General features: G+C 34.4%; 2 protein-coding genes and 1 long non-coding RNA gene across 4 annotated transcripts; 1 reads left to right on the forward strand and 2 right to left on the reverse strand.

Annotated features, from left to right (window-relative positions):
* Positions 1-18,887: 18,887 nt before the first annotated feature.
* LOC122293229 (disease resistance protein RPV1-like) lies at positions 18,888-26,098 on the reverse strand. 2 transcript variants are annotated; one of them, XM_043101749.1, is made up of 7 exons: positions 25,590-26,098; positions 23,244-24,345; positions 22,615-22,890; positions 21,577-22,485; positions 20,653-21,498; positions 20,417-20,511; positions 18,889-19,319 (listed from the first exon to the last, which is right to left on the reverse strand). In XM_043101749.1, the coding sequence occupies exons 1-5, from the start codon at positions 26,096-26,098 to the stop codon at positions 20,809-20,811; spliced, it is 3,486 nt and encodes a 1,161-aa protein (XP_042957683.1). In that variant the 3' UTR covers positions 18,889-19,319; positions 20,417-20,511; positions 20,653-20,808. The 2 variants fall into 2 exon arrangements, with proteins under 2 accessions (XP_042957682.1, XP_042957683.1); XM_043101748.1 differs by having other exon boundaries at positions 18,888-19,319; positions 20,417-21,498.
* A 139-nt stretch (positions 26,099-26,237) lies between these two features.
* LOC122293231 lies at positions 26,238-26,863 on the forward strand. Its single transcript, XR_006237214.1, has 2 exons — positions 26,238-26,378; positions 26,558-26,863. It is a non-coding gene; the product is annotated as an uncharacterized LOC122293231 (long non-coding RNA).
* Positions 26,864-43,975: 17,112 nt separating this feature from the next.
* Positions 43,976-48,083, reverse strand: LOC122294941 (mitogen-activated protein kinase homolog NTF6-like). The gene is made up of 6 exons (XM_043103936.1): positions 47,664-48,083; positions 46,681-46,810; positions 46,261-46,398; positions 45,071-45,403; positions 44,701-44,884; positions 43,976-44,600 (listed from the first exon to the last, which is right to left on the reverse strand). The coding sequence occupies exons 1-6, from the start codon at positions 47,816-47,818 to the stop codon at positions 44,425-44,427; spliced, it is 1,116 nt and encodes a 371-aa protein (XP_042959870.1). The 5' UTR covers positions 47,819-48,083; the 3' UTR covers positions 43,976-44,424.
* Positions 48,084-72,089: the final 24,006 nt, after the last annotated feature.

Consider the following 72,089-nt stretch of genomic DNA (forward strand, 5'->3'; position numbering starts at 1 on the left):
TTAGAGTGCTTCAACTGCGGAAAGATTGGCCACTTCGCTCGTGACTGCACTGAGCCGAAAAAGGTACACTCTGACTTTTCTCGCATTGTTTTTGTAACTAGCCATGTGATGGTTACTGACTCCTATCCTTTGTGGACTGTTGATTCAGGAGCGACCGAGCACATAGCGCGAGATAGAGTCGAATTTGTGGAGTATCGCCAGATTCCAACTGGGAGCTGTGATATCAAGGTGGGGAATGGAGCTAGCGTGGAGGTACTGGGACTTGGTACCTACAAGCTGGACTTGCGGGGTGGCCGCACTCTTTTCCTCCACAATGTGCTATACGCTCCCGAGATCCGACGAAACTTACTTTCAGTTGTTACTCGATTAAAACTTGGTTTTCGGATTATTTTTTAAAATAATTATGTTTCCTTTCATTTGGGCCATGTGTTTTATGGCAATGCTTTTCTTCAAGACGGTTTTATGATATTGGATTTGGTTTATTCTAATATAAATGAATCTATTGCTTTTCTTTTTTCATCTATTGATAATTTGGATTCATACACATGGCATGCTAGGCTTGGCCATATAGGGCAAGATAGAATGACTCGATTAGCTAGAGAAGGCCTGATAGTCAATCTAGCTAATGTCATCTTGCCCACGTGTGAACATTGTCTAATGGGAAAAGTTAAGAGAAAACCGTTTGGAAAATCCACTAGGGCATCTTTTCCACTGCAATTAGTCCACTCAAACATCTGTGGTCCAATGAGTGTGAGGGCAAGACACGAAGGTGTCTACTTCATCACTTTTATAGATGATTTTTCACGTTACGATCATGTCTACTTAATCTTCCATAAGTCTGAAACATTGGAATGTTTTAGGCGATATCTAAGAATGGTTGAGAATCAGTTAGATAAGAGTTTAAAAACTCTAAGAACTGACCGAGGATGAGAATATCTCTCTGAGCAATTTAAAAGGCTCTGTGATGAAAAAGGAATCAAAAGACAGTTAACGATGCCAAGTACGCCGCAGCAAAATGGCATGGCGGAAAGGAGAAATTGAACACTGCTTGAGATGGTTAGGTCAATGATGGCGCAAGCAAACCTACCAATTTCTTTTTGGGGGGATGCACTTTTGACTGTTGCCTATATTCTTAATCGAGTGCCCTCCAAATCAATAACTTCCACACCATATGAACTATGGACCGGCGAGAAACCCAATTTGAGTAACTTGTGGCCATGGGGTTTAACGGGTTTTGTTCATGATCTTTCTCATAAGTATGGGAAATTAGGCCCTAGAGGGAAAAAGTGTATCTTTATAAGGTACTCAGAACACTCTAAAGGGTATGTGTTAATAGGTGAACAAACTGATGGAAGTGTAACTGAAATTGAATCACGAGATGTGGACTTCATTGAAAATGAATTTCCAAGTAGAGATGAGGTTGATAGGAGTTTAGAACTTCATGAGATTGTGGAACAAGAGGAAAGTGCTCCAAGGAATTTAGTTGAGAATGAGGAAGAAATTCTTCAAGCTCCTACAAATGATAAAAGAGACTTAAATCCGAGTAGGAGCACACCACTTGTCAATCAATCAAAACAACCTTAGCCGCATAGAAGCACAAGTGAAAGTATTCCCCGTCGTCGTTTTGAGATAGAAGGGGAAACTTTTATGGTAGCTCCGCATGATGATGATGAGCCTAGGACAATTCATGAGGCTCTCTCATCTTCTACTAAAGATGAGTGGATGAAAGCTCTTAATGATGAAATTGAGTCTATGAAGACTAATCAGGTCTGGGATCTGGTTGATCTACCGACAGGGCTTAAGACTATTGGGAACAAATGGGTTCTTAAAGTCAAATGCAAGTCGGATGGATTGATAGATAAGTACAAAGCTCGCTTAGTGGCAAAAGGATATACCCAACAGTAGGGTATAGACTATGAGGAAACTTTTTCACCAGTGGTGAGGTTTGTTTCAATTCGCCTGATTCTAGCTATAGTAGCAAATATGGATTTGGAACTCTACCAAATGGATGTTAAGACAGCATTTCTCAATGGAGAACTAGATGAGGAGATCTATATGGATCAACCAACGGGTTTTGTGGTCAAAGGTCAAGAGCGCAAAGTGTGCAAGCTCAAACAATCAATATATGGTCTAAAACAATCATCTAGGCAATGGTACCTCAGATTCCATCGAGCCGTTCTTTCGAATGGGTTTACGATGATCACAGAGGACCATTGTGTCTATGTCAAAAGGTCCAAGAAGAGTTTCATTATGTTGTCATTATATGTTGACGATATACTACTAGCTGGAAATGATAAAGGGTTGGTAGTCGCCACAAAAGAGTAGTTATCCTTCAATTTTGAGATGAAGGATATGGGTGAAGCAGAATACATTATGGGAGTTAAGATCTATAGAGATCGCTCAAAAAGACTTTTGTGTTTGTCCCAACAGACTTACATAAAGAAAGTCCTCGAGCGTTTCCTAATGAATGAATGTAAACCCATTGACACTCTTGTTGCAAAAAGCGAGAACTTATCTAAAGAGTTTTGTCCTAAGACTCAAATGGAAAAGGAAAAGATGGCTCGTGTCCCTTATGCTAATGCTGTGGGTAGTCTGATGTACGCAATGATGTGTACTCGGCCTGACATATGCTATGCAGTTGGCTTAGTAAGTAGATTCCAATCTAACCCCGAACTGGCTCACTGGAAAGCAGTCAAGAGGATTATGCAATATCTCAAGGGAACTGCAGACTATGTGCTGTGCTATCAAGGTTCAGATTTGCAGCTAAAAGGTTACAGCAATGCCGACTGGGGCAGTGACCTAGATGAGCGTAAATCAACCACTAGGTATGCCCTTTTGCTCAACAATAATGCCATTACATGGAGCAGTAAGAAACAACCCTATATAGCTTTATCCACCATGGAGGCAGAATACATAGCTTGTTCTGCAGCGGTTCAAGAAGTTGTTTGGTTACGGAGATTCCTCAAGCATTTAGATATTGGTACGGATACTTCTGATCCAGTGACAATATTCTGCGATAGCACGGCTGCTCTCGCATATGCTAAGGACTCTAAGTACCATGGAAGAACCAAACACATAGATATCAGATATCACTACATCAGAGACATGGTAGCGCAAAAGGAAGTGGTTCTGAAACACCTCTCTACAAGTCGCATGGTTGCTGATCCCTTAACGAAGCCCATAACAAGAGATGTCTTTGAAGCTCATGTTAGGAATCTAGGACTGTGTAGACTGTAAATGCATTTTGTGTTTCAAATGACAGTGAGATGTAACCTTTCCTTTGGGATATTAATACAATATGATTCAGTTATTGTCTTTATCGTATTGTCTTTCTAATTCACACACAAGATATGTCAACAGGCTTAGATCGGCTCACTCACACGAGCAATCGCCTCTAGCGCTTGAGAAGCGAGTAGAGATGAGACATTGTGTTCTTAGATACTTGTCCAAATGGAAAAGTTAGTTGACACAAAGATATGTCATTTTAGTGGGAGCTAAGATCAAATCCAATGAGAGGACTATGCATGGGTTACCCCACAACCTATGTAGCCTGTAGTTAGCCAGATGTGAGATCCTCTTTGACGCCTTGGAGGCGAGCAAATAGAGGAACTCAGGTTAGACGCTTAAGGAGCGGCTAGACTAAGATCTGTACGGTGTTGATGTAGACATATGCTCTTTAAGAAAGAGAAATCCATCGTAGCATGTGTTTCATACTACATGTGCTTATTCAACCAAATGAGTAAGTGAGTAAATGGTTCCCCTCTTTCTCATTGTGTGAGTCTCATTTTTTTTAAGTGTCCTTTGCTTTTGACTATGTCACAAGATGGAGGTTATGATGTCTGCTACTTTGGCATGTTGTCTATGGCCATGATCAATATGGTCTAAAGAGGAATTGCTGGGAAAGCGGTTTGACCAAAATTGAATGATATGAGTGCAAAGGGAAGATTCTTCGATATCGCATCTTCGATAGTGTTTGCTGACGTCAAACTATGACGCTACATACTGGTAGCGACTAAGGTTGTGAACATATTGAAATGATTTAGAGATAGTCAAGCATTGTTCTGAATTTTCTGAAACTCAAGAGGGTTTCAAAAATGCTTGAACTGATGCGATCGAATGAGTTTAGGACATAACTAGACTCTTTAGGGATGTTACTATGCTAGTCTTCTCTGGGAGAGATTTAGTGTCTGTACTCCCACCTTTCTATAGATATGCTTGGTGGTCGCACGGCCTATTTACTTGTATGAATAAGATTGAGAATATTAGAGAAATACTGATCTGGGGTCATGCCCACTATGTGCGAGTGGGAGATGTTAATTGGAGGGGCGCCCACATGGGGCAGACCCCTCCTTTACCTCTGTCTAACGCATAGCTTTAAGCCATGCGTTATTTGCTTATAACACATGGCTTAAAACCATGCGTTTCTGCCAATTAAATGGCAGATTAAGGCTGGCCTTAAATAGGGGGCTTTTGATTCTTGGGTATTATCTGTTTTCTTAAAAAACTCTCTCTCTCTTTTGTTCTCTCTTAAAAATAGTATTTAAGCTGTGGATTTGTTAAAGCGTTACTCTAATTTTACATTACGTAGTACGCTTTACCACTAAGTGGAAATTCTTGAGATTTGTCAATTTAGAGAAACTTGTGGAGCATTTTTATAAGCTGAACTTGAGGTACTTTCCACTGTGTTTTTTCTAACATTTTCCTATTTCTCATTGCCGTACAACAACACCTCAGCTAGACATGGACTCTTGACGTCGAGCACCTCCTCTCGATGAGCCATTCTCTCTATCTCACTCTCTCTTACTCTCTCTATTGTTTATGTGATCAAATTGAACCCTATTTTTTATTTTGTGATTGTGCGATTTGAACCCTAGAACCCTCTTGTTTATCTTCCTTGATTGAATCCGTGTAGAGTCGTCTCTAGTAGTTCTCTTCACATTAGTAAGCTTTTTCTCAACCCTCCCACTCTCTGATCTCACCCTCCCTGTTTTGGTTTACTCACACACACAGAGACTCTACCGTCTCTATTTTTACCTTTTCGCACACACCTTGTAATCACTTTTTAATCTGTTGTTGGTGTTGAATGCTAAATAATTATATTTTATTTTTCAGCAAGATATGTTCGAGCTTGCAGGAGTGCCCCTTGTTGAAGATTATTTGGCTGGATTCATTTCAGAGAGCAACTGGTACCAAATCATTTGTTTTCGCTGTCGCCCGTCGTCCCGTCATCTCTCCTCTCTAGTCTGTGGGTAATTTGTTTTAATCGATCCCTGTCTTGTTTAATTAGATACCTGCGTTGTTTAATTCATTCAATCCTGAACTCATTGCTTGTCATCTACAATCTTCTTTCTCCTATCTCCACCAGGGTTCGCTTCTGAACAATGAAGTCCTCGCGCACCCACATCCCAATCTCAGGTAATCTCATCATTTCCATCTTTTAATTCCTTATACAAGATACGGGTAATGCACTTATGAGTTTTTTATCTAGGGTTAGTTGCATATGTAATCTTTTCCCCCTCTATTTTGAAGTTTTTTCTGTATGATCTTGTTCTCCAATTATTGATATTCTAATGGGTTTGTAATATTCTCCATATTTATTGGGCTGATGTGATCTAGCTATGTTATGTCATGCTGAATCTGGTGTGTGGGTTTTTAGTTTTTGTGGCTACTCGCATGCCTTTTTTATGTGTAGATAACATTAATTGAGTAGATTTGGCTGTAATTGCTGGAGTACATTTTTGAGGGCCTTCTTTCAGGGTGCTGTAGCTTTTAGTAAGCAAGAGCTACACTCTGATCGTTTGTTAGGAGGGTTTTACCTACTTTGTGAGCAGCTTCAGTTGTTTTAGTTGGCTTTTGCTTCCATAGCTATTGCAAATTCTGATATTGAAAGAGCTTCAGTCCTGGGTTTCGCATTTGAGAGTGTAGGAAGATATAGAAGAGAGTGACGGATTACCATGAGCATATCGGGATATTATTCGATTATAAATGAGTTTTTAACCAAGTTTCTATTTAGTCCCATCAGCTGTGGGATTAAATTTCTAGGGTAGCACTTTCTTTCCCTTTTCCAAAGTCATGAGTTTGCTTCATTTTCTCTGACGGATTGCTATAAGACTAAATTCTGTACTCTTGCAATCCAAAAGTGGTTACTCAATTTTCTTTGCCTTGTAAAATGAAACCATAAACACAGTTCCATAGGGTTACCTTTTTCATATATCACTGTGGGAGCTGGAACAATGAAGTGTAACAAGGGCAAGTGTAAAAGTTATTGCTATTCATTTTGTGCAGTAAAAAATTTGAGTGCCACTTCATAAGCAAGATTTCTGCATACCCTAAATCCTTCTTGCTTATCAGAAAATGATATGCTTTTAAATGGATGCTTTTCTATAACTTAAGATTCTAGTTGATAACTTGCATTTTTAGAGTTTTTTTTCTTCCATGTGTTGTCTTATTTTATATCCTTTTTGTCACTTTTCATGGATGGTAGTTTATGCTTTAATGAAATGCTCTTTTATATTATGTTCTGGATTCCAACTTTATAAATCGAGTCTGGAATTTTATCTTTAAGTGGATGCTTGTTAGACAAGATGCACATTTTTTTACGTCTCTTGTTTTAATGCCTTATTTGCAAAGTCTCTAAATATTTAATACCAGTCCATTTGGTTGAGTGAGATTGCAGTACTTTATAATTGTGCTCCTTTCTTTCCCCTACTTTAGGAAGTGAAGGAATGACAGGACCAAAATTTCTCTCCAAGAGTTCGTCCATTATATCTTCACTGGTTTTCTCTTTTGCAATTTTCCTTCATTGACTTATCAATAGGAAGAGTTGTATTTTACTTATAAAAAAAAGGAACAGCTTTATTTTTCTTCCAACAATGTTGATGTAATGTATAGCTTTCACTTGGATCATGCTGCATCCCTACCATATTTGGTTTAGAAAGGGATCTTGCTTACTTTGTGAATTGTCCAACAGATTGTGAATTATCCAACAGATTGCTTGGGCTATAGGTATCTTGTCTACACCTCTGAAAGCTTGATCATGAAAATTTAATCAATTTTTTTATATCCAAGTTCCCTGTGGTCCAATTGCATAACTTAGGCTCAATTGAAAATATGAAACTTTTGGACATGGACTCTAGAGCTTCCTCTGTGGAGGCAGTTAGATACCACATATTTCATGCCTGGGTAGTTGACTCCATTGAGTATGAGCCTCAAGCTATTTCTCTGTGTCTGTTAGAATCTCATTTGGTGACCTGAGTTTTCTAAGTGGACGTAGTGTAATTTCCTGTCAGTAAGGTGCATACAGAAGAAGTAGAAGTAATAATATTAAGTTATCTTCTTTCTTTTATTGTCTTTTATTTTGGCAAATTAATTCTTGTTCTATTTATAATCTTGATGTGGCAGACATATTTGAAACTGAAGAAATTTTTGCACATAATTGAGAGCTCACCAGTGTTCCCTTGATTTGTTTTTTGCTTTTTTATTTTCAGTTTGGTTTTGGTTAATGTGATAGAGCTTGTGCTTGTGATTGACCTTTGATGCTGGTTTATAGACATCTAAGAATGGAAACTTATAGGAGAGCTGATCTGAAATGAACTAAAAATGATCTTTTGTTTATTCAACGTATATTTACAGTATGAATCCTCTGTATTTATAACAGAGAATAGAAAGAAGAAAGTAAGGAAGAAGTGAATAACAGAAATAACAGAAAGTGTAACTAACTAATTAACTAACTATTACATTCATCAAATGGAATCATTACACGTGTTGCAGTAAATCTTCTTTTATCTGTGATAGTCCCCCTCAAGATGATGTGTATATATTATGCACATTCATCTTGGATAAAAGAACCTCAAATGACTTAGAACCCAAAGGTTTGGTCATTAGATCTGCAACCTGATGAGCAGAAGATACATGCAAAGTGGTGACCAGACCTTCTTGTAACTTTTCACGCACCAAGTGACAGTCTATTTCTATGTGTTTAGTACATTCATGATAGACTAGATTGGCTGCTATGTGAAGAGCAGCTTGATTATGACAAAATAGGAGAGCTGGTTGATTGTGCTATTGATGCAGATCAGCAAGTAAAGTTTTGAGCCAAATAATTTCACAAACTATGAAAGCCATTGATCTATATTCAGCCTCAGCTGAAAATCGTGATATTGTGTGTTGCTTTTTAGATTTCCATGATACAAGAGAGTTTCCAATAAAAATACAATAGCCACTAATTGATCTGCGAGTATCTGGGCAGCTAGCCCAATCTGAATCTGAAAAAGCTTTGATATGAACCTTTGATGAAGCTGGAAACAATAGGCCCAAGGGCAGACTTGAGATATCTTAAGATTCTCATAGCAGCTTGTAAATGGGGCATTCGAGGGCTATCTAAAAATTGGCTAAGGTGATGTACTGCAAATGTAATGTCAGGTCTGGTATGAGTCAAATACAATAATCTGCCAATTAGCCTTCTGTAAGCTAAAACATCATCTACTAATTCACCATCATCTTTTGATAACTTTACATGAGTATCCATAGGAAATAAGGCTGGTTTTGCAGCAAGTAAACCAGAATCTGAAATGAGTTCTAAAGCATACTTTCTATGAGACAAAGAGATGCCCTTTTTTGATCTAGCAATTTCCATGCCAAGAAAAAATTTTGCTGGCCCCAAATCTTTCAATTTGAACTCAGCACTTAGAGATTTTTTAACAATCTCAATTGCATCTACATCACTACTAACTAGCAATATATCATCTACATACAACAACAGAGCAACAAATGAATTTCCTTCTTTCTTGGTAAACAAGGAATAGTCAACTTTCGATTGTGAGAATCCCATGTTAAACAACACAGAGATAAACTTGGAATTCCACTGTCTTGAAGCCTGCTTTAAACCATATAGAGATCTTTGTAATTTACATACTCTTTTGTCCCCCTTGCTAAGATAACCTGGAGGAGGCTTCATATAAACTTCTTCATCTAATTCCCCATATAGAAATGCATTATTAACATCTAGATGAAAAAGTTGCCAATTGTGTATTGCAGCAAGTGATAGAACACACCTCACAGTGACCATCTTTGCAACAGGTGAAAAGGTCTCAAAGAAATCCAAGCCTTCCTTTTGAGTATACCCTTTGGCAACAAGTCTTGCCTTGTGTCTCTCTATTGAACCATCAGAATTGTATTTTATCTTATATACCCACTTACAACCTATAGGAGTTTTATGAGGTGGTAATGTGGTGAGGGCCCAAGTGTCATTCATTTCTAATGCAGATAATTCTGCAGACATGGCAGCTCTCCAATAAGCATGCTAGACAGCTTGGTGATAAAATGAAGGTTCTAATTCTGAAGAAATAGCAATAGAGAAGATTTTATGTGATTCAAATAATTTGGAGTAAGAAAGAACCTCAAATATGCTATATTTATTACATGGATTAGTAGCAGGATCCCTGGTAGATGATTGAGAAGCAGAAGTAGCTAAATTGCAATGATAGTTTTGCAAATAACTAAGCATCTTATGCTGTCGAGTTGATTTTCTCAAGGGTGGAAATTGATATTCATCATGTAATGATAAATTTGTACTAGGTTGAGTAATTGAATCAGAAGGAAAAATTTCTGATTGCAATGATTCAGGATGGATTACATTTTCACTGTAATCTGGAACTGGTTTTGGAAGAACTGGAGTGAAATTTTCTGAAATGCTATTTGGCTGAGATGCATTTTCAGTTATGGAATTTGTATTCGAGTGACATGAAAAAGGAAATATTGATTCATGAAATATTACATCTCTGGAAACAAAGAATATTTGCTATTCCAAATCATAAAGCTTGTAGCCTTTTATACCAAATGGATATCCTACAAACATGCATTTTCTTGCCCTTGGTGAGAATTTTTATCTGTTTTTGGTAAGGGTTGATGCATAATATAAACATCCAAAAACTTTTAAATGATGATATGTTGGAACTGAATTGTACAAAATTTCATATGGAGATCTGTTATTCTTTACTAAAGAAGGAATTCTATTAATAAGATATGTTGCAGTAAGTAAGCATTCTCCTAGAAAATCAAAGGTATATTTGATTGAAACTTTAAAGCTCTTGCTACATTTAATAAATTTTGATGTTTTCTTTCAACTATAGAGTTTTGTTGAGGTGTTTCTACACATGACACTTGATGCATAATTCCTTTTGAATTAAAAAAAATTTGTCATTTTGAACTCTAAACCATTGTCAGATCTCACACGTTTTATTTTTTTTCTCAAATTGTGTTTCAACCAGATTATAAAAAGTAATGAAGATATTTTGAACTTCATATTTTGTTTTCATTAAGTATGTCCAAGTAAATCTAGTGTGATCATCCACTAAGGTAGAACCATTATGAGTTGAAACAGCAAAAGGACCCCATATATCAGCATGAATAAGATTGAAAGAAGAACTTTTATTATATGAATGAGTCTCAAAAGAAGCCTTTTCTGTTTGGCTAGAGGACAAACTGTACAATGATCATCAAGTTTGTCTAAAAAACTAATATTTGATACATTCTTTGAAAGGAGATTCAATCAAGACATAGAAGGATGTCCTAATCTACTATGCCAGATTTTGGAATTTGTGACAGAGTTCACATTATTTGATTTTGGTGGAAACTCAACATCACAAGCACCTGATTGTTGCAAGATGTATAGCCCGGCAGACTTTCTAGCAATCCCAATCATCTTCCATGGGGTAAATTCCTGAATAAAACAAACATCAGGTAGGAATATAAAAGTGCATTTCTGTGATGAAGTAAGTTTGCTAACCGAGAGCAAATTATATGAAAAAGATGGTACACAAAGTACATCTTTGAGAATTAAATTTTCAGACAATTTAATTGTGCCAAGATGGGTGACTGGTACAGTGTTGTCATTTGGAAGCTTAACAGAAGTGTTTAAAGACTTTGTTATGGAGGTAAATATATCAATGGAATGAATAATACGATCTGTAGCACCAGTGTCTATAATCCAACTATTATGAAATCTTGATGAAAATGATGAACAATTTGAAGAAAAAATGAAAAAACTCATACCTCGAGTGGTTTGAGAACAATTATTAGAAATAACATTGGCTGCTTGATGAGTGATGGTTTCATTAGATTGTGAGTGGATTAAGGCTAACAATTTCTAACAATCCTCTTGAGAGAAAGGCAGATTATTATAAGACTCAAAGGGTGTATCAAGAAGTTGGCTTGTGACTTGGTTTGCTGATGAAGACTTTTCTTTCTGTCGATAGTTGTTAGATTTGAAACCAAGAGGATAACCATGTACTTTGTAACATTTATCAACTGTGTGATTAGTCATCCCACAATGAGTGCAAATCAATCTTGCTCTTCTGTACTGCTGATTTCCAGGAACAAATCTTTGGCCTGATGATTTCGATTCTTGCATTTTACTCATAAAAGCAACAGTGTCAATGGCACTGGTTCTGCTAATTTCTCTCTATTTCTCTTCCTGGACCATTAAAGAAAATACCTTGTTTATCTCTGGTAGAGGTTCCAACATCAGAATCTGTCCTCTAACAGGAGAAAAACATTCATTCAATCCCATTAAGAATTGAATGACATGTTGTCTATCTTGATATTTCAAGAATTGCTAATAGCATCACAAGTGCAGGTTCTTAAAATACCACAAGAACAAGTGGGAATTTGATTGTAATCAACCAATTCATCCCATAAAGACTTGAATTTTGTGTAGTAATCTCTTACCGACATATTTTCTTGAGTCAACATCGATAAATCTTTCTAAAGTTGAAAAATTCTTGACCCATTTCCTTGTGTGAATCTGTTCTTGATTTCTTGCCACATATCCTTAGCAGTTTGAGCACAGATGATGCTGGCCCCAATTTCTCTTGATACAGAACTGATGATCCAAGAAGATACCATATTGTTGCATCTTTCCCATAAATCACTCGAAGTATCTGTTGAAGCTGGTTGAACAATCGATCCATTTACAAATCCAATTTTATTTTTTGCCTTCAATGCCATAATCATGGACCTGCTCCATGTATGGTAATTTTGCCCAGTGAGGACGTTGGATACCAAGATTGTTCCTGGTGAATCACCATTTTGGAATGGTATGGACTGCTTTCCATATTCGTAGTGTTTGAAATAGAAGCAGAAATGGATTCTGAATCAGCGGACATTGAATTCTCTTACACTGATACCATGATACAGAGTGAAATCTGAAATGAACTAAAAATGATCTTTTGTTTATTCAACGTATATTTACAGTACGAATCCTCTGTATTTATAACAGAGAATAGAAAGAAAAAAGTAAGGAAGAAGTGAATAACAGAAATAACAGAAAGTGTAACTAACTACATTCATCAAATGGAATCATTACACGTGTTGCAGTAAACCTTCTTTTATCTGTGATAGATTTCTCATCTCATCTCATCTGTGTAAGTAAACGAGACAATCTTAGAGTCTCATGTAATTGCTAAAATTTATTCTCCTATCCTCTACTTCTCGCCAATGTTAAAATATCTATTTTAGAATGGCATGTTCTATTCTGCAACATATGGAAAAGGTGCCGTAGAACTTGAGCCAATTTCCATTAATGATCATAGATGCCAATGATCTCTTAGTTTTTGTGAATAGGGGAAAGCGCTTGGTACATAGGTGGTGATAATACATGTTTTAAAGCAAATGAATGGGCAAGATCAATTACAATGAATATACAAGTTAATCTTCATTTATTTTTTAACATGCCACACCTCACAGAAGCTTAATTATATTACACTGCACACACACACAAAAATACACCAAGCAATACCTTATTCTTCTAGACACTAGTGTCCCTTAAGTTGCACCTATATTTGAGAGAGAAATAATGCTTTTCATTCGAGATTTTTTTACTCCTAGTTATACCTGCTGATGTGATATAATTTAAGTGATGAGTAATACTACATACAGTCACTTCTGTATGCTCTCTGTGTATTTCATTAATGTGATTGGCAGAATCACTTCTTTTCTAATACAACCAATCATATCAATAAAGTACGCAAAAATGACTGCACATAAAATTTTTGTTAAGTAATTATGCATTAATATGATAAATATTCGAAATCACTTAAAATGTGTCACATCAATAAGTGTGACTACAAATAACAAAATATAGGATTAGAACTTGTATTACCCTATTTGAGAGGATTGTAACCTCAACTTGCCGATGGGATCACTTACATTTGTCGTATAGAACTGCACGGATACTATCACAGATAAAAGAAGATTTACTGCAACACGTGTAATGATTCCATTTGATGAATGTAATAGTTAGTTAGTTAGTTACACTTTGTGTTATTTCTGTTATTCACTTCTTCCTTACTTTCTTCTTTCTATTTTCTGTTATAAATACAGAGGATTCATACTATAAATATACGTTGAATAAACAAAAGATCATTTTTTTTTTTTTAACTAACTAACTATTACATTCATCAAATGGAATCATTACACGTGTTGCAGTACATCTTCTTTTATTTGTGATAGATACCTCATCATCTGTGGTAGTATCACGTTAGGGGACTTTACCATCTATAGCAACATGGCCTTCAAAGACCACACCTTCTATATCAGCATCAGCTTCAAAGACCCCATCATGCGTGGCCACATGGCCTTCAAAGACCACACCATTTATAGCAACATCACCTACAAAGATCTCATCCATTGTACCAATATCATTTTCACAGACCTTATTACCAATAGAAAAGTCTGAGTCAGAGACCTCATCAACTACAAAGGCATCATCTATAGATATCCTATCAGTAACAGCATCAGAACAGATATATTGGATATCACTTGCATTTTGGTCCATTATGTTTGGGGCATCAACCAAGACATGAACTCCACACTTCTTCACCTCAGCAAATGCCCCTAAATCAAAGGAAAACTCGATTTCTTCTCCACTTACTAGCTCCATTATCTTGAAAGAATTATCAAGGATCACAAACTTGTTTCTTAAAATAGAAACAAATTATCTGGAAAGCTCACACGCAAAAAACCTGGTGCAGCAGGAAGAATAACCTGTTGGTAGCCTTTGGTTTTATTGTGAACTGCCATCTTGATTCGAGGCCAATCGATACCGTTATCTTCTAACCACCAAGTGTATCAAACAAAAGAAAAAGGGTTCAGATGACACACTCGCTAAAATCAGATGACAGATTGTAGCATCCAACCAAATCAACTAGCATGTTAGATTCGAAGTTTAAGCCTTGACTACCAACCAGGTTGCAGCAGCCACCAAGGTAAAGTACAGCTAACTCAGAACTCGAGGAAAATGAGTGTGTTTCCAATGATGAGCAACCTGATGCAGATAATGTCTCTATATTTGCAGGGAGTCTCACACGTGCCGCCGTTGCCGGGTGTTGTGTCGGCTACGGTCAAATGACGGTGGGGTTGTGGACGCGTGTATGGCTAATCTCCATGAAAAAAAAAAAAAAATCCAAAAAATGCTGAAGAAGTTTGAATGATAACCCTCCTCCCCTAAAGAGAAAAATAATAATAAAAAAAAAATATAAAAAAAACAAAAAGACAAGTCAATGATAAATACACCTCCAACTACATTGGACTTGATATGTTAGGCCTCGGGATTGGGCTTTCCATGCTTATTTTTTCTGGGGGCGTGAATAATCCTTTTAAGACTATAGTTTAATTCAATACTATGAGTATGTGTTAATTATTTTAATAATATATTTATATTAGAATATAAATAGACTAATATTTTAGCATATGTAAATAGCATATTATTATTAATGTAGATAATTTGTAAAATTAAAAAAATTAGACCGAAACTAAAAAGTAGAAGTTTTGGTTTCGGTGGTGAATCGGTCCGGTATTAATTCTTAAATTTTCAAAACCGATGTATATCTATTCTATTCTAAAAAATATATAATATTTAAAAATGGCAAAAATGTAACTAGGACATTTCCACCACTGCTTATATATATAACACAAATAATTTGTTCTATATATGCCAAGCGGATTGAAATTTCCGCCACTACTTAATTTAAAGTTTATATATGCCAATAAGAAAATTTTATATGCTGTCATTTTTGTATATTTCTTATATACTTCACTAATATGATTAGCTACAACTTTTTTTTTATATAAATAACTATTTTAGTCAGTCACATCAGTAGACTAGTGCACAAAGAGTACGTAGAAATGATTATATATAGTAGAACTCTTTTAAATATTATAACTAGCAAAAATATGTAACTACATTTTTACTATTTTTAATTGTGATTAAATATAATTGATCGTGATTAAAAATATATTACATGTCAAAATACATGAAATGAAAAAGAGTATTCCTAAAACCAAAACTCAAATAATTTCCCGATCAATTCAATTTCAGTTTGGAATATTGTTAGAGGTATTTCAAATAAAAGTAGACTTCTCCATTTAAAACATTTTCAAAGTGTAAAAGTTAACTTTAGGCTCTGTTTGGATTTGAAAAACATTTCATCTCATCTTATCATTACAACTTTTTTAAATTTTCACACAAAATATAATAAACAATTCAATTTTTTCAAATTTTAAGTCAACTTTTTCAAATTTCAAAATAATAATAATATTAACAAATATTAATATTCTAACAATATTTTATTTAACTTTCATCTTTCATTTAAAATCACATCATCTTATTTCTAAATCCAAACCAGACATTAATTGACTTAATTAGAACCAATGGTTCCTTTTAATAAAGTAACTCCCACCTGTCGAGAGCTAGGTTTTTCCCATTTCCTCTCAAATAAAGAGCATGGTGGTAAATTTTGGATATTCTGGCTTGCCTTGTTTTAGTTTTTTTACCTGCTTGTAACAAAATTCCATCATAAATATTACAGAAAGCTCCCATAATACAACATGGAAGTCAAATTTCTCAAAATCTAATACAAATACTTCAAGAGAATTGTGGTGTTAAACTGTGAGCGAGTTAGGTGTATTAGTAGATAATTAGATATCTCTTTCTCCTTTATAGATGCAAACTATTTAAATCGAGCGACTTAAATCTTAGAGTCTCGTGTAATTGCTAAAATTTATTAAAAAATGATACTTACAATCATGAGTGTGCAAACGCCACACAATCATTTTGAAAAAAGTAAATAAATATGAGATCAATATGAAAAGAAAATAAATTTTTTAATAGTGGATCGCCTTCTTTTTTTAAAATAACTACACAATACTTACACACTTCACGACTGTAAATAACATTATTCAAATGTATTCTATCTTCTACTTCTCACCAATCTTAAAATATCTATTTTAGCACGAAAAGTTCCAATCTGTGACATATGGAAAAAATGCCTTATAACTTAAGCTAGTTTCCATTATTGATCATATATAGATGGCCAACATTGCAAAAGGAAGTGCAATGACAGGGCAACATGTTCACTGGGGAAATTATTTGTTACCTTTTTATCCGTAAGCAGTCATTTCATATAACTTTGTAAATTAGCATTAATCAAGAACTTGTAAAAAAAAACATAATATTTATTTGACTCTCTCTGCATATGATTTTCTAAATCTCCAAAAATTAATATATGTAGAAAACGAAAAATTATCATATCTCATCTCATCTTATCTTATTTCATTTCTTAACATACACAAACACAAACAGTTTTCATTTTCAAATGTTCAACTTTTTTATCTAATTATTACAATTTTCTCAAATTTTTAAACAAAATATAAAAAATAATTCAATTTTTTTAATTCTAAAAATAAAAATAATATTAAAAAATTATTTTATAAACGTTTGAAATCAATTAAAATGTCACATCAGTAGGTATGACCAGAAATGTCAATCTTGGATAAGAACTAACATTACTCTATTTGAGAGGATTGTAACCCTCGATTTTTATTTTTATTTTTGTAATCCTCAACTTGGCGATGGGATCGCTTAAGATTTGTCGTATAGAGCTGCATGGATACCTAATCATCTGTGGTGGTATCACACTAAGGGACTTTACCATCTGCAGCAACATGGCCTTCAAAGACCACACCTTCTATATCAGCAATATCAGCTTCACAGACCTCATCATGCATGGCAACATGGCCTTCAAAGACCACAACCATTTGTAGCAACATCACCTTCAAAGATCTCATCCTTTGTACTAATATCATTTTCAAAGACCTTATTACCAATAGAAAAGTCTGATTCAGAGACCTCATCACCTACAAAGGCATCATCTTTAGATACCCCTATCAGTAACAGTATCAGAACAGATATATGGGATATCACTTGCATTTTTTGTCCATTATGTTTGGGGCATCAACCAAGACATGAACTCCACACTTCTTCACCCCTGCAAATGCCCCTAAATCAAAGGAAAACTTGATTTCGTCTCCACTTACTAGCTCCATTATCTTGAAAGAAGTACCAAGCATCAGAAACTTGTTTCTTAAAATAGACCATCGGAATAGAAACAAATTATCTGAATGGTTCACATGCAAGAGACCTGGTGCAGCTGGAAGAATAACCTGTTGGTAGCCTTTGGTTTTATTGTGAACTGCCATCTTGATTTGAGGCCATTCGATACCGTTATCTAACCACCACATACGGGACATTTCTGTGCATGTATAAACAGCACAAATATATAATATACGAAAATCACCCACTGAAAGCGAAGGTACATGAAATGATATGGAAGATCCCATTTCCTAATTGCTGAACCAATTTGGAATCTCACTAGTAGGGAAGATAATCTAACGGTTACAAGGAGTATGGTTGGTCCGCGTACACTGTATCAAACAAAAGAAAAAGGGTTCGGAGAATTGTTTAGAGAGAGAGAGAACCTGAAGAACACTCTTGCTAAAATCAGATGACAGATTGTCGCACCCAACCAACTCAACTTACATGTTAGATTCCAAGTTTAAGCCTTGAATATCAACCAGGTCGCAGCAGCCACCAAGGTAAAGTATAGCTAACTCAGAACATGAGGAAAATGAGAGTGTTTCCAATGATGAGCAGTCCGATGCAGATAATGTCTCTATATTTGTAGGGTGTCCCGAAATGGAGTAAAGAGACTTGTTCTGATGTCAGTACAGAGTTTGTGATTTAGAAAGGCCACTGATGCTATGTGGTAGGATACGAAAATTATTTTCGGATAAATCCAAGCGTTGGAGGGAGGAGAATCCCCCAAGATCAAGGGGAATCTTATCTTCAGACAAATTACAGTCACTGAGAACTAGTTTTCCCAAAGTGCGAAATCCAGAAACAGAAGCTCGTAGCAAAGTTCTGGGATTCAAGCTTCTTGGCGATAACCATGATGAGAAACGTGATAGCCAAGATCCTGAGAATTGTTCTTTGCATTCAGATAATGATAAGCCTTTCCAATTCATCAAAAAAACTCAAGGACGATGGGAGTCGCTTAATGGCAGTTCCTCCTATAAATAGCTCTTTTAAAGCCATCATATTCCCCAGTTTCTCTTGAGAATGTCAAAATAGGGGTGAAAATAAAATGCTTAGAACGGTCATGCTGTTCATAATACACACACAGATCATATATATAATGTTACACGGCGGAAGTCCTAATTTCATAATTATAGGTTAATTCGCTCGAGTGAGTGTCGAGCAATCGTTGAGCAAACTCACTGCTTGAACTTCACTCAAGCCAACTATCAAGCCAGTCTTGAGCAAACTTTCTCTCTAGTCTTTGCTCAAGTCAACTTTTGAGTGAGTATCGAACAAACTCTCTATCTAAAGTTCGCTCAAGTATTGTGTTGAGTGAAAATTGAGCAAACTTTCGGCTTGCCTTCGCTTAAGTCACAAATCAGGCTCCACAAACCCAACAAGTTTGAGGATGACATTTACTCAATCGTTAAAGTTCACATATTTTGGTTTCACATCTTTCACACAAATCTCCCAATTCGTTTTCTATGATATTGTAGGTAAAACAATTGGCTTCATCATGAAACAAAATTTATCAGGATCAAAACTCTCACCACGAATTCTCAAACCTTCTATGGGGCTCTACCAAGGACATATTTCAACAATGATATTGCCTATTATGAAACTTTAGAAAGGTTAGAAAATACTCTCTGTAAAAAACATATGAAGTTTCTTCCAAACATTGGAATGCTTTCAAGATCGTACCAAATTTTTGTTCGACCATCACGTACACTGCATGCACGCCATGCAGACCACAAGGCATGGCCACCACCCAAAAGTAGCACTGCTGCTGCTGCCAATGCTCCTTACGTACCGCATGCAAACCATGCAGAGCATTCTGCACAACCATCACGCAGCACAAGCACCACCTGCACTGCCACCACTACTCAACAGCACTTCACGACAAGTCCTGAAAGAATTCCAGCTTGCAGTCCGTCATCCATCATGCACCCATTATAAAACTTTGTTTTATACTATTAGCTGTAAATATGTCAGGAAGAATATTCCTTCATTTATGCTGTCTTGAACGAGTATATATTAAGAGGCAGTGCCTCATTGTAAAGTTGTGAGAAAAACATATATACAAGAAAAGCTCTTCAAGCATTCTCAACAATTTTAAACTGTTTAAGTCCTCTCTGTTAGTAAAATTGGATTTCAATGTACAAGCCACAACCATAAAAGAAATAAGGCTCAGAGAACATGGCCTCCTTTTATGCATACCAACCCCAAGTGGCCAATGGATTCCTGAAAAGACTGAATCCATCAGCTTCCCAATACACCATCTCAAGACATGGAGATGGTTGCAAAGCCTTCTTTTATTGATATCAATCCCAAGTGGCTACTGCCAATTTGCCGACTTGGAAAGGGGGAAGAAGGGAATACAAACAAACTGCCAATCCACCATCTCAAGACATGGAGGAGAAGCGATCTCCCTAAATGCTCTGCTTATACTCAAATTTATTACATATAATATATATTCTCACTCCAAACGAAAATAGGTATTGGTGAACCAAACTAGGGAAACAAGAATAGGTATTGGTGAGCTTACTCCAACAAGTAATCTGGATTAGAGTTCAGAGACTCCCTCCATATGAGTTCCTTTATATCTTCCTCATCCAAGGATGTCTTCTCAAACTAAAGTTAAATTCAATTTTATTGAAGTAATGTTTGGGGGAATACCAGTTATGCGTTTGCATGGATCAAAGACTAGCATTTTATCTGCATGATCTATTGCCAGTGGGGACACATTCGGAAACTTCTTTGTAAACGGTTGCTTTGGAAAATGAGGGAGCTGCTTACCACTTGCACGCTCACAATTATAACCATCATTTCTCTTTAGTTTATATGCGGTGATAATACATGTTGTAAAGCAAATGAATAGGCTAGGCAAGATCAATTACAATGAATATATAAGTTAATCTTCATTTAGATTTTAACATGGCACGCCTAATAGAAGCTTAATTATATTATACAAAAATAAAAATAAAAAAAGCCACCAAGCAATACCTTATTCTTCTAGGCACCATTGTCCCTTAAGTTGCACCTATATTTGAGAGAGAAATAATGCTTTTCATCCAAGATTTTTTAACTCCTAGTTATACCTGCTGATGTAATTTAAGTGATTATCCATTAACATGATAAATATTCGAAATCACTTAAAATGTGTCATATCAATAAATATGACCAGAAATAACAAAATCTAGGATTAGAACTAGTATTACACTATTTGAGAGGATTGTAACCTCGACTTGCCGATGGGATCACTTAGATTTGTCGTATAGAACTCCACGGATACCTCATCATCTGTGGTGGTATCACGTTAAGGTACTTTACCATCTATAGCAACATGACCTTCAAAGACCACACCATCTATAGTAGCATCAGCTTGAAAGACCTCATCAATGCGTGGCAACATGGCCTTCAAAGACCACACCATTTACCTTCAAAGATCTCATCCTATGTACTATATCATTTTCACAGACCTTATTACCAATAGAAAAGTCTGATTCAAAGACCTCATCAACTACAAAGGCATCATCTTCAAATATCCCACCAGTAACAGCATCGGAACAGATATATTGGACATCACTTGCATTTTTGTCCATTATGTTTGGGGCATCAACCAAGACATGAACTCCACACTTCTTCACCCCTGCAAATGCCCCTAAATCAAAGGAAAACTCGATTTCGTCTCCACTTACGAGCTCCATTATCTTGTAAGAATTACCAAGCATCACAAACTTGTTTCTTAAAATAGACCATCGGAATAGAAACAAATTATCTGAATAGTTCACATGCAATAGACCTGGTGCAGCAGGAAGAATAACCTGTTGGTATCCTTTGGTTTTATTGTGAACTGCCATCTTGATTTGAGGCCATTCGATACCGGTATCTAACCACCACATACGGGACATTTCAGTGCATGTATAAACAGCACAAATATATAATATACGAAAATCACCCACTGAAAGCGAAGGTACACGAAACGATATAGAAGATCCCATTTCCTGATTGCTGAACCAATTTGGAATCTCACTAGTTGGGAAGATAATCAAACGGTTACAAGGAGTATAGTTGGTCCGCGTACACTGTATCAAACAAAAGAAAAAGGGTTCAGAGAATTGTTGAGAGAGAGAGAGAGAGAGAGAGAGAGAGAGAGAGAGAACCTGAAGAACACTCTCGCAAAAATCAGATGACAGATTGTCGCACCCAACCAACTCAACTTGCATGTTAGATTCCAAGTTTAAGCCTTGGATATCAACCAGGTTGCAGCAGCCACTAAGGTAAAGTACAGCTAACTCAGAACTCGAGGAAAATGAGAGTGTTTCCAATGATGAGCAGCCCGATGCAGATAATGTCTCTATATTTGCAGGGAGTCCCGAAATTGAGGAAAGAGACTTGTTCTGATGTAAGTACAGAGTTTCTAATTTAGAAAGGCCACTGATGCTATTTGGTAGAATACGAAAATTGTTTTCTGATAAATCCAAGCTTTGGAGGGAGGAGAATAACCCAAGATCAAGGGGAATCTTATCTTCGGACAAATTACAATCACTAAGAACTAGTTTTACCAAAGTGCCAAATCCAGAAACAGCAGAAGCTCGTAGTAAAGTTCTGGGATTCAAACTTCTTGGTGATAACCATGATGAGAAACGTGGTAGCCAAGATCCTGAGAACTGTTCTTTGCATTCAGATAAGGATAACCCTTTCCAATTCATCAAAAACCTCAAGGACGATGGGGGTTGCTTAATGGCAGTTCCTCCTATAAACAGCTCTTTTAAAGCCATCATATTCCCCAAATTCTCTGGTAACTTTTCAAGCTGTAAGCAGCCAGACAAATTAAGGGTTTCAAGAGATTCTAATCCGGAAATGCTTTTTGGGAGATTCCTAAGGTTCTTGCATCCTTTTAAATTCAACAAAACAAGCCCTTCAAGATATCTTACAGAGTCATGAAGCTCAATCAAGTTTATGCAACCTTCCAGTACTAGTATCTCTAGATGTGGGACACGTGAGAAGCATGGTGATTTGCAGAGATTTTTGGAATAGCTGAGATTAAGGACTTTCAACTTGTTAAATACCTGGATTATGTATATAAAAACTGAGATTTTTGGAATAGCCAAGACTTCTGGTGTGTGTGAACAAAAAGATTTAGTGCTTCTGATTACTAACATCAAAAGAGGAATATAAGGTACAGTAAAATTCGTTACCCTGTTCTCATTCCAGACTTCTTTAAAATTACTATGCTGCAAGTCAAGCACAACAAGGTTCTCTAGATGAAAGTTTTGCGGTAGAATTTTCAATGGGCACTTATGCCAACATAGCCATCTTAGCTCTTTGGAAAGAAGCTCAAAGCGTCCAGTGAGATGCACATTATTGATCTGGAGCAACCTCAAATTCTTCATCTTCGCAAATGCATCGGTTTTCAGATGTATGTCCACAAGTGAGGGTGGATTTAGCACAAGACCCTCCACTACATCAGATCCCTAGCAAAATATGAAGTTGGATTAGCAACACATTCCTCCTCTTTCTAACGCTAGAACATACTTGAATTGGAGTAGGCCTAGATATTCTGTTCATAACTTAACAAACAAACACTTGAGAGATTTAGATATGAATAGAATTCTTTAAAACGTGACTGAATAATTTTTAATATTGCAAGATGAGCTTTCAACTATCTCTAGAGAAGTTTTGGATTAAATGACATTTAGTTAAAATATGTTCACACAATGATGCATGAAAGCTGACAAGATAGAACTCTTATGCAAGCCAAGAGATAATTTATATCACATCTCTATATATATGTGCACATGGTTATGCATAAATATAAATGTCTTACCATATGTTCACTGTGTAGTACATTTAACACGTCCTCGTAAAACCACAACCTACTACGTCTTCCTGGATCTTTATGTGAACTTTCACGAACAATCTCCCTTCCTATATCTCGAATCAAATCATGCATCCTCAGCCTATTATGGAGATCTATTATTACAACAGACCTCCGAACAAGATTACTAATACCAATATCCGGAAAAAAACTACAACCATGGAGAATTTTGGTAACATATTCTACATCCATCCCTACAAAGAAGCATGCAATATCAAGGAATATGTCCATTGTTGCCTCATCTAATGAATCAAAGCTTACTTGAAGTACTTTTTGAATATCGTGGTCAGGCATTTTTTGTAATTTTTCCATTGTGCTTTTCCATTCAATAATGCTTTTTCCCACAAGAAATGAACCCAAAACTTTAAGAGCTAATGGATGCCCTCCAGTATAATTCACTACACTAATGGACAGCTCATGGTAATCTTCCATTGGATGGGGCATCTTGAAGGCATGCCAGCAAAAAAGTTCAAGAGAGTCTGTGCAAGTCAATACTTCCACTTTATATTTTTCATATTTTCCTAATTGCTTTAGCAAATGTTCATCTTTGGTTGTTGCAATGATTCTACTTCCAGCACCAAACCAGTCAGTGTTTCCAGCTAATGCATGTAGTTGATCCACATGATCCACGTCATCAAGAACAACAAGAACTTTTTTCCTAGCAAGGAGTTTCTTAATCAAATAGATTCCTCTATCAACATTTTCCAATGGCAAATCTCTGTTTTTCAAGATATCAATAAGAAGATTCTTTTGTACCTTGACTAAACCATCAGACTGTCTTGAAGTTTCTTTGATGTCTCGGAGAAAACTACTTCCTTCAAATCCATCACTTACTTGGTTATAAACAGCTTTTGCTATGACTGTTTTACCTATTCCACTCATCCCATGGATGCTAACAATGCGAACATCATTTTTTTCCAGATGTAATAAGGCTTTGATCTCCACAACACGAAAATCTATTCCTATCGGGTGTTTGGCCACATTCAAGCGATTAGGGTGTAATTGATGCAAAATTTCTTTGATGATCTTATCGATGAACTTTGCTTCATACCTGCAGATTACAATTCAAATGGAAAATAAGACAGTAAGTCATTCTAAGCAATTAAGTTATCAAAGTTATTGAGAATATAAATAATATTTATTTATGTATAAGTTCTTGTCATACATCACACATGGTCGACCGACCAAACTCATCACACTTGCTAAGATTTTGCAGCACGTAAAGTTTAAAATTGGAGATACAGACACATAGATCGACGCCTATATCTGTGATTCAGCAAACAACCCAGTGAACGTAAAGAAAATAGAGAATTAAAGGAAATAGAATCTTAGGGACTTGGTAGGGCTTTCTTGTTTTTGTTTGCTTGTTGTTAAGATGAAGAACAATAAATTTCATTAAGATGGTAAAAAATAAAGGGGGGTAGATATATGCCTTTGGTTGAATGGTCTCTCCATTATGAAATTGTTGTGTCAAAAACAACTCTTTTGAAGCACCATTTCAACATTCCTTTTAGCTTGTGCCCTCATAATTGATAAAAAAGTGTGTGCATGTATATAAATCATAAGAGGGCTGCTAGAGACACAAAGGAATCCCACAAAGGGATCCTACACATTGATGTGATACACTGACCATGCATGCTGTGACCACCCTGTGTGTCTCCACTCTGCGACCAGTGCTGCGACCACCCCAGCCACACGAGTGCTCCCACCCCAGCCACGCCGCGACCACCTTGGACGCCGGCTACGCAAGCCGTGACCACCCTTGCCACGCAACCACAACCACACTGCAACCAGCCACAGTGCAGATAATGTGCAAGGCAAGCCACGACCCCACCCCGGTTGTGAGCTCCCATGTCCTAGCCGACGGTGCCGCTTGGACCACCGGCGGCTTCTGTCCACCATGAGGTGGTCCCCAACTACCATGGCTGGTGCAAGGAGGGGGAAGAGAGAATCACGGGGGAGGAGGGTAGTGGAAAGGCGTGGGGAGGGACAAAAAAAAAAAAAATATATGGCAGAGTGTTTGGAATCCCTTTGTGTGAATCCTTTGTGTCTATAGTGTTTTCTAAATAATAAATATATATATCTATATGTATGTGTACACAAACACACATATATGTAAAAGAATATTTCAGAATTCTTGGATTATAAGGTATGTGTCCGTCCAAACAGCACAAACACGACCAAGTTAAGCCCAACATGAAGCATGCTGTAAAAATTTGAAATTGTTTTTGTAGATGAAAATCTAGATTAATTTTGAATGCTTATATGATTTAGATTAAAAAAATAGTATAATACCCGTTGGAAATACTCTCGAGATCCCAGCCGGAACAGTTTGCAGCTTCAGTAAGAGCTGCTCTCCACCTTTTTACCCTCATCATGTCCTTCTGAAACCGCTCTTCATGCCGTGCAAATGATTCGGCAAAATTTCCAGTCTGGTTTCGAACATCTGAAGGGCTCACATGATAAAATACTGGAAAAAGAGTGTGGCTTTTCGTATTCTTGCAATGCACGATTTCTGCAAGCTCTTCAAGACACCACTTAGAAGAAGCATAGCCTTGGGAAAAGACAACAATGGAAATCCTTGATCCACGGATCGCATTGAGTAGTTCGGTAGAGATGTTTTCCCCTCTTCGAAGCGCATCGTCATCTCGGAAGGTATCAATTCCGACTCTCACCAAAGCGGAGTAGAGGTGATCGACGAAACTCTTGCGAGTGTCTTCACCTCTGAAACTTAGGAAGATGTCATAATCCCACTGATCATCAGAACTGTGTTCCAAAGATGATGGAAGGGTTGGAGTAACCATGAAACGAAGGTGTTTCTTGGGATTGAGATTGATTGGACTGGAAAAGAGACAAAACTTGTGAGTTAACAAACGGGATATAGAGAGGTTCTCACTTCTCAGAATCAGAGAGAGAGAACGAAGAGCTTAGACAGGGAGAGAGGTTGTCTGCAATCTTGTGACTTTTGAAGCCTTCGTGCGTTGACAATTCCATGTGGTGCTCAGTCAATTGCAATGCTGAGCGAGGAGGGTATGTTGCATCGATCCCAGCCGTCCATTTTTCGTCAACGAAGTGGCTGCCATGGTAGCTTACCTTCCTCGACAGACAGCTTCGTTATATAAATTTAAAATAATGCAAATTGCGTTATCCCGTGTAATTTTGGTTTTCTCGCTTTCACACACATTCACACCCGTTCAGTGTTTGTCTATACTCCAAAGTGAATGGATTTTGAAGCCATCTAAATTACGTGCTTTTGGATGCAGATGGAGCAGATTTTCTAATTCACAGTCCAAAGCTTTCTTTTTGGGTGGGTACCCAGAAGGACGTTCAAGCAATCAAAGAATATCTGCCAACATTCTTCGAAAAGTACGTTCTCCAGCCAGCAATGGCGGAACTACATGCATCTAAGAAAATATAGAAAATTTTATGAAAAATCAATATATGCTTTAGTTTTTAATCATAATTTTATAAATGTAGAAAATGACCCTCCAAAAAACAGCCTGAGGTTTGAATTTATTTGTGTTACAAGCATCGTGTGCTGATGTTATTAAACTCTGTCGCTTTGCTTTTGTTGACTATTATAATCATGCACGTACTGCGTATTTCTGTTTAAATATCAGTGATGAAAATAGCTAATAAATCTTACTTCCAAACCACACCATCTTGCATAGAAATCATTACTATTACCTGAACATTTAGCTACCAAATTCCATTTGCCCTCACCATGATGAGAAATGTAGTGAACGAGCATTTTCTTCAAGAGTCCCCTATTCGAAGCTCACTGTCATCTTCACTGGAACTAAAACTCTTACTAAAAACCTCACTTTTTTTCCTAAATTTTACTCATTTTTAAAAAATCGCATACATCTCATTCCCTATCATTTCTCTATTCTATTAAAATAATATTTCTTTATTCTTTCTTTATTATTTTTTTCTCTCACTTCTATTTACAAACTTAACTACTCAATATTTTTTCTTATATTTTGAACTATTACTCTAGTGAATATTTTAAACAAAAATTTAAATTATTTTTTTGTGAATATGATAATATTTTTAAATTAATTTTTTTATATTTTCGTAATTAATTAAATTATTTTTAAAATTATTATTTAAAACTATAATAAATATGAGTATGAGAGAAAGTGTAAATGATTGGAAAAATATTTATTTTATATATTAGAATAAAATATTGATAAAAAATGATTTAGAAGATGAACAATGAGTTCCCATATTATCCCCTAAATCTTTTCCCTAAAATAGGGATCCGAATATAGAGGTATTTTGATCAAAACTCTATAATAAATCTCAAATTATGGAGAATCCGGTACTTTGGGGCACCGGATGTAAATACTCTTACTACAAGAAGACATGGGGATTCTTATTAACAAAAAAGTCCCCCAAAACCATATATTATTTGTATATTATAATAAGGATGGCCTTGGTGTCTTGAAGCTAAACTGATGCAAATCACAGCCAAACTCAATATTTACACGTTTTCAAGTACTTCTATGTATACTCTTTCTTTCTTTTCTTTTTTTTTTTTAAAATAATATTATTATTTTTTGAGGTTGGGGGTAATCACCAACTCAAAAGAAGTTTCTGAGAATAAATTCGTAGGTGATTTTCATTCACTTTCCATGAGGCCCCAAAAGAAAATAGTAGACAATAAATACAAGCTGGTTGGTCATCAATTACTTAGTCTCTAATTAACACGTTCTCAATCAGAATTTCAGAATGACTATTTCTCCATATTAATCACTCTAGGAACTCAAGTAGGAAATAAACATTACTGAGGTCCTCACCTATATTATTTCTCAGTCAAAGAGGAAGACCCAAATGCATTTTTCCTTTTCACCATCACTAAATTTAAGCAACTGAAATTATTGATGATATTACAATTGATTGGAAAATGTGTGGACAAGACTGGTGAAGAAAGCTAAATTCTTTTTTAGAAATTTAATAATACTTGCATATTTCTGTTTACATATTAATCTTTGATTCAAAATTTTGACATCAAACATGTTATTGCTTATTTATGTATAATCAGATATTACCACACTGCAAATATTAAGATAAGATGAGAGTTTTTAACTATCCAAACTAGGCCTTAGAGTCTCATGTAATTGCTAATTTTATTCATGTATCATCTACTTCTCGCCAATCTTAAAATATCTATTTTAGAACATGTTCCATTTTGTGATATATGGAATAGGTAAAACATCCTCACTTTCAATATTCATATTGGATTATCCATTTATTCTTTATATAATAATAAAATAATATTAATTTAATTTTAAAAATTTTTTAAATTATATAATTTTACTATATTATACTATTCTACCAATTATATTTTTTTATTATGGTCCTTAAAAATTATTACAACCAAATCACGGTAGAAAGTGAAAAAAAAAAAAATTATTCCTTTTGATCATGTTACAATAATTATCAAATTTGACTAATAGTACTAATTTACTGCAATAAAAAGTTAACCCCTTTTACTATCCATTTGCGTATCATTTATCTTTAAGATAATAAGATATCCTTATATCGAAATATTTTAAATAATTTTTTATGAATAGATGGGGAGTAATAAAGAAGCAAATATCATACCTTTACGACCGGTTACACCCATTTACTACTCACGTGGCTTTCTTTATTTATTTATTTTTTCCACCTTTTAGAGCATCCATAATGGAGTATGCATATAAAACTTATCCCTATATTTTTTAGAATATTTTAAGGTTTTGGCCCAAAACTTATCCACATCCCAATTCCTATTTTACGAAAATATTTTATAGTCTGTACAGAAGTTTCCCATGGGGAATGATTGTACATTTCCATCATTCCAAAGCCCCAACAAAATCCACTTCTGTCTCGTGTATTCTTTTCTCTTACTAGGATAAACCGTTGGCTCCTCCCTTGCAACGCTCCGCCATAAATTACAGATCTCCATCAACAATTCCTATAAGTAAAAATCTCTATCGTTATTTTATCTTTTCACTCATTTTCTTTTTTTTTTTATTTTTCTTTTCTCTCTCCTTCTCTATTTCTCTTTGCCCTCAATTCTATGAGAGATCTTTACCTACAACTCTATAATATTATAGTGATAATATATTGTAGTACATTATAATATATAATATAATGATATATTATAATATATTATTATATATTATAATATATAGTAATATAGTCGTAGTATAATTATTAATATGCACTATATAATATTAGTATAACTATTAATATAATAAATAAAATAATATAAAATTTTAAAATTTAATATTATATTAATTAATAATTTATTATATAATACAAAATTATTTTATATATAGTTATATGTTATATATTAATATTATATACAATATAAAAAATTAAAATATATATATAAATCGGTCTAGTCTGGTTTTAGAAAAAGAAAAATTTGAAATCGGACCAATTTTGATCGGTTTTAAGAAAACTAAAACCGGTACCAAACCGAACTAACTTTAGGATCGGACCGATGCCACCGGTTTGGTCCGGTCCAGTCCAGTTTTAAAAAAAGAAAAATTAGAACCGAACCGATTTTGACCGGTTTTAAGAAAACTAAAACCGGTACCAGATCGAACTAACCTCAGGACCGGACCGATGCCACCGGTTTGGTCCATCCAGTCCGATTTACCGGTTTATCGATTTTTTTTTATACCCCTACTCACACTCATACATAAAATTCATTCAAATATCTAATTTATTATTATTCACAAATAAACTCAAATATTCTAAAATCTTCTTAACCTCCAAACCAGCATAGATTTTTTCTTCATTTTTAGAGCTATCCGAAAGGTAGGGGTGGGCAGCGGGGGCCCGCCCCCCGCTACCCCGCCCCCGTCCGCCCCGCCTCCGCATGGGCAGACGGGGTACCCCGCACCGCACATGCCGGGGCGGGGGGTGCGCAGGGCTCAACCCCACCCCGCTTTTCCCCCGCCCCGCATTTTATATTTATATTTATAAATATATATTTTTTATATTTATAAATATATATTTTTATTTTACAAATTGTATATATATATATATATATAATATATTACAATTTGTTAAACTTGTTCACAAAAAACAGTAAGTCCCACATTGCTCAAATAAAACTCTTGTATGGCCTTAGAGTTCTATATAAATGAGGCCTAGGGTGCCCATGGCATATGCAAGCTTGTAATGAACAAGTCTAACTCTCTTGTGATTCTTGTGAACAAGTTTAACAAATTTAAAAATTAGTAACATAATTTTTATGTTATTAGTTTTTAAATTATTATTATATATATAAATTTTAATTTAAGATTTAATTATATAATAATTTGGGTCTAAAAATAATATTTTTAGACACAAAAAAATTTTTTAAACCTATTGAAATATGAGATTTTTGAAGTCCCGCCCCGCCCGGCACCGGAGCGGGGGGCCCCGCCCCCGCCTCATGGGGGCGGGGTGCAGGATGAAATATTCATCCCCCGCATCATGCGGGGGCGGGGTGCGGGGAAGGGGTGCACCCGCCCCGCATGATGCGGGTAGCACCCCTACCGAAAGGACGTTCAAGCAACAAAACATATATCATCAACCGGCATTTTCTTGGTAGAAATGGTTTGGACAAATTTTAAATAGATAAATATTTCACACATTTTTATTAAAAAAATAGACCCTATTTTGAAAAAGTGAAAAAAGAAATTATAAAAGATTTGCATGAAACTTATCTATTTAAAATTTATATCTAACATTACTCCTATCTTCTAATGCCAATACGTACAAAGTTCGTTCTCCAATCAGATAAAATGGTGGTAGCTATCCTCGATGATCTGGCATATCATATAAAGCCACATCGATTTATAAAAAATTTAATTTATTTTTATAAAATCTATTTAGAGACATAATAGTTCTTTAAAAAAAAAATGTTGTATCCTTATCAATTTTCCCTCGTCAATGGTCAAGGACTCGTTAATGGCAGTTATCTATCGTTGGTTAGCTTACTCATCTCTGTTCGACAAGAAAAATAATTTACATGCAATATTTTCATAATATTTTACAAAATTATATTTTTAATTAAAAATATTTTTATAAAAGATTTTTAAAAAGTAATATTATTTTATAAAAATATTCCATTTTCTAATATTAGGGTAAAATATATTGTGAAAATGTATTGGGTATATCATTGCACTATAACCGCCGCCCACGATAGTTATTAAACACCTATTACGATATAAAAATTTTAAAACGAAGCACTTATGTTTATGGTGATATTTTAAATTAATCCCTTTGTCTAGGTCTCTAAATTGGTTTTGTCCAGTTCGGTGATGGGCCCTTAATTTTCTCTGGACCGAACATTCATAGAAATCAAATCAGATCAGTAACCATCGGTCTAGTCCAGCCAATCCATTTGGTCTAACTTAATTATTTTATAATTTTTTAAATATTTTGTTCAAATTAATTAATTAAAAATTTTATTTAAATTATTAAATTAAAATTAAGTAAATTATTAATATGGATTATGTACCTAATTTATTAAAAGAATATTTTATTATAATTATATTTATAATATTGATAATTACTACATACTAACTTTTTTTTTTTTTTTAAATTGACTTCAATTCATTACTGAATGAAAGAAGTTACAGCTGTGACCAATAATCACGGGTAACAAGTCCCGATTACAAGCCAACTACCCATCAGTTGTACGCTCCCCCGTACACAATTTTCATTACGCCGGACTATGTCTAAAACTTTTAAGCTCTCCAATGATGACACCATACTGAGATGCAAGACTCTGATAAACAGAAATGTCCATCTTGGCTCGTCTGCGAGAAAAACAACACAAATAATCCTCATCCTTTAAAAGAGAAGAGGAACTATCTTACCTTCACCCTCTGTAAGAGGAGATGACTCACAAACTCCATCCTCAAAAGAGGAGAGGTACTTGCCTATTTCAACAAAATTAAAAACTAAAATAAAAGCAACCATAACAGACACTGAAAAAACAAAAACTATTAAGACACTATGCTGTATGCCCCTTTCTGCACACAGATCTGTCAGCTACATCACGCACAAGTAGCCTGCACCACGCCGTTCCTGCACAATGAATCCTGACAACTAGCGAACCGAAACTGAGCCACCACCTGCACAAGGGTTTCTCAAACAGTCGCCAGCTTCATCCCCGTCACCGTCGCCAGCCTTACACCACCAAAACCATCCTTACACCACTTCGACTAGACTAAACGGAAATAGAGACGAAACCAATCGAGCCGCCGAGAGGCTTATTCCGGACACCCAAACCAAAAACCATATCTAGCAGATCTAAACAACCAAAACGAAAACAAAGATTTCTGTTGCAGATCTAAACAACCAAAATGAAAACGATTTCCAGCCATCATCCTAAGGAGTGACAGCCATGAGTTACACCCGGACTCCACCCCAAAACCCCTTTAAAACCTCCATGCAGCTCGGCATACAACCCGAAAAAACACTCTCTGTTTTCCATGGTTAAAACAGAGATCCTATACCCCGCGGGAAACACCCCAAACCAACATGTAAAAATTCATCTCCAGGAGCAAATCACCCGAATCAACAGACACCGACATCCAAACAGAGATCTCCAAAAACCAGAAAGAAACAAACCGAAAGCAGAAAAGTAGAAAAAAAAAATCAACCACCGTTTGACTGCGTGAAGCCATCCGCCGTGAGCTACGCCCGAGATCCACCCCAGAGAAGCTTTATCCCCTCCATGCATCTCGGGATGCGTCCCCAAAAATCCTCTGTTTTCCATGGAAAGACAGAGTTCTATACCTCATAGACAAGCACCCCAGCCAGCATGTTAAATCCATCTCCATGAGGAAGCTCCATGACCAGCCCACGCCTCAAACCTCAAAACCGTCCCCCTCAAAAGACCAAAAACAACCGATCAAGAACACCTGCCATTCGGAGCCGAAAACCTTCACCTCCACCATGGAATCTATCTCCGCCCAGCCGGGTGATTTGTTAAGGAAAAGGACTCGACAACAAACGGCTGGTCATCAGTCTCTCAATGGACATCAACGCAGCCAAACAGCTTTTATTCTCAGAGGAAAGTGTTAACTCAAAACAGAAAATGAAAACGATGGAGGAGGGAGGGAGGAGCCGAAGCTCCACCTCCCTCAAACGGCTTTCCCTGAACTTTTCTAGAGAGAAGAGAGAGTTTCTCTCACTAGGGTTTTCATCTAAGGTGAAGGGTTTTGGAGTTTAATTTGGAAACGCAGATCAAAGAATCAATTGTTACTACATACTAACTTAGATTTTACTTTTTAGTATACATAATTATTATTAATGTCATACATTCTATGCATGGTTAATAAATATCAAATAACGATTGCCATTCTGACGATTAGGGTTTTAGAGGGAGAGGCTCTCACCTCTCTCCAGAGTCCTAAAACAGAAATGTTGAACCCAATGTTTCAAGATTTGTGTAATTATATATCTACACATAAATTTTGATGATAACAAATGAATTCAAAGAATAAAGAAGTCTTAAGCTCAAGTTGTCTACACAATGGAGTCAAGCACATCAAGGAAACAAGCATGAGCAAGAAGGGAACAAGTTCACATTAAAGTTATAGAGTAATGTTGTAAATCTCTTCAAAATTCGAAATTAGGATTAATGCTCAAAATTAATATTTTATCATAAAGCATTAAAATACATTTTCCACATGTGCATGAATATTTTTGAAAATTAAATTTGAAAATTTTGAAAGATGATTGATTGTCATCTTTTACATGTGCATGCCTTGATTAAAGGGTTGAACTTTGAAAATATTAAAGATGATTGATTGTCATCTTTCACATGTGCATATTTTATTTGAATATTTTCAAAAGAGATTGATGCTTTTTTTGACTTATGCAAAAGGTATATGATTTTGTTTGAAAAATTTGAAAAGTAAAGTGTGCTCCTTTTGTCATATACAAAAAGTAAAAGATTAGGTTTGAATTGTTTGAAAAGGAAAGTGTGCTCGTTTTGTCATATGCAAAAAGTAAAAGATTAGGTTTGAATTTTTTGAAAATGAAAGTGTGCTCCTTTTGTCATATGCCAAAAGTAAAAGATTAAGTTTGATTTTTTTGAAAAAGTGAATGATGTTGTCTTTGACATGTGAATCTTTTTAAATTTGAATATGAAGTCTCATATGCCTATAAATAGATCATTTGAGAGTTTCACATTCACAACACCAAGAGCATACAACATTCATTCAAAGCTTTCATTCTCTCTTCTCTAAGCATTGAGCCTTAATCCTCGTTCATTTTGAGAGATATAGTTTGCGCTGTATTGTTCTTATTTCACTCATTGAGGAGTGTTTTTTGATAACCTACCCACTATCAGCTCTTGTATCAGAAAAAGGGTGTATATAACCCTTGTGCGTGTAGAAAGTATTCTACACGGGAAATAGTTGAATCACCATGTGTAAGGTGATTGCAAGTGTAGAGGGTGTTCTACACGGATCCTTTGTAGCGGTGTTGTTCAAAGGTATAATAGGTTTCTATCTCCACCTGAAGGAGGTTGAATAGTGAATTTGAGAATCCTCAAGGGGTAGCTTTAGGCGAGGACGTAGACAGTGGGGCCGAACCTCGTTAACATACTGAGTTTGTTTCTCTCTTACCCTTACTCTTTATATTTATTGTTATTTCATATTTTGTTTATATTTTATATTATATATTTGATTTATAATTGTTATTTTTTTAATACAACTCAATTCACCCCCCCTCTTGTGTTAGTCATCTGGGCAACAAGAAAAATCTCCCAAGAGGCTCCCACTTACCTCCTCCCTACCTCCCTCCTCTTTCCTTTCCAAGTCTTTTACTTTGGTTTGTTTTGCTTGATGTTTTGAAACTAAGGCTATCTGTGATGGAGTTTGAGTTCGGCCAAGGTAACCTTTCATCTCTCTCTTCCTTTCTCCAGTCGTTGCTCCCCACTTCACTGTCTTCCTCTCACCTCCTCTCTGATTCTGTACCTACTCGTCGAAGAAGTTTGAACTACCATCAAACTGACTTAAATGGAGAAGGAGGAAGGTGCTACTGGGAAGTGGCCCACGCACAAGTAACGTGTAGTAAATGGCGGCAGTGAGGCAGCCTCCTGCTGTCGGTGAAGCAACGATGGCCTCTGCTCTTAGGGTGAGTGGCGTTGCGGTGCCACACAGAGGGCTAAGCTCTTGCAGACATGAATGGTTCTCTGTTTCAGCTAAGAAAAACATAATATTTTGTTCAGTTATGGCAGGGACAGGGCGATGTCTAGCGAGAAAATGTATAGGAAAGCTTGCTAACCTTGTGTCGGAGAATGTGCAGGAAATAAGGATCTTATGTCGGAGAAAAAAGAGGTCCAAGGACAACACGACTTGCAGATCTTGTGCTAGATAAAGTACAGGAAATGTGGGTTGTTAGGTTGAAAGTGGAGGTCCAGTTGTAATTCTCTAGGCGGTGCTTGAATTCCGACGTGAGCTATGGAGAAGAAATGCTTTCTCTATACTTGGTGTTCTCTGCACTTGCTTGGAGGGAGGGCACCGTACGGAAAGGGAGCACTAGGACAACACGACTTGCAAATCTTGTGCTAGAGAAAGTACAGGAAATGTGGGTTGTCAGGTAGAAAGTGGAGGTCCAGTTGTAATTCTCTAGGCGGTGCTTGAATTCCGACGTAAGCTATGGAGAAGAAATGCTTTCTCTATACTTGGCATTCTCTGCACTTGCTTGGAGGGCACCGTACGGAAAGGGAGCATTAGGAAAAGAAAGAAAAAAGAGGAAGGGGGTGGCAAAAATAGAGATGAAACCTAAGGGGCCTTTCCACTTGCAAATAGGCTGGACCTTTTTTGTTTAGGCTGGATCCAAGGTGTTTTTTTTAGTCTATGTATCTTTAGTTTTTTCTGTGTATTGTGTATTTTTTTTTTTAATAATTTTCATGTATTTTCGTTTATTTAGTTTGTTTTAGTTAGTATTAGGAAATATTATCTTTAGGACTTAAGGTCCGTAGAGTTTGTATTTCACTCCATGAGAGGGAAAGTTGTGTGGGTTGTCCTAGACGATGGTTTGAGACAGAGTTTTATCTTTCAGAAAATTAGTTTGAGGCATGTCTCTCAGACGGTTAGTCTGGAGGCATTGGATAAGACTCTATCAACCGCAAAGAAATTTGTGAGTTGGAGAACAAGAAAATGTTAATAATTTAGCTTGTGTTTTTCATGTCAGAAGTTGTAATTGTCCATTAGTAAATGAATAAAACAATGTTTTACTATAAAAAAGAAAAAAAGAAAAAGGAATATCAAATAATTTTATTGTACACAAATTATTCATGCTTGCTTGCAATTTAGGTATTTAAAAAAAATTCATAATTATTTTAATTAAGTGTAAATAGTATAGTATGTATCAATAGATGATGTATTAACTATTTACATATAATAACATAAATTATCACATGATTTATGATTTATTATAATTGATAGTATATATTATTTTATATTTTATATAGTAAATGATAATAAATTAGATAAAAATTACATCATTAACTTATATAATTAGTATATAAAAATAATATATTAAATTATAAAAATATTTTAAAAAACTATATATAGAATTTCATCCAGTTTAAAATTTGTAGACCCTATCACCCTGAGACTAGATCGAATATCATCGGTCCACATATTTTGAGCCTGAGATTGACCGGTCTAAAATTCGGTTCAATCCGATCGATTTTGCTTGTTTGAACCGAATTTTTTAAGAAAAATACTATTCTTACTGCTTTCGATGTTACCATTAAAATTTTTTATTTTATTTTTAAAATTTTCTTTTTACTTAATAATTAAGTAAATATTTTTTAATAATATTATAATTTTTTATTTTTTAAAAAAAATATTTAAAAGTATTAAAAAATTACATGTAAGAAAAGGAAAAATAAATAATTAGAATTAACGGTAGCTCCTAAAACTAGGGGTGCTACCCGCACCATACGGTGCGGGGTAGGCACCCCCCCGCCCTCCGCCCCCGCATGGGGCGGATGGGGAAAATCCCCCCCGTCCCCCGCCTCCGGTGTGAGGGGGCTGGGTACCCCGTCCCGCATGACGGGGTACGGGGTGGGGGGCAGTCCGTCCGGCCCCCCGCACCCCCCTTCTCTCTCTGTTTTTCTTCTCTCTCTCTCTCTCTCTTTGCCATTTTCCCTCTACACCGTTCTCCCTCTCTCCCCCCATAGCTTGCTTGAAATGGTGCGCTCCACTGTAGCCCACGCCCACGCCTCGACGCCATAACAGCCACCGTAGCCCACGGCCACGCCCTTGCGTCGAGAGGCCATAACAGCCACCAACGCCCACGCCACGGTTCTGCGACGCCGTCCTTCCACCAACGCCCACGCCACGACGCCATAACAGCCACCGTAGCCCACAGCCATGCCCTTGCGTCGAGAGGCCATAACAGCCACCAACGCCCACGCCACGGTTCTGCAACGCCATCCTTCCACCAACGCCCACGCCACGGTTAGACACCAGAAGAGAAGAAATGGGAAGGGGAAATCAACGGGGCTTAAACTTATATATATATTATATATATATTATATATGATACGGGGCGGGGGAAAAACGGACCGGGGGGGGTCCGTCCCCGTCCCCCGCCCCCGCATGGGTTACAGCTTACGGGCCGGGGGGCCAGGCCCCGGTCCTGACGATGCGGATGCCCCGCCCCGCACTATGCGGGGACGGGGCGAACGGGGCGGGGCAGCGGGTAACGGGGCCCCGCTGCCCACCCCTACCTAAAACGGTGGGTGTAGACCCACCCAATCAAAAAGTGATACATGTCATATTATTGACCGCCAATATTTATTTATTTATTTATTATTATTATTATTATTTTAAATACACAATCCACATCAACATAAAGAGTAAAATGAATTTTAAAATTCAATAAAAAAAATATCTGAAATATTTATTAAGGGCTATTTGGAGTTGTGGTAAGAGTCTTAAAAAGTATTTAAATATTCTTAAAAACTCTTTAATAAAAAAATTAGATCGTTTGAGTATTATACATTAAATTATTTTTAATCTCAAATAAACTAAAAAATACATTTGAGGAAACGTACTTTTCAGGATAATGTGGAACATAATTCAAAGTTTAAAAAGACTGTCAATGGACGAATATATTCATACAACTTTAAGATAATTACAACTTTCAAATTTTTAAAAATATAATCATAATTTTTAAAAATTCAAATAATCTTCATTTCTACCTCAAAATGTACTTTTTAATTTGTTTTCAAATAAACGTAAGATGTTTGAAAGTACTTTAAACATATAATTATCAAACACTAAATAACTTTTTAATAGTAAAATTTATTATTTAAGTTATAAGATATCAATCCTAAATTTATAAGTTATATTTTCTACTACAATCTCAAACATGCACTAAAGCTATCCTTAATATTCCTTAAACAGTAATTTGGAAAGGTGCAAACTCTTGCAATCTAAACAGTAATTTTTCCTTTGTTAAGAAGAATTATTACGTATTTATAAAGAGATTATACGAAAATAAATTTATAAACTGATAAAATTTTATACGATATGTTTGATCTATTTTATAATAAAAATAATTTAATAATCTAATATATCACATCAAATAATATTAATTTATAAATTTATTTTTATAGAATATATTCATGATTAAAACGTTTCTATTGTTAAATACATAGCCAAACTGTACATAACACCTAAAAAACCATCGTTAGAATTACGGATGCCACATTAATCACTATGTTTTGATTAGTGTTAAACTGATTGGAAGACAAGTGATAAACAGATTCTTTGAAAAATATTTTTAGTATTTCGTCAGTCCATTGTAATATAAATTGAATAAATAATTTTTTTTTAACTTTTTAAAATAAATGATCATTTTAACAGATAAAAATAGATAAATTTTTAATCTACAAAAAGTCTGACAAAAGTTAATTATAAATTAGATAATTCAAATCTATTTTATAAAAAAAGTGTTTACAATCAATTTTTTTTAAATCCTATTTCTAAACCAAGTATTTCTCTCCTTTTTTTAATTATTTAATTTACATTCTAACCAAAACATAGGGCTAATATTTGGATTTGAGAGAGTTTTGGTACAACACAAGCTATCCACACCCGTCTCCACATTGCATAATTCTCACAAGCTCATCAAGGCACCAGTTGAAAGAAGTATGGCTTTGAGAAAATACCATTGATTTGCGAATCGAATTGAGTAGTTTGGTAGAGATGTTTTCCTGTTTTTAAAGCATATCATCGTCTGGTAGAGATGTTTTCCTGTTTTTAAAGCATATCATCGTCTTGAAAGGTGAGAATTCTAACTCACATCAAGGCAAAATAGAGGGAATCGATGAAGGTCTTGGAGTATCTTCATCTCTAAATTTCAAGAAAAGATCATAATACAAGTAAGGACAAGTCTTAAATGCACGAATATCAAGCAAGACTTTTCTTAAAGAAGTAGATTCCATTAAGAACAATGAAGTCTATTTTTTTTACAAATGACATGCATAAAAGTTATACACATGTATATATTATTATTCTATTAAAATAGAAATAGACTAATGAAAAGGAGACAAACCTTGCGAGCTAACTGATCAAGTAAATTGAGGGGAAAATAGTTAATAAACATCTATTAAGGCAAAAATATTTCAAGGCAAATTACAGCAAATAATGTTGGATTACTTATCCAAAATAGTTCATTTTGATGAAAAATATCTAAATTTTGAAGTGGGTATATGGCTCAAAAAAACAAAGTGGTCGTCCAGTTCTAACTCTAGCATCCGTTTCAAGTTCTGTCTCGTAGTGATAGTCACTACAAAAAAATTAAGCAGTTATTATCACTTATTTCATACGAAAATAACTATTTCTTATTAAAACAAGCTCATTTTAATAAAAAAATAATCATTTTTATAAGAAATTAGTGACAATAATTATCTAATTTTCTTGTAGTGAGTTTATCCTCTTATTGGATCATAGGTTTAGCAGAAGCTACAAATGAGTAAAGAAACCAAAGCCAAAGAGTTTCTCAGAGCTAACAAGAGAGAGAAGTTTTCTTTCTTTTATTCTTTTATGGACAAGATTATAAACATTATAATAAAACTAAAATATAGTACAAATTAACCCTGAGAGAGGGGACTACTACAAGTATCCCAAACAAGCTAATACACAGCAATAAAATAAAAACAAAGTGAGAAATGGCTACAAGAAGCTGATCCATGTTTTCTGGCTTGGTGCCAAGAAATAGTCACCACGCTCCGTAAAATCTCGATTGAGGTAAATGCTGTAGAACACCAAGCCAAAGTTGTCGGGATGCGAACAAAGACTGCGAAGGTGGTTGGCGACACGTGGTTCGTGCCGGCACTGGCGCGCACGCGAGGAACACGAGTTAGTCAAAAAATAGATCTGACCGACTGGGTTGATGGAGTATGAATCGCGTACCCCCAAGTATAACACGTTGTAGTGTTGCAATTATAATACTAGAGGGGTGTGTAGCCCGAGAACCCCGGTAAAAAAATAAAAATGATTTATTTATTTATATTCTTAAATATTTTTTAAAAAATAAAAAAATTCACAACATTATTAAAAAATATTTTTTTAATTACTAAGTAAAAAAAATAACATTTAAGAGACAAATTCAAATTTGGATCCTAAAGTATTTCTAATAATATTAAGGCTATGTTTAAGATTATTGTCGAAGGTCTTGAAAAGTGCTTAAATAGCACTAAAAGTCCTTTAATAATAAATATAAAATGTTTAGATATTCCATATAGAAGTACTTTTTAGGTCTAAGGGCCTGTTTAGAATTCTGGTGGGAAGTCTAAAAAATGCGGTAGAACGGTATAAAGTATTTATATGACAAAATTTATCCGTTTTATAGTTTTACATTAAAGTACTTATAAACTAAGAAAAAGCAAAAAATTACTTTTCAACAAAAGCACCAAAGTGATGCTTTTTGTCAGAAGTACTTCAGAAAAAGTAATCCCTATTTTATCGTGCTATGTACATTACGAAATGACTCTCATCATTTTAGCACAATGAAAACTTTGCCAATCTATATTTTTTATTATTTTCGTATAATCTACTCAAGATTTTGCCCATCAATATTTTTCACTTTTCTCCTATCACTTATGTATCGTTGAAGAAATTTTCTTTTTCATTATAATTATTGAAAAATCTATTAGACTATTTTTGTTATTATTTTATTATAATATTTTATTTTTATCAAGTATATGCCCTTTTATGTCATTTTTATGTTAAAAAGTACTTTTTAAATTTGTTTCCAAATAAATTAATATGTTTAAAAGTGCTATAGACATACAGATCCCAAACAATAAATAGCTTTTTTAATAGTAGAGCTTATTGCATTAAGCTCTAAGTTATAAACTTTAAATTAAAAATAATATTTTCTACCACAACTCTAAACATGCACTAAATAAGTTAGAAACTACGTTAGAGAATTTGATGCTTTTTCACCAATGTACTTTTCATTATACCGAAAAATGTGGGTATAAATTTATCAAAAGATGAAAATGCTTCTATAATTTTTAGTAATTACATATTTTAACTTTTAGGATTCCTCTAAACTCAACAACTCTCACTCTCGTTTCTCTCTCCTTCCTTTAATGGGTATGCATGAAATATTTAATCATGCACATTCGTCGCTCATATGCACTATTAAGAGAATATTTAGAAATTGAAAAAATAGATGGAAGATATTAGATCATATGCCAAATTTTTCTTATGATAAGTAAGTTAAAAATGTCATGGTATCTATGACTATTTATAATTTTATTTAAACTTATGCATTAAATGATATTGAGTTCAAGTCATACGATGACAATGAGAATTATCTACCTTTAGGAAGCATGGAGAATGAAGAAGCAGAAGATTACTCAAACATACAACAATAAAAAATATCCAATGAAAATATTATCAATATTGAGCGTGATTATATTGCTCTTTATATTATGCATCGCTAAAGAGAATTTTTTCATTATAATTACTGAAAAATCTATTAGACTATTTTCTTTGATATTTTATAATAATATTTGATTTCTATCAAATATATGCCATTTTGTGGCATTTCTACCTCAAAAAGTGCTTTTTAAATTCGTTTCTAAACAAATCTAATATGTTTAAAAATGTTTTAGACATACGGATCCTAAACAATAAATAGGTTTTTAATAGTAGAGCTTATTACATTAAACTCTAAGTTATAAGCCTTAAGCTAAAAGTAATATTTCCACCACAACCCCAAACATGCTCTAAGTCATGTCATTTGTGAATATGCATTTTTGCAATATATTTGTGAATAAATCATGTCTATATCTTTTTATTGGTACCAGGTATTTAAGAATAGCGTCGCAACTAATCCCAGGATGCATAGGTTTTTGGCAAGGTGTTTCCCGCAAGTATATCTAATATAATTCAAAGGGAAAATCTCTTAATCCAATGACTTGGAAATTATTTGCATACAAGAGGATTCAAACCTTAGATCTTGAAGGGAATATACCACCAAAACCAAGACATTTACCACTTGAACCAACCCCTAGGGATTTCTTGTTTATATTAGAATGTGTTGACATAAGGAACCCCAAGGGGTGTGGCGTAGTGGTCAGATAGGACTTTAGGGCAAGCCCTATAACTCCAACCTCCTCAATTTGAGACTTTGAGTAGCCACTATGTACATTTAAAGTTATCAGATTAAGAGAATTTAATTGGCCATTGAATTATTTAATGTGCATTTACGAGAAATTTTTTTCCACGGGCTTATAAACTTCTGGATTTAGTCGAGAGCTTGTTTCTAGACATTTAGCTATCATTTAGATAGTGAGTTGAGATAAGAGTTAAAACTTTAATAAAATTTTGTTAAAATATTTATTTTGAATATTATTATTTTAGAATTTGAAAAAATTGCATTGTTTAATATATTTTATGTAAAAATTTAATAAAGTTATCATAATGAAACGAAATGAGATGAAATCCTTCTTGTATCCAAATAGGGCATTTAAAGAAAAAAAGAGTTATAAAATAGTTATAAAAGAATTACAAGTTGATCATTTTCCTTTACCATGTCATACTTCAATACCAACAATGCGTTTGATATGTAAAAAACGAGACTTGCAAATTACAAACAGATTTTTCTTTCCATGGCTATTAGCGCCTATTTCTGTTAGAGTTTTTAGTACCTTTAAAACAAACGGAGCCATCCCATTTCTCATATATATGTGCATGCAGGTGGAACCGCTGTATTGTTTTGCTTACAGGTGTGAGTCATTCATTGATTATTTCCATGGTAAAGCTCTCTTCATGGTTTGAGGACTACGTTTACCTAATCATTGAAGTTCACACATTTTGGTTTCATATCTTTCACACAAATCTCCCCGACTTAGTTTTCTATGATTTTGGAGGGAAAACAAATGGCTTTCTCATGACAAGTATGTTGTGTATAGATGATGAATAAAACAACTCAATTATCTGTGCAGAAATAAAATAAGAAAAATTGAAAAATAAAATATGTATGTTATGTGGTGTGAGATACTGGTAACATAACCCAAAATTTCTTTAGGGCGGTTGGAAAGTAGTCTCTGTTAAAACATGTGAAGTTTCTTCCAGACAGGCATCAGGGATTCGGGGTATTACAGAGCAATTGAATGGTTTCAAGTACTGTACCTATTTTAAAATTGTTTTAACTCCTTTCTTTTAGTAAAATTGGATTACAATGTACAAGCCACAGCCATAAAAGAAATAAGGCTCAGAGAACATAGCCTTCTTTTATCCATACCAACCTACAGTGACTACTGGATTCCCGTAAACACTGAATTCAGCAACTTCCCAATACAACATCTCAAGACATGGAGATGGTTGTACTACTTCCGTGCATACCAATCTTAAGTGGTTACTGCCAATTCACCTACTTGGAAAGGGGAAAGAAGGTAATGCGAACAAACTGCCAATCCACCATCTCAAGACATGGAGGGGAGAAGATATCTCCCTAAATGCTCTGCTTATACTAAAGTTTATTACATGTAATATATATTCTCACTCCAAACCAAAATCTCAATCTTTTAATTTGAACTTTGGTGAACCAAACTAGGGGAAAGAGGATAGGTATTGCCAAGCTTACTCCAGCAAGTCATCTGGATTGAAGTTCAAAGACTCCCTCCATATGAGCTCCTTTATATCTTCCTCATCCAATGATTTCTGCTCAAAACTAAAGTTGAAAGGAGAAGGGCAAGTGGGCTCCTCATTTATCTCATGAAGACTGGACAGGTATGGGTGATTCAGAGCTTCCTCAACTTCACATTTTCCACAAAAAGGAAAAGTTTATATCCTCATCAGCAAAGCAATAAAGAAGAATTAAATTGGATTTTATTCAAGTAATGTTTAGGGGAATACCAGTTATGCGTTTGCATGGATCAAAGACTAGCATTTTCTCTGCAAGATCTATTGCCAGTGGGGACACATTTGGAAACTTCTTTGTAAACGGTTGCTTTGGAAAATGAGGGAGCTGCTTCACATACTTTCGAGCATTATCACTTCTTAAAAATCCAAGATCTGAATCATCTGGTGAACCTAATAGCTGTTTTGGCAATGATAAAAAAATATATATAAAGACAACTATAAGATTGATAATTCACAAATGATATGCAACTTGTCCTGACATCACTTGAAATTATGCCCAAAGTATATAACTGCAACCTACTTAAGAATATCACATCTATTGGATCTAAAGACGCACAAAGAGTTAAAGGGAAAGTCAAAGTACCTCAGTTATAAGCCCTAACTGCTGAACATAGTCTTTACCAGGAAATAGTGGCTCCCTTCTGATTATCTCCAGAAAAATACAGCCAACTGACCAAATATCAATGGCTGCTGTGTATTCTGAACAGTTAAGTAGCAATTCAGGGGCTCGGTACCATCGAGTTACAACATATTCTGTCATGAAATCTGTCTCTGAGGTAGTTCTTGCAAGCCCAAAGTCACAAATCTTGAGGTCACAGTTCGCATTGAGAAGCAGGTTGCTTGGCTTCAAATCTCGGTGCAAAACGTTTGCAGAATGTATGTACTTCAATCCCCTCAGCAGTTGATACAGAAAATACTGCAAAAGCATTTAAAGAAGCTGCTTTTTAATCCATATAATGGCATCTCTATTTAAACCAGTTTTACTGGATCTAACAAGTTTCCACAATACATTTGAGGTAGCTTTTCCAGGACAACCCCCCCCCCCCCCCCCTCCCTCCCCCTCTCCTTTCTCTCCCATCTCCTCTCCCCCTTCAATGATATGTGGGTCGGTGAGGAAGAGATAGACAGAGACAGAGAGAGTTTATCAGATATATGAATTAATCATTAATGCCTCAAGATGCATTTTTTTTCCTCATCAGCCCTACAGAACCAATCGTGAGAGAGAGAGAGAGAGAGAGCTTAATAGGTAAATGAATTACTCATTCTTCATCCTTTTTCACAACAATGTTTTCATCATTACCCCAGTGGCACTGTAAATTAATTATTTGAGGACTTAATGCAACTATCTGGATGCTGGTCTCGATTTTTTTAGCACAATCATGAAAATTACATGTCAATGGAAATATCTTCTTTTAAAGGGCTCAGTAAATGCATGATATGTTCCAAGTAGTTGACAATAACATCAACATTGGTCACTTCAGAGGTATACCTCTAGGTATCAATATGAAATTAGGAATAGCAAATACTCAACTAGAATAGCAAACAAAAGAAAAGCCAGAAACCTAAATGAAAAGCAAATTCTCATCCTTTGTGCCCATGAGTTTACCGCAAATACAGAGTCAGTTTGCTTAATATACAAGACTCTTCTTATAATATTTTTCCATATATTAGCACACATAATGCATAAAAAGCAAGCTAGAGCATGATTAGATACTTCGAAGAACCACTAGTTCTCAAAGCCTGGCTAGATCGTCAGTCAAGGGAACTGCTTACCTGACAGTGATCATCTGTCAAAGCCTGGCTAGATCGTATAATCTGATTGAGGTCAGTATCCATTAATTCATATACAATATACACATCATTAAACTTTTCCTTCTCTGGTGGCCTTATGATGTCCTTAATCTTGATAATCTGCACAATGAAACAATGCAGTGGGTTAGTTCTTACTCACAGCAAAAAAAAGTATATGGGGGATTGCACATATCCTCTACGGCACTCCATTTTGCTGACTTTGCAATTACATATCATAACATTGTGCTATGCACAAAATTAAACCCATGTCAAATAAATATAACAAAATAGCTGTGAGAAACATTGTTGTAACAACATGCTATGATTGGTACTGTAAACTTTGCATGAATAAGTGACAGCAGACGATATGTGACCATAGACAACAAAAATTCATGTGACTACATTCTCATGGTCCATGTGGCAAAGGAGTTTGATCTCTCGAAGTGTCCTTTTGGCATCAATCCTGTTGTCGAATGCATTTCCAATTTTCTTGATTGCAACCTCTTCTTTGGTCTCAGAATTTATCGCACAGCTGCAATAAGAAAATGGCAACCACCCCCAATTATAACAAGTAAAATTCAGAGATAGTAAGAAACATTACCAATGGTTTATAAACATCTAACTGATCACTGAAGGTGCACAAGCATGAAATAAGTACGCTTCTCATATTTTAGCTAAATACTCAAAATCACACCATATCATTGTCACTGGAATCAAGCTGAAGAGGATTTGAATGTACCTTTTGTGCATAACCTCATGAAAAGCGAGTAGAATGATCCACTGGAACAACATCCACATATATTATATGTGATTCTACCAACATTCATGGGTTTTCATTACAAAGGTATTGAAATTGAAATAATTCAACAAGGGGAAAAACGAAGGGAAGAAGCCAGTGTTGCGCTTTAACACTGACATTTATCATCGTCCAATTAAATACAATCAAGTCGATCTTTTTCTGACAACATACATCAACGAAAACTCTGCTCAGAAATGCAAGGGAACTATAAATAACAGACAGATTGTGTTTTAATCTTAAATTTATCTATTTAATTGGTAGCATGAAAAGTAAACACCCACTCTTGACCCAACTAGTTAATTCTCGTTCACTTAAATTCATCCTTAATTTGATTACCATCCAAACAAAGAACACGGAGCTAAAGGATTGAAATTCTACTTTGTTCCCCAATACTCAATTTTCGTTTCGTTTTATTTTTTTGTTTTTTTGTTTTTCACATAAAAGACGGAAGTAAGAAGCTCAAGGAAACACCAACACAAAAAAAAGTTATAAGCAGAATCAAAACAGATATCCATCCCCAACCAGCAAAGAGATAGAGATTCTACTACACAAAAGGAAAAGCCCGAAAAGGAGAGCGGAATACTACCAAACGATGCCGTATGCGCCGCGACCGACGGGATGTATAGGAGGGATATACTTGGCGGAGACCTCAAAGAGGTTTCCCAGAATGTTGTACTGCAGGTATCTGCCTCCGTACGTTGGAACCCCTTTGGCTTCAGTCTCCATAGATTCCTTCTCCATCTCTCTCTCTGGTTGAAGAAATAAAAAAGGGAAAGCTTTGTCGCACTCTTTCACAGTCTTTCTCACACAAACACTGACACACCGAGGAATGAGTGAAGCTTTCAAAGAGGGAGGGGAAGAAAAGTAAGCAGTGGGGGGGAAAGGTGGGAAGGGATTTTTGCGAGTAGGGACGCGGACAAAACACGGGCCATTTGACAATTGCCTGGAATTTCAAATTTGAATGCCAATTCTCTCCCGTGTCCTAAAGTAATAATTTGCGTTTAAACTCCACGCAGAGTGGATTTTGGCCAAAAAGCTATTGGCAGACACGTTCAAAGCTTGAGCTTCGAGTCCCAAAGTCCCCACGATAAATTCAAGGTCAATATTTCTTAGAAATGGGTTTTACACGTAAACAGTACGAGACACAGACCTAATGCCTAATACTTTTCTTTAAAAAATTTGTACAAACTATATATAATATTATTCTTATAATTATGATGGAATAAATTGGGTAAAATGTCTACTTGATGAGTAATAATACAGCGGTCGGCTGTAATTTTTTTATAATTATTTTACAATTAGTATAACACTTTATAAAAAATATAAAAAATTTCAATTTTAAATAACTAACCTTCATTTAAGATAGAGTAATAAGAGAAACTGAGTACTACTATTAGGCCATCTAAAACTTACTTCATAGAAGGCCAAGCAGCATTAGTCTCAAAGAATTATAAGGATGAATTTAAATAATAAGTTGAAATAAAAATTAAAAGTTAAATAAAATATTTTTAAAATATTATTTTTTAATATTATTATTGTTTTAAAATTTAAAAAAATTAGATTATTTATTGTATTTTTTATAAAAATTTAATAAAATTATAATGATTATATAAGATGAGATGAAATAGGTTAAAAGACCTTTTGTACCCAAACATCCCCTTAGTGAATGTTTTTATTGTTTAATAATAAAATGAGTACAACCAAATGTTATATGGCTCTAAACAGCAAACTAATAAGAGTTTTGCTACATACAATCGGTAAATGCAGTCGGCGTGCAGTTGGATGTGTAGAATGAATAAAAAAAATTATAAAAAAAATTTTTATATTCAGGGAGACCTACATGAATAAAAAAAAGTTATAAAAATAATTTTTTTTTTCATGTAGGTCCCGTATTAATTTATTTTTTTATAGCCGATTACACGTCGATTACATTTATCGACTGTAAAAAATATTTCTCAACTAATAAAGCTGTTAGTAGGACTGTTCACCTGACCGACCTGATTGAAAAATCACAAGTTTCGAACCGACCCGATTTAAAGAATTTCTATTTGACTGATTAAATAGTTATCCGAACCGAATGTATTTCCAGAAAAATCGGGTTTCCAACTCAATCTTTTTTTAATTTTATAAATACATCATTTTTTGATTACGGTCAATGTGGTTAATGACTCAATACTCTCTTTCTTACGTATGAGGTTGAATACGTGACCACAAGAGCACTAGACTCTAGAACTTGAATTTGCTTTAAGTCACATCGTCGATTAATGCCATTCTTTAATCTACTTTTTTTGTCATGTGATTTCTCTTTCAAGTGGTTTATTGCATAAGCTTGAAGAACGTCTTTTGAAGATCAAGAGTCCAGAGACCAAGATCTAAAATCCAAATAAAGCAAACTCAAATGATATTGTTTCTTCTCTTTTCTTTATGGTCATTAAAAATTGTTTTGTTATCTTCGGGTTGGCAGATAACAAGATCTTGGAATATCTTGTGTCTTAGAAGACAATGTAACCAACGATGAAACTAAAGCAGAGGATTGAAGGAGGCGTGCACCCATTCTGCTTGAGGTTTCATTGTCAAAGCATAACAACACAAGTTCTTTCTCATATAAAGATAAAGCTCGGCCCTTTCAAATTTCCGTATCACTATGATCAAACACAAAACATCTTCTCTAAGACTACAAGGCATATGGAGTCATCATCGACGACCAACACACGTAACCTCACAGGGATCTGGTTTGGAACAACATCGCCGACTATCCAAGCTTCGCTTGGGTAGAAATGAATCCGGATCTATCTCTTTCGTTTTCTCTAAATGAATCTGGTCTAGAACCCTTCCCAAGTACAAAACCCAAATGATAAATCCCAGAAAACAAACACCCAAAAGAAGATGGGTGTAAAAACAGAAATCAGTTAATAACCCGATTCTGAACCTTTTTACCGAAACGGTTACGGAATTTTCCAAATCCCGAACCAATTCTTTTCGGGTCGGTTAATTTGTGTCGCGTCTGGTCGAAGTGCTTGATGAAAATCAGTTGCTGGCTATGTGGTTCAGCCCTAACTGTTAGACATTCTAGATAGAGTATAACGAGAGTGATATTACCTCAAGCAGTAAATCTCATATGAGTGCAATTGTTTCACGAATTTCCACAATCATTGTTGTCCATCCAAAATCATCTTCGTCGATGATGGAGTTTGCTATATGGTAATATTAGAGCAACACTTATAAATTTCATAACCTAAATGTCGGGACTAGAGAGACACATATTTCCAAAGAGAGAAAGATTTGTTGTGCCAAGACCAATGTGTTGTACCAAAGGGGGAAAGGGCTAATAGCCTTCTAAGTGTAACCCCTGACAGGGAAGAGGTGTGCATAGTAGACACCCCTTTACTATATCTCTCACTCGCATATAGTGAGTAAAACCCCAAGTCTGCATTTCTTAGTATATTATCAATCTTATTCATACTAGTAACTCACTTAAAAATGAGTAGCACTAAAGCTATCCCAAGTGCAGGAGGATGTCGTGTAATAATTAGGAATAAATTCCTAAATCATCTCCTCAGGGAAAGTTGCTTAAAAATCAAACTTGTTGAAAAGAGTGAAAAATTTCACAAAGAGAAAATAAAATGATATGTGCAATGGATGGAAAAGGGTACTAGTCATGGACTAGATTCATATTTTTAGATTTTGATTGTCAGATTGGAATGTAAAGGACTAATAAATTAAACTCAGAAATTAATAAAACTAAATTAAAAATTAAACTAAATTAAGAAGTAATTGACAAAACATGTACTGAAATTGAAAAGCCCTAAAAATCAATGTCATAGGGTTCATCAATATATTCAAATCACAAATTCTCAAATTAAACCACCGTAATTGTAATCACTATCAAAATAAAAGCTTAACGAAACGATAAAAATAAATAACATGAATTGAATGAATAACAAATAAATTACTTAAACGTCTAAATCAAAATTCTCCAAAATAATTCAGAAACTCAAAACTGAAATGAAATAGCAAGTAGGAAATTGAAAAGATCAAGCCAGTTGAATGGAGATGAAGATTCGAAGCGGTGGAGGAGGCTGAGCTGCAATGGCAATTGGACCCCTCAAGGAGTTCTTCAATCTGCTACAGTGTGAGTGAATAATCCAGTGGAAATTGTGTAGCTGCGTGAATGATCGATTGAATGAATCCTCCTCTCCGAATCTGAACGAAAAAAAAAAAAAAATGAATTCTAAGTGTTTCTCTACTAAAAAACGAGTTTTCCAGCCCAAGAGTCGTCCTAAGATGTAAAGAAAACATATATATACTCTGATGGCGGAATAAATCCTGATCTGTAAAAATGCGATTTTCGCTCCAGCGGAGTGTCGAACGAACATCCAGCCTTTGACTCTGCCTAAGTTCGCTCAACCACAAACAGCTGCTCATCCGGGAAACTATCATCAAAAGGAAGGCTAACATTTGAAGAAGGAGATGATGACAATCTAGAGAGGTGGTCAGCTACCATGTTTTCAACTCATTTCTTATCCTTAATGTTGATGTTGAACTCTTGAAATAATAGAATCCAACGAATCAAGCGTGGCTTTGCATCTTTCTTAACCAACAAATACTTAAGAGCAGAGTGGTCAGTGAAAATAGTAACAGGAGAACTAAGAATATAAGTCCGAAATTTATCAAGTGCAAAAACCACTACAAGCAATTCCTTTTCAGTAGTGGTATAATTTTTCTGGGCATCATTCAAGGTTCTACTAGCATAATAAATCACAAATGGCCTATTATCCACCCGCTGCCTCAAAACAGCTCCTAAGGCATAGTCACTAGCATCTGTCATAATCTTAAAAGGAAGATCCCACTGCGGAGGTTGCACAATAGGTACAGTGGTAAGCGATTTCTTAAGGGTATCAAAAGATTTTTGGCACTCATCAGTCCAAACAAATTCAATATCATTTTGTAAAAGAGTGCACAAAGGTTTTGCAATAGAACTAAACCCTTGAATAAACCGCCTATAAAAGCTAGCATGACCAAGAAAAGAACGAATATCCCTAACTGTCATAGGAATAGGAAGTTTAAATATTAATTCAATCTTTGCCTTGTCAACCTTTATACCCTCAGAAGAAACAATATGCCCCAATATAATGCCCTGAGTGACCATAAATTGGCATTTCTCCCAATTAAGTAAAAGATTTTTTTCCTCACATCTCTGGAGAATACGTGCCAAATTATGTAAACAACTCTCAAAGGATTTTTCAAAAATAGAGAAATCATCCATGAATATTTCACAAATGTCATCAATCATATCAGAAAAAATACTCATCATGCATATCTGAAAAGTAGCTAGAGCATTACACAAACCAAAAGGCATTCTAGTAAAAGCAAAAGTGCCAAAAGGACAGGTGAAAGTAGTTTTCTCCTGATCCTCAGGCGCTACAGCAATTTGATAATAACCAAAATAGCCATCCAAGAAACAATAATATGCATTACCAGCTACTATTTCCAAAATTTGATCCAAGAATGGTAAAGAAAAATGATCATTCTTACTGGCTGAATTAAGTTTTTTATAGTCAATGCACATTCTCCAGCCAGTAACCATTCTAGTTGGAATCAACTCATTTTTATCATTTTTTATGACAGTCAAACAAGATTTTTTTGGTACCACTTGAGTTGGACTTACCCACTTACTGTCCGAGATAGGGTAAATGATACTTACTGCGAGTATCTTAAGCACTTCCTCTTTCACAACTTCCTTCATGGTAGGATTGAGCCTACGTTGAGCATCACGAACTGGTCTAGCATCGTCTTCAAGATGGATTATGTGGGTACATACAGCGGCATCAATGCCTTTGATGTCAGCTATTGTCCAACCAATTGCGCCTCGATGCTTCCTTAATACTTCAATCAACTGGGCTTCATCCTTCTGATTTAGCTTTGAGGAAATTACTACCGGAAAAGTGCCTTCTTCAGGACCAAGGAACACATACTTTAAATCTTGAGGAAGTGGTTTCAGTTCCAACTGGGAAACTTCTTCCTCTGAAGATTTAAGCATGTCTGTGGTGGTAGAGCTTCAAACTGGGGTTTCCATCTTGCTCCCGCAAATTGTACTTCAAGTGGTAAAGATGAATCTGCAAAACAATCAAAAAAATCAAAGTCATCTTCATTGATATGATCAACTTTCTCATCAAGTAAAAATTCAGGTGTTTGAAAAATATAATCATCATCAGATAAGAGAGAAGTTGAGCAAATAAAATATGTTGGTGTCAAACTCTCCACAGCATTCAAATCACTTGTGTCATCAAAATGTGCTGGCATCTTGCAAGCGTTGAAAACGTTCAACTCAAGTGCCATGTTCCCAAAGGTAAGCTTCAAAACTCCACTTCTGCAATTGATCAATGCATTTGATGTAGCTAGAAATGGTCTTCTTAGGATGACAGGAGCTTGGTAAATAGTAGAGACCGGCTGCTGCATGTCAAGAACCACAAAATCTACTGGATAGTAGAATTTGTCCACCTGGACCAACACGTCCTTTACAATACCCCTCGGTACCTTAACTGATCTGTCAGCTAGCTGTAGCATGATGGAAGTCTTTTTCAGCTCACCCAATCCCAACTGCTTAGATACTGAAAACAGTAGCAAGTTCACACTACTCCCCAAATCAAGTAAAGCTCTCCCAATGCGTGATTCACCAATCATAATGGAAATGTTGGGAGAGTCAGGATCTCCAAACTTCTGAGGAGTCTCGCTCAATATCAATGCACTAACTTGCTCCGTTAGGAAAGCTTTCTTCTTCACATTCAGCTTCCTATTCACTGTGCACAAGTCCTTCAAAAATTTTGCATATGAAGACACTTGTTGTATGGCATCCAAGAGTGGAATATTGATCTTCACTTGCTTGAAAATCTCTTGAATCTCCGTGTGATACTTGTTCTTTTGGCCAGCTGCCAATCTCTGAGGATAGGGAACCACAGGTTGGTATCCCTTACTAGTCTTAACATTTGCACTTACAGGCTTCTTCAGCTCTGGTCTCACTACCTCTGGTTCTTTCTCAACTTCATCAGTCTCTATTACATCTTCAGGTGTAGGACCAACTACCTGTGTGTCTATAGGCATCTCTGGTTAGGGAACTTCCTTCCCACTTCTCAAAGTAAGAACTGCATTTGCTGTCTCAATAACATCTCCTGAGACATTATGCACTTGCTGTTGTTGCCACCTATACACTTGAGGATTAGGCTGAGGCTATGCTGGAAATTTCCCTTTCTCTAGGGTGCTCAAGGTTGTGCTCATCTTATTAATAGTGCCTCGCAACTCATTTATGGCCTGAGTGTTCTAATTATTTGTGGTGGCCTGAATCTGCATGAATTGCTGAAGTGTATTGGCCATCTGAGCCATACTATCATCTAGAGTTTTCTTTGCAGATGATGAAGGCTGAGAACTCTGTGCAGCTACATGAGGCTGAAATCCAGGAGGAGCTACATAAGGATAGCTCTGAGGATTCTAATATGGCGGATACTGGTGCTGAGGAGCACCCTGATTAAATGGTTGCTGCTGAGGTGGTGGGGACCGACCAGGCTGATCATTTCTCCATGAGAAATTTGGGTGATTCCTCCACCCCGGATTATATGTGTTGGAGAAAGGCTGATTCTGTGCTCTATTAACCCAGTTAGCTGATTGCATCTATTCAGACCCACCTTCTTGAAATACTAGCATAATCGGGCAGTCTTGGGTCTTATGGTTTGAATCAGCACATATAGAACATGCCTCTACTACCTTCACGGCCTTCACTTTTTCCATTTCCATGACCTCTAGTCTTCTAGTTAATGCAGCTATTCGGGCTTGAACATCAGTGTCTTCTTTAAGCTCATATCTGCCCCCACCAGAAATAGCCCTCAATGGCTGTGCTGCTAATGGAACTCGATCAGTACGAGTGTTCCACTGTTGTGCGCTCTCAGCAAGGTAGTTAAAAAATGATAGTGTTTCATCAGGTTCCTTGCTGAAGAACTCCCCATTGCACATTGTCTGAACAAACTGCTTGCATTCTGGAGTGAGACCAGTGTAAAAGTAGCTCACCAACCTCCAAGATTCAAAACCATGATGTGGACAAATGTTCACCAAATCTTTAAATTTTTTCCAACTGGCCTGAAAGGTCTCATCAGGTCTTTGACTGAACTAACTAATTTGCTCTTGCAAAAACTGAGTTCTCTGAAAAGATAAAAATTTTTGTAAGAATTCACGCTGCATATCAGACCAACTAGAAATAGAATTAGGCCTCAAAGAATTAAACCAAATATTCGCTTTATCCTTTAAAGAGAAAGGAAATAAACGAAATCTAATGAATTCATCAGTAACGGCCCTAGTGATAAAAGTAGTGCAAGCCAACTCAAAGTTTGTCAAGTGCTGGTAAGGACTCTCAGAATCCATCCCGTAGAACTGAGGTATCACTGACATCATGCCATGCTTAATAGAGAAATTAGATGCATTTTCAGGTAAAACAATGCATGAAGGTGTAATGGTGCGAGTGGGTTGCAAATAATCCTTAAGAGTGCGTGGTGTAGGTGCAACCATGTTTTCTGGTTCAATTTCAATTTCCTCACCTGACTCACTAATAGAAAAGACAGAAGAGCTATCTATCTCTAAACTGTGTATACTACTCTCAACACTCGATGTGACTCTATGCAACCTATTTGAACTGTCTCTCACCCATGACATGAAACATCAGTTTAAAGAGCATAACAAAAATAACGAGTTTAAATTTAAGCTAAAATACTTTCCCCGGCAACGGTGCCAAAAACTTGACTCACTCAAAAATGAGTAGCACTAAAGCTATCCCAAGTGCAGGACGATGTCGTGTAATAATTAAGAATAAATTCCTAGATCGTCTCCTCCGGGAAAGTTGCTTAAAAATCAAACTCGTTGAAAATGGTGAAAAACTTCACAAAGAGAAAATAAAATGATGGTATGTGCAATGGATAGAAAATGGTACTAGTCATGGACTAGATTCATGTTTTTAGATTTTGATTGTCGGATTGGAATGTAAAGGACTAATAAATTAAACTCAAAAATTAATAAAACTAAATTAAGAATTAAACTAAATTAGGAAGTAATTGACAAAACATGTACTGAAATCGAAAAGCCCTAAAAATCAATGTTCTAGGGTTCATCAATATATTCAAATCACAAATTCTCAAATTAAACCACCATAATTGTAATCACTATCAAAATGAAAGCTTAACGAAACGATAAAAATAAATAACATGAATTGAATGAATAACAAATAAATTACTTAAACGTCTAAATCAAAATTCTCCAAAATAATTTAGAAACTCAAAACTGAAATGAAATAGCAAGTAGGGAATTGAAAAGATCAAGCCAGTTGAATGGAGATGAAGATTCGAAGCGGTGGAAGAGGCTGAGCTGCAGTGGCAATTGGACCCCTCAAGGAGTTCTTCAATCTGCTGCAGTGTGAGTGAATGATCAAGTGGAAATTGTGTAGCTGCGTGAATGATCGATTGAATGAATCCTCATCTCCGAATCTGAACGAAAATCAAAGAAAAAATGAATTCTAAGTGTTTCTCTACTCAAAACTGAGTTTTCCAGCCCAAGAGTCATCCTAAGATGTAAAGAAAACATATATATACTCTGACAGCGGAATAAACCCTGATCTGTAAAAATGCGATATTCACTCGAGCGGAGTGTCGAGCGAACATCGAGCGTTCGACTCTGCCTGAATTCGCTCAAGCGGCCAAATGCCTCTGCTCGAGCGATCTCTTTTCCCACAACTCGCTCGAGCCCACTATCGAGCGGAAGTCGAGCGTTTGAATCTGCCTGACTTCGCTCGAGCGGCGGCAGAACGAATTATACCTTAATCCATATTAATCAACAGTTGATAAAATTAGAGTAGAAATTCATGCTTTTAATCAATTAAAATCACAATTTTGATTTATTCATTTTTCCATATAAAATCAATGATAAAGTAATGAAAGAATTAATATATATTGGTTCCAAAAGCATTAAAAATGCAATAATTCAACTCAATCAACTAGCAAATAGGTTATGTGACCACCGAGTACACTTGCAAAAGGAAAATGAGAGCACCATATCAAATCTCTCTAAGAGAATACCAGTATAGTAATATCTGTGAAAGTGTCTGGTTATGCCTCAACTCATTTGGTCACAACAATTTGAGCATCCCGAATCATCCCTCTCGAGTCCACATGATTCAAAGCAATTCTCAATTTCTATAAAATATAATGTACCCACAATTATGTAACAACTTCCAAAAAGCAACATAACTCGCCAGTAGTGAGTACAAACATAATATTGATATGTTACCAAATAATTTTCCCTTCATCCTCATGTCTTTCAATTTTAATCCAGTCGTTTTCTCAGCAATTTTCCTTTAGACCATATCATTCATAGTCATAAAACAACTTTAATGAGATTCATATTGCTTTAATCCCCAAGGTAAAGGCTCCCACAAAAGTTTCTGACTTCAAAGTTTATACAATGTTTTGTACAAGATAATTCCTAAAGTTTTGTCCAATAAAGCAAAATTTATCATGCCAGATGTTATATCTCCCACACAAAATACTTTTGTTTCTGGTAGGTTGATACTGGACAATGTGGTAGTTGCTTATGAAGCCATGCATACCATGAATAATAAGTTTTCAGGGGATTTAGAATTTATGTCTTTGAAGATCGACATGAGCCTGGCATAGTACAAAGTAGAGTAGGAGTTCTTAAAAGCAGTGATGACCAAGATGGGCTTTAATGGAAGACAGATTGATCTTGTTATGAAATGTATTGAATCAGTCTTTAACTCAATTCTTAAAAATGGGTCTCCCCAATGTGTTTTCAAGTCAACAAGAGGTATAAGGCAAGGTGATGTTCTATCACCCTACCTTTTCATTCTATGCTCTAAAGTTTTGAGCATCTTCTCAATAATGTAGAAATCTCGAGTCAATTACAAGCATACCATTGGCTTGAGGTAGGGTAGGATTTGTATTAACCACCTCAATTTTGCAAATGGCAGTTTGCTTTTATGCAAGGCAAACTCACTAGAGTGGAGCAAACTAATTGTATGATGAATACTTATGAAAATGTATCTGGTCAAAGGCTTAACCAAGACAAAACATTAACTCCCTTAAGCAACAACACCAGTAAAGAATCAATAGATACCATCTTGAGCATATTAGGAATCATATCAACATTATCTTATGAAAAATACCTTGGTTTGCAAGCCATTATTGGAAGATCTCGATCACAGGCCTTTAAAAGCATCTTGGACAAGGTAAGGAGAAGAATCAACAATCGAAAAATGAAATTCTTCTCACAAGCAGACAAGAAATTTATTCTCAAACCGGTGTTTTAAGCCCCACCCACTTACACCATGGGAGGCTTCAAGTTTCCAAGATCAGTTCTCAAAGAAATCAACAGAGTGATGAAAAACAACTAGTGGGGACAGGAGGAGAATGAAAGTAAAACTTACTAGGTATCATGGAGCCAAATGGGAAAGTCAAAGTTAGCTGGAGGGTTCAGTTTTTAAGACTTGGAAAGTTTCAACCAGTCAATACTTGCCAAGCAAGGATGAAGATTAATTCAGAGACCAAGTTCTCTAGCAGCACAAATAATCACATTGAAGTATTTCCCTCAGACCTCATTTTTTCAAGCAAAACTAGGCTATAGGCCATTTTTATTTAGAGGAGTATTCTTGCAACAAGGCATCTAATTGAAGAAGGCACAGTATAGAGGATTGGAAATGGAGAAAAGGTAAGGATTTTGAAGGATAAATGGATCTCTTAGCCCAATAATTTCAAAGTGCAAAGTGCTATTAGAACTCCTATGAAGATGATATAGTTGCAACTCTCATTGACTCAAATACAAAATAGTGGAATGTCACACTAGTAGAAGAGGTGTTCTCTAGCGTTAGAGTTGTTGTTATCAAGAAAATCCATGTTAACCTTTGTAACAGTCCAGAGAAGTTGATATAGAGGTGCACTACCAATGGTCAATTATTTGTTATAAGTACTTACCATTTGCAAAAAGAACTCATAGATCGAGATCAAGGGTAGTCTTCTAGAACCAGCAATCAAAAGGAAATCTAGACAAGAATATAGCAACTGAAAGTCCCAAATGCTACAAGAGCGTTTCTATTGAAAACCTGCCTAGAAGCACTTCCCACTAACCTAAGTTTATTCAAGAAGAAAGCAATTGAATCTCCAAATAGTCCAATTTGTTTAGAGTAAGAAGAATCAGTTACACATGTTCTACGGGAATGTACTACAACAAAAAAATTTTGGGCCTATGCTTAAAGCAACTTCAAGAAAGCATAATTACAAAAGACTATTGTTTAGAAACTTTTGAAACCAAATATGAGTTGTTTGAGAAGGAGTAACTGGAAGGAATTGTAGTAGTTGCAAGGAGGTTATGACAAAGAAGAAATGAATATTTGTTTAGTGCTAATTTCACCCACCCAAACCTTGTGATACAGTAATCAAAATAGCTATTGCTAGCCTTCAAGGAAGTGCACATTATTAATGACAACAATGCAAGAGCTTTAGGGAATCTAGCTTGCAAATGGGAGAACCCACCTAAGGAGGTTTGTAAGATCAATTGGGATGCAGTAGTTGATAAACTTCACTGCAAAGTAGGAATCGAGATAATTGCTAGAGACTGTGAAAGAAAAATTATGGCCACAAAGAGAATGCAAAGTGATCTTTTTCCTAATCCACTCCTGGCTGAATCTTTTGGTGCCTTTCAAGCAACAATCTTTGGTGCTAAAATCAGATTAAAGAATATTATCTTAGAAGGTGATGCTCTTCAAGTTGTTCAAAGCCTTACAAAGATAGAGGTCCCTTGGAATAGCACAGGATTGATCATCACTGATATTAAACAAAAAATGTTACATTTTGATTGGTGATCAATCCAATATGTTAGAAGGGAGGCTAATATTGTGGCTCATGTTTTAGCAAAGAATGCCTTAGGAATTTTTGGTGATGCCATTGACATGGAAGATAGTCCTTCTTGTATTCTCTCCTTCCTTTAGTGGAGGTTATCAATAAAACATATTTGTTCTAAAAAAAAAAAAAAGACAATAAGGGGAATGGAGGGGAGGATGGTGGGGACAAAGCAAGAAGAACTATGCTTAAGAGCCTTCTGGTGGAGAGAAAATGATAGTGGAAAGCGGCAATATGCTTATGCATGTCTTGAATGAAAAGTTTGTCTTACATCTGTCAAAAAATGAATGAATAATATTGCTTCTAAGTGAAAAAATAAGTACAATTTTTAATCAATTTTTCAATTTTTTCTACTTATTTTTTAACATGATGTATTCAGTAAAAATTTAACAAGATGTAAGCAAAAATATATTTAAATTGACAGAGTTTCTAATATATATTTTATTGAAGTTTGAAGAAGTGGTGAGATCCATGATATTATGTTTAGAAAAAGAAGCCTCTAAGAGTGTACATATATATATATATATTGGATTTTGTGAAAATAATTTAGATTCTTATTTATTTTTAATCACAAAGATCTATTTGTAAATGATTATGTGAAAATTATTTTTTAGAGATAAAATGGTATTTTAGTATGTCAAGATTTGAAGTTTCCAAACAAGCCAGCCTAATCCATTTAAGGAATTGGGCTAAATCAATGTAGCATGATTTGGGCTAAAAAGAACTTACTAATCCTTAATTAAAGGCCATCCTATCCCTCGTATCCAACGTAATTCCCATATGATGATAGGCTATCTTAAAAGATCCCAAACACATCCTAAGAAGAAGAAGAAGAAGATATGAGGTTTTTCAAACCCAAAAATCATCTTTTCACCTGATCTTCTCTCCAGAATTGAGAGAATATTTGGGTTGGGCTTGACCTTTTTTTTAAATTTTTTGAGGAATTGGGCTAAATAGTTGCAAAGGTGAATTTAGCTTGGCTTGGACTACAATGAATTTATTGAGGCCCATTTTGATTGAGAGTTGATTCTAACTTATTTTATTTTATCTAATCGTTATAATTTTTTTTAATTTTTTATATAAAATATAGTAAATAATTTAACTTATTAAAATTTTAAAACGATAATAATATTAAAAAAATAATATTCTAACAATATTTTATTTAATTTTCATCTCAATTCACTATCCAAACCTTACCTAAATTACTTACCCATTTCAAATGATTAGAATATTTTTCTATACCATGAGAATGTCGAGAAATTATAATAATATTATTTATTCTATATTTTATCATTGTTAGTTATATCGATTGATATTGTATATTTTAAATAGTTTTATAAATCAATTACTTAAATAAATAAATAATCACTTAAAATGTGACACTCCAGTCCATATATTTGTGTTTATAAATTTGCCTTATTACTATACACTTTCTCAATTGCATTTCTATACCAAGAACGAGAGGTTTAAGGGAAGAGGCAAGGACTACATACATACCCATGTTAGCCCAAGTACATATATGGTAAAATATTACCTTGGAATTAGAAGGAGAATATGAAAAGGGCACCATCACACTATTCATCAACAAGGAGATGGATAATAGGAAAAATCTAGTTATAAATATAATTACATATTAATACATATATTAATTTAATGTGATTAGTCAAAAAATAGATTTTATTAAAAACAGTATTAATTTAAATTTTGAATATAAAGAAATCAGTATTGATACGTAGATTAGTACATGACTTTATTTATATGTAATAAAATTCTGAATAATAATACGGTGATGATGATAAGGATGAGGACCAATATGATTTCCCATGCACTATTTTTATTGATAGGATAGAAATTTTTCTTTGGCCAAGAAAAAACACATTTCTGTACGGACGTGGAAAATTATCGGAAATGATCAAATGATGAAACGTTTAAGATCATTTTGTTTTCCCCCTCTTTGACTTGAGAGATTCTAGTTTCTACACAAAGTACTACGCCATGATATCATTTAAGTCCTCCACGTTTCTTTTACCAATTTTCACTCAGCAGGGACGTCATTTGTGTTAGACGATAAAACTTTCACAGAAATACATTCCAGATAAAATTATAACTTAATATAATATATTAGATTATAAAATATGTTTTTAACATGTCATATAAAATCACGTTAATTTATAAATTTATTTTTATGATATCTTTTTATAATTTTAATATCTCTCTTTTTATAATAAGTGGCTAGCATAATAATGATAAGACGGATAATTCTTTTCACAATCATATATATGTATTTTTCTTTTAATCAGAAATTACCAGTCAAGGAATTGGTGTTAAAGACGCTAATTTGATTGTGATTTCTAGGTGCACGTTCTTTTCATTCTTTAATTATAACCATTTTTAAATGATTAATCTTCGGGTCTAATATTAGCGGTCGAGATTTTAATTTGCAACAAATATCTATATACATTGACTTATATGTATCTGACTTTGGGCAACTTGAGGCTCTAGACCAGAAAAGATGAGATGCAAAACAGCTCACACGATATTTATCCAACATTTATAATTGAGTAATATTATATATAATTTTAAAATGCATAAATTTCGTATATTTTTTTTTAAAAATAAAATATATTATTAAAAAATTATTTTTTTAATAGGATCTCATATTTACTTATTTACTTATTTAAAAAAAAAAGATATACAAGATTTATATATTTTATAATTGTAAATATCATTTATTTTTATTAATAATTCAAATATTTACACGAATAGCAATGTTATATATATATATATATATTAAAATAATGTCATAAAGAATTATGATTATTAACTCCACCAGTTATGACCTGCCATAGAGAATATTTGTTTGAGTTTTGCTATATATAAATAAAATCGCATATTAATCTACATATCAATACTGATTCTCTCATACTTAAAAGTTTAAATTAATACTATTTTTAATAAAATTTATTTTTTAATTAATTATAATAAATTAATTCACGTATTAATATATAAATATATTTACAACTAAACTTTTCCTTATTGTTTATATGGCTTTCTCTGGCACAATATTCAACCCGCTTTATGTAGATTCTAATTAATTGAGAAAACAGCGTCGGCAAGCAGTACTAAACCCCAAAAGTATACCAATTTAAGGAAGCTCAAAAGCATACTAAAGTTTGGAATCTGAATTTACTTATTAACTAAGGCTCGGTCTAAATTGGGAAAAAAAAATAAAAATAAAATGCTCAGAGAGGAACTGTCAATTCATTTCATCATTATAATTTTTATAATTTTTTACATAAAAAATAATAAATAATTTAATCTTTTTAATATTATAATAATAATATTAAAAAATAATTTTATAATAATATTTTATTCAACTTTCATTTCAATTCATCTTATATTATCTAATCAACTCATAGTTAAACCTTACTTAAGAGGTTCGAATTGATTACATAAAATTAAAAATTTCATCTCATCTTAATTCAACTCATCATTATAATTTTTTTAAAATTTTTATATAAAATATAATAAATAATTTAATTTTTTAAAATTTTAATATAAAATTAATATTAAAAAATTATATTATATTTTATTATTACTATTTAAAATATATGTTTCCATCAACGTAACTAAACGAAACTAAAAGTACTCTGGTCTACAGCCAAGTTGTTCAAACGTTGGATAAATATCCCAACGTGGAAAACAAGTTCCACGAATTAAGTTATATTCAAAGCATTGGGATTGTATTGAAATGATGGCTATGAGAAACAGCTCATGCGATTGATTGCGATATTTTTGTATTAATTCCAAGCAAATGTCATAAGCATTAATGGTTGCATCGATCTTATATGTATGAAAATTAATATATATATATACAATATATATTTTTGAATTTATTTAAATTTTTTATTACTTTGATAGGTTTGAATTAAAAATTAAAGATTACTTAAATAATTGTGTAAAAGTTATGAAATAGTTGTATCCGTGACATTTTTCATGCTAATGACCACTATGACTTGTGCTTGGATAATAATAGATAACAACTTTATCCTCCTTAACAGGGCGGCTCAATATAAATTGAGGTCTAGGATAGAATTGAAGTTAGTCATTCGTAATTATAATATAATAAAATATAAATTATTATATGAAATATTTTTAAAATTTTTAATAAAATGAGATTTTATTTAAAATTTTAAATAAAAATTTTTTGAATTTATATTGAATACTACAATTTAAAATGAGACCTCAATACAAATTTAGCACCTTAATTTAGTAAAATCTGAAAAAAATATTAAAATATAAATAATTTATTTATTAAATATTAAATTTAGTATTGTGAAGCCTTGCACATGTTGAAAAATAAAAAAGTTATTTAAAATTTTATATAATGAAATAGTTTTTTTTTTCAAAAATAAAAAAGAAAAAGATTTCCTCATTTTTAATTTTAGAGGCCTTATATGGAATGGGGGCCTAAGGCAATGTCCTAACTGGCCTTGCCATTGAGCTAGTCCTGCTCCTTAATATGCGATAAGCATCTTGAACTATATTCCATCTTTTACTAAAGATATCTTTAATGAACATTTTGGTTCATGTTTTAGTGATGAGTAATACTATATATAATATAAAGGTTGACAAATCTTGCACTGTCTCTTAAAAAAAAACAAGTCCATAGTTAAAAGAATGATTTCTTCTGTGGGCATCAGATTTATAATTTTTTTTTTTCAATTGGAGTACGCATTGCGCAAGATGTAGACAATCTAAGACTGTAAATATCACTTCTTTTTAATGATAAATGGTTAACAAATTATAGTTTAAGTGAAGCTTCTTTTCACCATTAAAATAAAAGAGAAATGATTTAGCTACAAAAAAATTTCATAAAAATAAACTCACAAAATAACTTAATTTAATTTGTTATATTAGATTGTAAAACTATTTTTATTATAAAATAGATATAACGTTTCATATAAAGTCATATTAGTTTGTGAATTTATTTTTATAAAACTTTTTTGTGGATGTAACACTTCTTGAAATAAAATCGAATAAATTGTATTGATAAATATAATGCCAACTAGTTTTGATTCAATTTTTAGTCTCTTTTTTGGCAAAAAAAAATTAAAATATAGAGAATGAAGTCCTAGATTCTAACACTATAGACTGGTAGGTTTGGATATTGATATGAGAATTTTTAATTTTAGATGAAAGTTAAAAATATTATTTTTTAATATTATTATTGTTTTAAGATTTGAAAAAGTTGAATTGAAATTTGAAAATATTGAATTATTTATTATATTTTGTATGATAATTTGAAAAAATAGTAAATTAAAAAATATGAGAAATATGAGAAATAAAGGATTGAAGTCTTGCATACATCCATTGAAAAAATATGAGAAATCTAAGACCTATATATAACAAATAAATAAATTAAATTAAAAAAAAAAAAAAACTTACTTTTCTTTATAATGGATTCCATTTTTAAAAAAATAGCACACGAAATTTTGATACCTTAAAATTATATACAAAAAAACTCATATTTTCTTATAAAAATAATATTTACAATGAACCAACAAAAAGCGTGAAACAAGAAGTTGTTGGCATAGATTCCTAAGACATAAATCATATGTATTCAAGGAAGTCAGCATTTGTCGTTACAGTTACGGATTAGATAAGAGACCGGAGATGCTAGAGACATTATTGATGCTTTTGTTTTTGGAAACGACGATTGAAAACTCGCTTTTCTCTTCGCATCGTAGTTTCTAGAATGCCCTTAGCATTTACACTTTGAGGCCTTAATTTTCGAACAATGGAAAGATCAAATCTACACGCAATTTTACCCAAATGACAAGGCTGCACACACTCGTGAGCTTTATGTTCTACAAAGGAACAAACTCCATCATAACCATTATTAGGCTGTCCACTTTAGGGAGAGAGAGAGAGAGAGAGAGAGAGAGAGAGAGAGATGCTGAATTCAATGGAAAATGACAAGGGCATAGTCTGAGATTCTGAACAAGAGAGGAATCCCCAAAATTAGAAAGGCAAAACGGATGAGATATTTTGGGTTATACCTTACAGAAGAAGAAAACCCAACCACCACCAATCTACCTACCATCATATCACAATTTGCAGAAAAATATTGGATAATTTAAACTCCAATCACTCAAATGAGACATCAGATTGCTATCCATCTCCTCCAATAATCAGAATCAAGGAAGTATATTGGCTGTGAAACAATTAAACAAATGAACATAGACTGGTATAATATCTTGTGACAAATAATAACATCAAAATACAAAAATATGAGCTAAACAGGCCCCAGGGTCTTGAGCCTAATTCACAACATTCCCATCTCCAACCCTCTTATCAGTTCGAGAGGGAGAAAAAGAAAATGAAAAAGTTGGCAGAGTTTTCTAACAAGAAGAAACATTTTTGTAAGAGTAGCCTACAATAGACCCTGAAAACACAGGTTGTTGCAGAAGTTCTGTTTCTGGGGCACGCATCTGAGTTGTACCCACTTGGAGTTACAGCTGGGTGTTTGTGGAATCAGAGCTGAGAAAGCTTCCAGTCTCGGCGTGCTTTTTCTCTCTGTAACCCGCACAGCATAGACCCAATTGCGACCACAATCCTCTTTAATATTTCACGTTTGATCCGGCCTCTCCTAGGAGGGAGGCTTTGAGGATGTCTGTTGTTGGGTTTGGATTCTTCTGTCGCCATTTTCGTGAAGTGGGTATCCATGATTTTTCGAAGCAATCTCGAGGAAGAGAAGAGAGAATGTGTAGAAACAGAGGAGAGTTTGGGAACAAGAGCAAGGATAGACAGAAGCAAAAAGTGAGGAAGAGTGACTCTTATAGCGCTTCGCTCTCTCTACTGTGACACTGTCTCCGTCTGTCTATCTCTTCTCCATTACTTGGTCCGCACGGCTTTACTGTTCATAACTTGAAAGTTTACATCGTCTCCGTCTGTCATCTCCCCTCCAACTTGGAGCTCAGCTCACTGCATAACAAAACAGGGCGGCATTGGAATATCATTTTTACCAACGTTTTACCAACGCTTTTCATTTTCAACATTTATAAATAATAATAAATAATTTTAAAAAAATGGGAAAGAATAAAAAGTTATATAAAAATAATATAAATTAAAAATATTGTTAGAATATTATTATTTTTATTTAAATAACTGAAATTCTCAAGTCCATTTATTCTTGAACATTATTTCCATTTTCTTGAAAATCTTGGAAGTTTTGATATATAGATAGTTGAAAATTATGAAAAAAAAAGTATTTAAAAATAAAAATTGAAAAAGTAGATAAATTTTCTAAAACATATAATATTTTATTATTATAAAGCGTGAGATAGCTAAATCAATATATAATCTCAATTTTAAATGATTAGCCAAAAACTAAAAAAATGGCATATCAGCTAAACTTTACCTAAATCAATGCTAGTGCTCTTAGACAAAGATTTTATAAATTCAAGTGATTAGATGTTGGATTATTTTGATTAACAAAAACTATACTATTTTATCTCATATAATCATTATAATTTTTTTTTAAAAAATTTCATATAAAATATAGTAAACAATTCAATTTTTTTAAATTCCTAAAACAAAATTAATATTATAATAATATTTTATTCAACTTTTAACAAAATATCTCATATCATTTCATCTATACTGCGTAATCAAACTAGACCTAATGTATTCAATTCATAGCAAAATAATTCTTTTATAATTTAATATATTATAACAAATTATAATAATGCTAGATATAAATCAAAATGTGTAAGTTTTGCACACTTCTTTTAAAAAAAGTGAGGTTCATTATGAAAAAATAGTTCAAAATTTCTCTTAGTTTTTTCTTAAAGGCAATGCACAAGACTTGCATACTCTACTCTCTAGGATTGCATAAATTATTTTTCAAAAAATTGTATCATTTTTCTAACTTAATTTTATAACAACTTTTTATAAACTAAATATTTTTTAAAAGAGTTTTGCTATTCATCATCTCACACACCATATATATTTTTTTAAATCTTTTTGATTTTATTTCTCTTAAACTAATTTAGTTCTTTTACTTATATCTATACACTATATATTTAATAAAAAAAATCGAATCATATATGATATGTGGCGTGCAGATAATTAATAGAATTTTTTTTAAAAAAAAGAGATTGCTAGTAACAATTTTGATCTATTTCCGGGCCAATTCATAAATTTATTATTAGAAAAATATGTTTTCAATTTTAAAACTTAAATAAAAATTAAAAAATTTAATAATTAACATTTATATAAGAAATAGCCTCGCTTGCTTATTCCATAAAAATAATACTTTAATAAATTAGTATTTAAGTAAAAAGAATATATAATTCAAACCAGCTAGAGATGCTAGTGCTAATTGGTTCTAACTAGTTTCATACGCTGATTTATGTGCGATTCCAATAAAAATTAGATGCATGAGCGAAAGCCACGTGTCCAAGAGCAACAAATTCAGAAATTGATAGTTCCGAACAACAGTCCTACTTTCAATGCAATGACTCGTGTAGGATTAACCGAACCAACCGCGTCGTTGCAAGTCGTCCCTGAAAACAACAAAAGACTGACACGCGGCCTGTTAATAAGTCCCCTCGGACAAACTTAAGCGGGAGCATAGGTTGTCAGAGACTGTATCAATTGCGGCGGTCAAGTTTTGTTTTGTTTTTGTTTTTTTGAAGGAAAAAAAATAAATAAAATTGCCTTGACAGTTGACCCCAATTAGAACCGACTCAATCCGAAATTAGCAAATTCCACCTCACCTGATTGCTGTCAGTTCTGAACCCATCCGAAAATGTGAATATTTTGTGTATGTTTCCAACTTGAGTTCATGTTTTCCGATAAAATGATCGGTTAGTATTTCTCGATGAGAGTATATAGAAAAGTGTTTACCTCGAACGACAAATTATGAATCCGATGTAGTTGTTTTCCTGATATGTTTTATCTAAAAACACTTTTTCCGATGTTGATGTATGTCATGTTGTAAAATTTAAAGCAATACTAATATATTTCATTGTCTACGTGTCGAAACCAGAGAGAACTAGTACTTAAAAGAGAGATCTTGATTTTTGTACCAAAATAAACTCCCCAACGAAAAGGGTGCCCACTAAAGACTTCACTTTATTCCATTATAAAAAACCAATGCACATTTTTCAAATTAAGAGATTTTAATAAGAATAGAAGACAAAGAGTCATAAAGTGGCCAATTTCATAAAAGTACCATTCGATTATAACAAAGAATATCATCCTCTGTAGTTAAAACTTTATGCAATCAAGTGAACAACAATTCATTGAAATAAAATTAAGGTTTTATATGTCAGCCACCATGGGCAAATAAAAAATCTGTGTCCAAGAAAACACACCTCAGTCTTCAATTGGCCAAGTATGCTCTTGTTTCAGCTTTCTTTCACTATTTTAAGTTTTCTTTTTCTAAGATATTTTATGTTGTTCAAATCTACACCTCAATAGACCAATCACCACATGCACCCATGTACTATCTATTGTGTTCTCTCTTCATCTTCCTTTCAATATAGCACACCCTGTCTTCAAGGGGGTGTATTGGCCATGTTCGGTGCCATACATTGATCTCGCACATACTCTCCTACCTCAAAATTTCCATACCCCTAGTCCTAACCTTGCTAACCAACTATCCTCTCGGCCTCTCCGTCACCACCCCATCCCTACTCTCGCCCATTGGGTGTTCCCACTTTGTGCTGCCACAATGTCTCTTTCAAACTAGACAAAAGGTCCCTACATTATTTCTCATACACCCATTATCGTGTATGAGAAATGGGAGGACCCTTATGAATGAAAGTTATCGCCTTTCCCTTGACTTTTACAGCGAATCAAGGTCTTGAGCATGTGGAGACCAAAATTGGGGCCCCTGCATGAATACTAGATCAGAATATGGTAATTTGCCACTATTGCTATTTGTAGAGAAAATGAATTATTGACAAAAAATTTTGTCACAAAAAATATTTTGCATCAATACATTAGCCCGACAAATAAATATTCCCAATAATGATTAATAATTAGAATGACCTTTTTTTTATGTGATTTTTGTTTTTATTTGCAACAAATAGAGTTTTTAGAATAAGTATATTTTGCGACAAATTACAATTTTGCCAATTAAGATATTTAAATTGGCGTTGTATTTTTTGCAATCTTGCGGCGGTCTATTTTGCCAGAAAAAAATTTTTGCAGTAGTTTTTATGCCTTTTGTGGCAAAATTAGTCCATATAAAAAGTCATATTTGTTGTAGTAGCTCACTCGAAAATATGGCCCACATATGAGAGAATGCTAAAAATATATAAAACAAATAATTAAATTTATCATTTTCTATTAACTTAAATTTTTAAAATAAGTGATGATCATTTCACACTACATAAATGACGTGCAAGTCCAATATACCTAGTGATCTGGCCACAAAATGGGTGCCTATGGTGAAGATCGAGATTGCATTGTGGGACACGTGCATGCTAAAATTTGCTAGATGTGCATACATATGAGAAAAACAAAGGAAATATACACCATCAGTACCACCCATGTACCATCTATTGTGTTCTCTCTTCATCTTCTTTTCAATGTAGCACACCCTGTCTTCAAGTGATCTCGCACGCTCCACTCTCCTACCTCGAAAATTCCAGACCCCTAGCCCTGATCACCAAGCTAACCAACTATCCTTTCGGCCTCTATGTCGCCACCCCATCCCCTCTCTCGCCAATTTTGGTGTTCCCACCATATGCTGCCACAATGTCTCTTTCAAAATAAACAAGACGTCCCTACATTATTTCTCATACACCCATTATCGTCCATGAGAAATGGGGCCCTTGTGAATGAAATTATCACTTTTTCCTATACTTTGATCGCCAGTCAAAGTCTTGAGCACGTTGAGATCACCAAATTGGGCCCTTGCATGGATACTAGATCAGAATAAATATGAGTGAAAATGAAATATTATTCCATACCATCCATATATAAAAAAATACAATATGGATTCCACATATATATCATCTATATATAAAAAATACAATATGGACTCCACATATATATTATAAATATATGGAATCCATACCATCTAGCTAGAAGGCCCAAAATTAAAGACGTTTATATGTTTCCTTGCAATTATTCATGAATATTTATGTTGACTCGAAGACCTCAAACCAACACAACGAACCACAGATGTGACTGGAAGAGTCTATAAATTAAATGTAAAAAGTAGTGTGAACTGTTGGAATTTGGATCCACCTTCTTCGTTGGATCGGAGCATCAAACGTGATATTTTGTCAATAAGTAAAAATTAGACCGAACTAATATGAAAAATTTGTAATGTAGCAAAAGTTTTTAAATTGAGTAGGAGGAAACTTCCTACATCATTCTATAAAAATTATAAGATGTCCATTCATTAAAAATAAAAAAATGATAGTTGTAGTCGTGAATGCGTAAGCGTCGTATAATTATTTTAAAAATAAATAATAAATACAAGACTCATATGAAAAAAATTAATATTGAACCATATTCTTTTTTAAAATGACTGTACGACAGTTACACACTTCATGACTATACGTAATATTATTTTTAAAAAAATATGTGTTTCTCGCATACAATAGATACGTGATAATGTTTTAAATGGATTTGGAAAAACTTCCAAATGAAGTCGGAGGAAACTCCTATTCGAAACCGCCAAATCAATAGGAGACTTTTTCAGGTTTAATAATATATACACGAAAATAGAGATCTCTATTTTCGTGTATATACATGAAAATATATACACGAAAATAGAGATCTCTAGAGATTGATCAGGTCAAAACATAGAAGATCGATGCCAATGCATGCTAGACTGCGCGCGCCTTTGGGTTGGGGCCCTGTTCCTGCATTGGCCGGTTCAAATTTAATGAACAAAACTTTGTAGCAGATAGCTGGGCAGATGATGGTTGGCATTACTCCAAATTAATTTACTCACTACAACATATGACACTTTTCCTGGCGATTCATAATCGCCGGAAAAAGTGGAAAAATCCCGGCTAAATACCTATCCCGGCGATTAC

Source organism: Carya illinoinensis, chromosome 14, assembly GCF_018687715.1.
Source record: "Carya illinoinensis cultivar Pawnee chromosome 14, C.illinoinensisPawnee_v1, whole genome shotgun sequence".
Lineage (NCBI taxonomy): Eukaryota > Viridiplantae > Streptophyta > Magnoliopsida > Fagales > Juglandaceae > Carya > Carya illinoinensis.

Excerpts from the sequence above, each read along its gene's own strand:
- LOC122294941 (XM_043103936.1), bottom strand. The coding sequence starts at position 47,818 with ATGGAGAAGGAATCTATGGAGACTGAAGCCAAAGGGGTTCCAACGTAC. Across the intron at positions 44,885-45,070 it reads AGTTAGGGCTTATAACTGAG|CTATTAGGTTCACCAGATGA; the intron begins GTACTTTGACTT and ends TTGCCAAAACAG. Across the intron at positions 44,601-44,700 it reads TCCATGCAAACGCATAACTG|TTGAGGAAGCTCTGAATCAC; the intron begins GTATTCCCCTAA and ends GAAAATGTGAAG.
- LOC122293229 (XM_043101748.1), bottom strand. The coding sequence starts at position 26,098 with ATGGTTACTCCAACCCTTCCATCATCTTTGGAACACAGTTCTGATGAT. Across the intron at positions 24,346-25,589 it reads CTCGAGAGTATTTCCAACGG|GTATGAAGCAAAGTTCATCG; the intron begins GTATTATACTAT and ends TGTAATCTGCAG. Across the intron at positions 22,891-23,243 it reads TACTACACAGTGAACATATG|GGATCTGATGTAGTGGAGGG; the intron begins GTAAGACATTTA and ends ATATTTTGCTAG.